Genomic DNA, 60,948 nt, shown 5'->3' on the forward strand with positions numbered 1-60,948 from the left:
GAATCAGCATCGTTCGATTTCTTCTCCCCTAACTCCTTGGCCTTCTTGATCACACTCTCCACCTTATGCCGACCCGAGAAAGCCTCAGCAATCACTTCCCACCGCCTCGGCTTCCCCACCGGATTCTTCAAAAGCTGCTTTTTCAGAACCTCAATTTCCTCCTCAACCCACTCCTTTTCTTCTTCCCCAAAAACTACAACCCCATTGTCATCATTCTTCTTGTTCTTCCGTTCTCTCACAGACCCATTAAGATTTTCAACCACCGGTACTGAATCAACTGGCACTTCCTCATATCGACGAACTTTAGACCTCTTCTGAGAACCCCTCTTCTTGGTATCCTCATCAGATTGGGATGACTCTTCTGGGAGATCAAGAACCGGACCTTGACCAACGCTAATGTCACCGCCTGTGAAGGAAGCAGGGGCGAATGGGCCTAAAATGAAGGAGAAGGAGAGCCATAAGAGGAGAGATTTAAAGGGTTCGGATTGGAGGAAGAAGATGGAGAGGAGGAAGAGAAGGAATGAGAGTGAAACTGTGAGGAGGAGGATTGGGTTGCATAGCTTATTGGTGGGGTGAGTTTGTGGATCTGTGGCCGAAGGAGCAGGTTGTGGCCGTGCCTTAAAGAGGAACTTGGGCCTGGCATCCTCGTCCAAGAACTCCATTTTCAGTCCAATGGAGATCTCTCAGCCCCCGTTTTGTTCCTAGATTTTGGTTTTGGTTTGACAATTGGTAATACTCAAAGTTGTCTTAGCCTAGATTCTATAGTGGCCAACTGCCAAAGAGAAAAGGAAAGGTGTTATTCTAAGCCATTCATTCAATTTAACATCATTTTTTCACAGCATATCTTTTCTGAATCCCAATTAGGTGAATTGCTGCTAAGCATAAGAAAAAGAAACTGGAGTAGCAATTAGTAAGCATCTGATCTACCACTACCACTGCCAGTTTGAACAAATTCATCCTACAAATATTATATGTACATGCTAATACAGTCTGCATTATGTTTTCATAGCTCATTATGATACATACAGAGGTAACAATATTTATAAAAGTATAAACCAATTACAACCATCAAATTAATTAATGGTACACTAAAACATACATATTGTCAGTGATTCAATAAACTAATGGGTACAATGCACCCCCATAAAACTTATAAGGGATGCAATGATGCAGTGTTTCCGCATTCAAAATAATTTTTTAGTTTAATTTTTTTATATTGGTGTATATTATAATTATTTAAAATATTTTACAAAATTTTAAAAAATTCAAAATAATTTACAATATAAAAAAAGTGTGTAATGTTAAAATTTTTCAATTTTCTTACAACTTTACACTACATCTTAAATACTTAAAACTTCATAGAAAAGAATTGACTAAAAAATGATTTCCGACACCAAAACAAATAAATGCATCGATGCATCGTAGAATTTTCCCAAACTAATTATGGAATTCGAGCAAAATCACTAATTCCCATAAAATTTCAACAAGTCTCATTTAAATCAATTGCAATACCCAAATCATATTTCAGAAAAGCACAGAAGATGTCAAATATCGAAACCCATAAGAATTCAAATCGAAAACCTCTAAATCGACAAAAGACAGTAAAGTCAGAGAATATTTCGCTACGATTTGAGGAGAAAATGTTTAATCAAAGTAATTAAGAGGAAGAGAAAGAAAAAGATAGAGATGAAAGAAAGGAACTTACTCAGATCCGAAAAGGGGTATGGAGCTTCTTCCTCAGATCAGATCCGAAAGCATCTGATGAAGATGAATCCCCCCCTTTTCTACCCGAATCACTCGTACGGATTTATTATGATGGTCAATCTCATGCTATGGAATATAACTTCTATTTTTTATTTTTACTTTTTTGGACAAACAAATATTAATTATTTATTTTAAAAAACAAATATTAATTATTTATTTAATTAAGATTAAGATTATTTGTAAGAGTTTAATATTTTGAGCACTCAAATCACATTTTTAAAATAAAAAATTTCAAAAATATTTAAAAAACTAAATTTAAAACATATATCAAATGCTTTAAACTCATTTTTTATTTTTATTTTTTTGACATAGTAATAAGAATCGGTCGTGAATCGACAATGCATGTATCAGCAATCAGCACAAGATCCTCTTCAAATCAGGATAGCTAATATCTTTTTAAAGCTTCTTTAAAATTTATTGTTTATGCTCTACATTTATAAATTTTAAACATATTTTATTAATTATTTGAGATTTTAGTTTTACTATATGTGTAAATATTAATATTATATATTTGAAATAAATAAATATATCACAGAAGTAAAATTTTAGTGATATATTTTAAAAAAATTATATGGTGTAATGTAAAAAATTAAAGTAAAATAGAGAAAATAGAGTTTGGTAATATATTTTAAAGGATAAAGTAGAGAAACTCATAAGAGTGCTCTTAATTAAGATTAAGATTGTAATATTGGTAAGAATTTTTATTTTCCCTACTTGAGTATTAATTTTCTTTAATCGATTTTTATATATATGTTAAAATGTGGATATATATATATATTTATGAGAAATTCGTGCACTCTAATAAGAGTAATTTGCGGCATAAATACTTAAGTTTTATGTCGAGTAGCAGATAAATACCTAAGTTCTATTTTTGGCGGTAAAAATACCTTCCGTCACTACTCTGGAACTTCCGTAGGTACCTCTCCGTTATGTGCCAGGTTAGTGTCTACGTGTCACTCATTCATTGATCTACATCATTAATTTTTTTTTTATTATTTAAATGTTTAAAAATTATAAAAAATAAATAAAAACTAAATATAATATAATTTTTATTTTTTAACTTTTATTTCTTTCCCATTAATTTTTCTTTGAATTGATATTGAAAAACGAACTCAAACTGAAAAATCAAACCCAGTTAAACAAACAAATTAAAGTCAGATTTTTAACAAACTAAGATCAAAAACTAATTATTTTTTTGAATTATTAAACCTAAACAAACCCAAATTCTTCAACAAAATATTCATAATTTATACAAAATTTATTTAACACATACACTAAAACTAAACAAACCCTAAATTTCAGATCTAAGCCAAAATTTCATCTCGAATCAAAACTAAATATTACAAACAAAATACAAATTAAACAATCAGATCTAAGCCAAAACTTCAATTTTGAAACCCTTAAATGAGGTACATTAAATGTCGATTACCTAAACCACAAATCTAGAAACATAAATAAAAATTTAAACCCAGAAATAAAAGCACAAACCACAAACTCTAATGAGGGATTTGTGGTCTTCTTACGATTTGGGAACAAGGAGAGACATAAAGAACTTTAGATAAAGAGATTGACTCTGATATTGAGTTCGTTAACCTTCCTGAACTAATTCGGGTTCCAGGTTGTACTCCGATCCGAACTGAGGCCTACGAACCAGAGGCCTGCCAAGATGGTATCTTCTCCACATCAGTAGGATTCCAATGGCCTGCGAACCAGAAGCCTGCCAAGATCAACACTCGAACCCAGAAAAAAAATTCAAAAAACCCACGAAAAATACAAAAAGGCCAGTGAAAAATACAAAAAAAAAAAAAAAAAACACTTGAGCTTCAATGGGTTGCGAACGTTGCCCAGATCTCTGCCAAGACCGGGCGTCCCATCGAAGCCTCTTCGAGATCTCCGGCGAGTTGCTCCGCCTGGCATCAAGCAAAGAGAAACAGATCTGTTTATTTCAGGTGGGATTTCGGTGCCAAAAATCTCAGCCGTACTGTTTAGAAGTCGGACCTGAGGGAAGAGTCGTATCCAACTTCGATTTGAAGCTCGCTCTCTCGGTCCAACTTGACCTGGCGAACTGTGGAGGCTGATGATGAAGCAGCAACAACCATTGGTGAGGGTTCAAGAAGAAGAACGACAGGAAGAAGAAGAGGACGAAGAAGAGGATTTCAATTTCTTTTGTGTTTATTTGTTAGTTTTAGTTTTTAGGTTTTAATTAATGATTTGTTTTATTTTAATTTAATTAAAATATGAATATTAAATATTTATTATTTTATTTTGAATTTTAATTTTTTAACTTTTAATTTTTAAATTGATTTACAAATAAAAAATAAAAATTAAAATGATCTGGACTAATCACGAAGTGACACGTGGATACTAATCTGGCACATAACGGAGAGGTACCTACGGAAGTTCCAAAGTAGTGACAGAAGGTATTTTTACCGCCAAAAATAGGACTTAGGTATTTATCTGCTACTCGGCATAAAACTTAGATATTTATGCCGCAAATTACTCCTCTAATAATAAATGTATTGATACATTTATTTTGTATTTTTCAGTGTACAATATAATTATTTTAGATATTTTGTAAATTTTAAGAAATTCAAAAAAAATATAACATATTGAAAATAAGATTAAAATAGGAATGTTACAAACAAAAATAAATATTTTTATATTTTTAAATTATTGAATTTAATAACGCGCAAAAAAATGAGATTCAAATAGCTTATTAAAAAATAAATAATTAGCAAATTAATGAAGCTAATAATGACAACGATGAAAGCGAGAACATTGTAGAGTGTGACTTAAAATTTGAATATTTATCAGTAAATATTTAAATTTTAATATTTTTTTATATAATTATCTATAAAATATTGTTAAAACATTATATAACTTTTAGAATTATAAAAACAATACATATAGTTTAGCAATTATCTATCTTTTTTAGAATTAATTATAGAATTTTATTAATGACAATCAACAAAAATAATAGCCTACAATCCAATATCTTCTCTGTTAGAGACATGATCAGAAATAGAATTAAAAAATGAATCAGATAATTAACCGCCTAATTTTCGATCGTTTGACAAAAAATCTATAATAAAATCAAAAGAAAAAAATTACAACATCACAATTAACCTTAAGAATACCTACATTCTGTTTCATCCATCGCTTAAAAGATACAACAGTAGAAATTGTTGCAGCAGGTTCATTCAACCTCGTAACTTAAGCTCTCAACTATTGTGTAAGGTATGTAATTACACTTCTAACAACTCCTTCAGTCGCAGAGAACTTGTTATTACCATCCACAAACAATGATACCATCAAACAATAAAGAAGAACCAACAACGAAACAAAACAAAACAAATCATGTCACACAGACAAGACTAAAATACTTAAAATCATGTCCCAAAGACAAGACTAATCGCAATAACAAAAATCGAATTGTAGTAGCAGAATACAATCTCAACCAAGCCACACCTAAGCCCAAGAAAGGCCAGCGGGTCTGGCCAGAGAAAAAAGACAACCTCCAATAGTTATAGACCTAAACCTAATTTTAGTCATACATAAATCCACAAAGATCTATTTTATACGATCAACAATTATCTTATTAATTGTAAAAAAGAATAGAAAATTAGAGCATGAATTTAAGCTTGTATGAAAAAATGGATTCATCTATTTAAGAAAAACAACAACCAGGGTTAAACATGACACAAGTATTTAGCCTAGATCTACCATTTAAAAATATTGGCATGGTAGACGACCCATATTTTGAAAATCACATAAGAACACGGCCCATATTTTAACTTCTCTCTAGGTTCACTCTTATGTTTGTTTGAGAAGAAAAATGAGGAAAGAACAAGCAAGAAATGTATTGTTTGTAAAGAGAGTGGAAGAGAGCAGGGAAAAGTAAAAGGTACATTCTATTAAATCTTAATACATACAATCAAATTTACTTATAAAACTTCAAATCAAAAGGCAACCACTAATTTGACCTTAATTTCCAAATAAAATTATGCAAAATAATCACAGTATTGTATTTCTCAAGTTTCTTTAAAGAGTAGTCTGAGATAATCATTCTTATATTAGATATTGGCAAAGTTATAAAGGCTTTACGAGGAAGTAGAAATGCTTAAATTGATTTGAAACAAGGCTACAAATATCTGAAAAAATAAAATGACAAATAACCAAAAGTAGATAGAACAAGGATTTTTCTTTCCTTTTCCACATTTTGATCAATAATTCTTTTCTAGAAAAGACTTTATTTTGATATGAAACAAGGCTACAATATCAAGCTATGCACACCAATTATTTAAAACTTATTTTACATTATATGTATCCTATCTACATGGTATTTCTTATAAAAGACAGTGGTAGTAGAACAAGATGTAAATCATAAATGGTCATTCAGAAGATATAAGACTTAAGAAGCCTGACGAAAAGAAAGCCTACTTGGTGAATCAATTCTCACTATAAATTCATCCTCAGCACCAGATTCATCACTTGAATCTTCAGCATGACTGTCTTTTGGAGCTGTACTTATTCGCGGTGGTGCCAAAGTAGTTTCTCCAGTGAGATTTCTCCCTTCTAAGTTCTTTCTCACGGTCCCTTCTGATCTGACAGAAACAAGTGGACGGTCCTGGTGTGAGGGAATTGTAGGATATGATATGCTGTGTGACGGCTTAGCCACACTAATTCCTGGATAACTACGAAAGTATTTGCGGATGTTAACCTGGTGACAAGAAAAAAGATGGAATGAGTTTCACAAAGATGAGACTAAAAGAAACTCGTTATCCACATAACTTCAAATTATAACGGTTAATACCATGCTGCCATAAATGCTTATCTGCATTGCTCTAGCCGACAAGCTGTTAGCTTCTTGGCCAATCCCTTCAAAGTCCCTATGTTGTTTTTGTTTGTAGAAATGTTCAGGCCAACTCATAAGACCGCCATGTTCTCGACCAAGAGGTCTATGAGGATGATGATCTACAGAACGTGGAACAAATGAGGAAGACCTTCTCTCAAGCTTACTTTCTGATCCAAATGCAGATATATCAAAAATAATTACTCGTGCTCTCGTTTCAACTAAATAGCAGGATGCTTTATGGGAAAAGCTGGCTCCTTTGATGGCTGTTATCATAAAAAGTTAAAGAAGATTATTTTGGAGACCAACAGATATTACAAAGTAGGTCGATGGAGAAGTGAGCATGAAGCCTTAAACTACCTGTTGTGTCAAGATTTTGAAAGCTTTGATGCACATGCGAAGGTAAGAGAGCTGCAGGTGATGTAATCAATTCTTGGGTGCCTTGGGTTTTGACAAATCCTTCTAATAAAAAACCCATGGAGTGGTGGGGAATTTCTATAGTTTCCCCCCTAATGTATATAGTCATGATTGACCTTTCAGCAACAAGAGCCCTTAAATCTTGCATTGCCATTTTCTCGAATATTTGAGGGACCAAGAGTTTGACAAGAATTATAGCACTTTCCTGTAAAATTATAAAGCAATGAACCATGTCAGAAAAGGTAGCATGCCATTCATTTCAAATATTTTATATATAAAATAAAAGGTATAATGTAATCTTTAGAAAGTATCATTTTCTGGACAAGCTGCACTGAAAGAATACAATTGATGGGGAAAACTAAGTTGGCACAATATTAAACTTAGTATACCTGCCAAAGGAAGTCTTCTACTGAAGGATCAGATCTTAGAACAGACAGTATCTTATCTGTTTCAACAAAGAAACAGAGAACCACAGAATCCGCTACTATGTCACATATGTATGATTTTCCAGTTAGCACTTCATATAAGCCCAAAGTACTCCCATGAGTAAAAGTTGGATGTATCGAATGTTTGTTTTTTAAGCTCTTACTCGTCCACTGCAAAGTAGAACATCTATTAGCAAACTCTCTCTAAACAAACTTCATAAAATTGTACAATCATATTTTCTATTACCTTGACTACCCCATTGGAAACAAGCCATATTCCATTAGGCTTCGATCCTTCCCTGTAAAGTGTCACACCACGTAATTTCATCATTTCCTTGGTTGAACTTTCAAGTGGTTTACAAATAGAAGGAGGAAGAGCTCCCATGAAGGGATGGGCACTGATCACATCTCTCATTTTTGGAATTTTTACTAGTGGAGGATTTCTTAGAAGCTTTTTCAAGTCGGTCTGCAAAGAAGCTTTCAGAAATTAAAATCAAGCATTAAACAGTTGGGAACATAATGAATAAAAGAAAGCAAAAAGATTATGACCACTTACCTGAACATCATCATGAAGATGAAGCATCTCCTTTTTCTCCAATAGGCCAACCTTTTCAAGGTTTTGGACGTAGTCGATCAAACGGTTCAGAACTGAGTATGTTACTTGTCTGGTTTTCACAACACGCAGAACCTAAAAAGGTTTCAAAGATACTCTCATTCATCAACATTATTTAAATTAGATATTCTCTTGCCATCATGTCTTTTAAGCAAGAAAAGAGATGATAAATGATGATTAAAATTTTCAGTATGCATCTAATATAGAAGGGCTCAAAAGATAAAATTGGGAAGGGATTTAGGTAAAAACCTGAGGAAATGTTACTCGGACATCTTCTAGAAATTTTCTTGCTTCTTCTCCTTCTGCCTCACTTTCATTGATGACAGTAGAAGCAACTTCACTTTCACCTAAAAAGATGCGTATGAATATAAGACATAATAAAACACTCTCAGAGTAACTACCTAAAATTCCTTTTAATCGAGGAGGTGAATATATGTATATTAATAAAGCAAAGATAATAATATACTTTCACGAACCCATACAAAATAATTTATCTATAAAACATAACACTAGGAAAGAAGGCCAGTTAATGAACATACACGTTATGTATACAAAAAAAATGTCATGGAAAGTGATGATGATTATCACTATTTTATTAACACCAGTCAGAACTTTTCCCTTTACCTGTGCAGGCACTTGTGTTTTTAGAGTTAACTAGTTAAAAGTCATGAGTTTAATACATTTTTCCATAAGACTATGCGCTAAGGCTAATTCAGGAGTTCACAAGCAGTCAATGTATTAAAGATTAAAGGTGAGGAAAAACAAGGGTTATACGTAGCTACCGTATCTCACATATAAGTATATAGCTAAATAACTATGGATTATGTGCGTGTGGGTGGGTGGGTGTATTTGGAGAGAGAAATAAGCCACGAGGAAAGTGTGTTACCTATGAAATCATGCAGTTGCTGTCTTCCAATTCTATGTGCTCGAAGAAAGGCAGCACAAATGTAACATGCAGATTCTAACCTTTCCACAGTGAAATAAGTTACCAACTTTTGTGGACAAATACTTCTTTGAAGAAACCTGTAATAATTTGGAAAATTAACTTGGGATTTTAATCCCTTCCAGTCACATAAAGGCTCACTCGAAACAAAGTCAAGTGCCTCATCCACCGATTGCATCAAAATATTTGCAGTAGATTGAGTAATCCTTCCCTCATCAAGCATCCCCCAGTAAGCAGCTTGGACACCTAATCATAATATTTATTGTCACAGTCAAATATTTAGAGCTTTTAGTTTTGCAACATGATCAAAGCCAAAGAGTCATTGTCCTTCCAAAAAATCTGTCTTGGCAATCACTAACATTATGATTATTATTTTTTATTACCAAAGATGCAAAGCAAAAAACATAATCACCCTTAATAAACTATAAAGCATCCCTCAAAATAAAGTGAAATACAGGAAGGGTGTACGTTGAAACTAAACTACTTTAAATAAGAGATCTATCAGAGAAGTATAACACTTGATCCAACTGCGAAGACAGCTAAGTTGTGAAATCTGCCTTAAAATTTCTCCTCCTTTCAAACATAAAGATCAGAAGTGCCACACACAACATAGTTCCACAGTATCTATCCTCCTCTAGAGCCACAGTATCTATACGAGTATGTGAACTGGCTACACTAGGTATGGAATTAAAACACAAACAATGCTGAATACATCAATTATATTTTCTTTTAAGAAAATGCCCATACTCTGAAGACAATTGAGGTCACAATATTAATCTCCAGATTTCACCTCTCACTTAACATGAAACCCATATAAGTTCCAAAACTGCACACCTCCACAATAGTCTTCATCTCCTACTACCATTAAATTCTTTATCACTTGTTAACAAACTGACGATATTCATTTAATCAGTTATACTACTGAGCCGTCATGCATGGAGAACATTACAAATTTATAACAACATTTAATTGGACAGAACTATATACTCTAGAACTAAAAATGTAAATGTAATACTTTATGCTGCATACCATGGGCTGATATATCTAATGAACTTCAACAACCCACAGAAACTTGAAAGTAGAGCAAAAATATATCCAGAAAACTGAAGTGAATAATAACAATATAATTTACCTTCGTGAAGAACACTGCTAGTAGTGAAATGTCAGAAATAAAGAAATGGGACTGAAAGTAATCTTAATTAAAATTACCATTCAAAAAACGTTCACGTATATCATTCAAATTCATTGGGTCCAATTTATTATCACTTTCATGTGCATCATGAGGATGCACTCGTTCTCCTTCAATGTTATTTAAGCTTGCAATATATCGTTTAACTGTAGGCCAGTCAGCAGGTCCCAGTTCCTCATCTTCCCCAAGATCGCCAAAAGTCTCTAGTGCTTTGTTCAACATTTCATTCTTCGTATAATCCAATATACGCCTCTGCCACGTAAAATATATGCGTTAAAAACCAAATACAAAAGGAAAATAGTAACATCGCATAACCAACAGAACTATTATTTATGAGAAAATAAAAAGACAAAAAAAACTCAATTTAGGTTCTATGCAACATGTAATTAGTATTACCCCAAAAAACTTCATACTCCTCCCAAGATGTATAGTAACTCAGTCAAAAACATAATAATACCTTTCATATGCATACATTGAAGCAAACTTCCCCTTTTCACATTAGATAGATTTCTCCTCTTTACTCAGTACAAGAATGCTAGCCATTATGGGGAAGAAAGCATCTGCTGCTATTGTTTTCAGCAAAAAGAAAGATAAAATTGTTTTGCCTGTTCATTTCACTTCCAATGGAAAAACCAATAATTCTAATCGTTTCATGTCATTTATCTTTGCTCTAAGCATTTTCTCATAAAGTAGGTGGGTTCAAATGATAACATGATTATAGTACATAGAAGTTTCATTTTAAAGCAATGGGACCAATGTCATGACATAAGCATTGTAGTGCTCCATCTAACAACATTTTTCAGTGTACAGTAACATCCTCACCTTTGCTGCAGATAGCTTATCCATGTTTAGAAGGTGTAAAATGAATTGTGTGGTTGAACCATTTACAATAAGAGTCAAGAAAACAATTCCACCAGTGAAGAAAACAAACTGCAAAGAAAATGGTAATTTTGTAATAACTGCCAAGACTCGTGACTGATCTATTTTACAAAACAAAGACATATAGTCAAAATATGTATAAGTTGTACATACCAAAGTTCCTGTTTGACGACTGAGGAGTGGTGAAGTGTCACTAGAACGCTAATAGAGAAACAGTAGACATACAGCAGACAAATTAGAAGCAGGTGATACTCAAAGGACAAAAGGGCAAGAAATGAAATGAATAGTACAATCATATAAAGCCCACTTGTTACAAAAGCAAATTGCCTCTGTTAGGAAATATGATAACACATATTAGGAGTTTCAACTTGCAATCATATAAAGTCCTTATTTGAAAGCTTGGGCCTGAAGTTAGTTTTCCACTGACAAAGGACATATAGTTTCCAAAGAAATGGAAGTCTAGTATGTTAAAGCTCCTAGTATTACAAGTGACTTGGTCTTTTTCTTCTCCCTTGTCCCTTGAAATGATAACAAATTTTCTCAATTAGTCCTTTGCAGTCTCAAAAACCCACTCCTTTTTTGCCCAAATATATCCTTAATTTCCAGTATATTCTAGCCTTTAGATATTCTTATACTAATTTCTTATGAGTGTGAGTTTAGGAATTTCAGATCCTATCTGGCATCAAATATAATTTTATCCATTCTGAAGCTAAAATTCGTCAAGCTTAAGCCTTTAGACCACAATTAAATAATCCTGAAATCCTCCACAAGAGAAAACAATGATTACATACTCAATCTGTCCTACCTCATCAATTTTATGGACAAAATAGAAAAACTTATACCCTACTGGTGGATAGTTACACTCACGCCACAGCTTTCATTATCAGGATTTTATGAATAATGATGCACGGTAATCCACCTAGCTCATATCTTACACCAGTTGTCAAAAATCAACTTGGCAGGTTTAGATGTTTAAAAAGAACAACAGAGAAAAGCAGCACTACATGAATTAGGATATCAAAATCAGTAAAAACATTAACTCTCATTTAACAAAGACTTGCCTTGACAGACAAGGAAAGTGACAATGCAACAGCCCCTCGCAAACCTGACCATATGAGAATAATAGCCTCTTTCCATTCCAAACCATATCCAAGATACCTCAGAAAGGGGAACAATACTATTACAACCATTGCACGGGAAACTTGTACATAAACATAGAGAAGAACTAGGTACAACCATGAATGTCCTGAAACATAATTATTAATAGTTATAAGTGTACTTATAACCAAACATAATAGAGAAACATCATACCATTATAATGTAGGCAATAAAAATAAAAGAAGAATTTAAGACCACTCTCATGCTCTACTCTATCCTTGAAAATGGATCACCAAAACATTACTTTCTCTACTTTACCTCTGACTTTTACATTATACCATACATCACCTTCTCTATTTTTTCTCTATAATATCTAAATATTATATTTTTAATCACTTCAAATTAAATAGAGATAAACATGAGAAATAAAAAAAGATAGATTGATAGAAAAATTAATAAAATAATAGTTTAAAGCATGAATAGCATGAGCTAAATGTAGCTAAGCTACAGTAGAATGCTTTAAGAATTTTCTAAAATTGCTCATCTATTGGAGCTCTCTTTTATTACCTTTTAGCTAAATTTTTAAAGTAGCTATTGGGAGTGCTAGCATATCAAAATTCTCATTCTTTGCTAATAAAAACAGATAGCACTGATTAATAGTCAATTGCAAAATGGTAATGTAGTTCCTTTCTCCTTTCGTTTCAATTAACAAAATTAATTGGAAATATGGGCAAGCTACCAGAAGGAAAAATCTTTCTACAGGTGGTTTTCAATAATTATAATAATATAAAAAAAAAGGTTATCTGATATTCTCATATTTCAGGTTCAAAGAATTCCCTGCTATTCTAGAGTCCATTTTGTGATGCACATTTCCATTTTTTTTCTCATTTACACTGCAATTGCAGCCATCATATGCAAAAAAGACTGAAGATTATGACAACATTCAGATTTCACTGATGTCTGAACTTTAGAGTTTAGGATACTAGTGAAGAGAATACAAAGAATTTTTCTTTTTACCATCTCGAAAGACATGGTCATCAAGAAGAACACCTTCAGCTATAACCACTCCACTGCAAAGCAAAACAGAATCATGAGAACCCTGACACAAGTAGTTGAAGGCACCTTTCTCTATGCATTTCAACAATGAAATGAAATCAACTAGAATAGAAAAAGTATTTTTAGTTAGAGATTAATTCTACACTGCTATTAATTTTTAATTAAAAATTCCTTTGTCCACATGATTTCATAAGATTCGTACAACTTTCAAACTGCAATCTGATTCCAAAGTAGTCGAGCAAAGCTAGGCATGAACAAGCAAGCTCAAACTCAATTACCTTAAGATGAAAACTAGTGTGTTAGCAATATAAGAAACCATTTCCCTGAAAGGAAAAAAGAAGTGAGAATTTAATATATTAATATCTTATTAATAAAAATAAGCAATATGCATCACAAAGAAGAGAGCAAAGAGTGGAAAGTACAGCATATACATACTCAAGGAGGTATTTGATATCAAAGTCTAATAAAATCAAAATCTATTTATATTTCTGGTGGCCAATGTAGTGTATATTAAGGAGCAACATAATATCAACTACTTGAAAAATCATTTAATCAATATATGATCTGAAACCTGCAGGAGTTGGACCAATAAAACATGCATCCAGCTACATCTGCTGTACACATAACTAAATAAGCCATTTTTTCTTCAAATGACAAAATGGACATACCAAAAATGATGCAAGCTTTGCTGACCATCACCCTTGAAAGCTGTTCTTGCAGCTGCAGCAAAAAACCTGATCCAATTTTTCAAATTAAAAAATATATATGTATTCTCTAAGAACAATTTCATTATTTCATAAGATCTGAATGAGAACTGATGAGGCAATTCAAATTACATTCCCAATGTCATCACTGTCAAAACTCCGGACACCTCAGCCCCCTCTTGTGCCTGGTAAGAAATTCAATTTTCCATGAACAAATGTGAGTAAGTCACTAAACTAAATTAACATTAATCATTTTATTGCTCCACAATCATACCATTATCAAATTGCAAGGAAATGATAAAAATAAAGTGCTAATATGTTGAGCCAAAATACAATGGCCTTGAAAATCACATAGCATACTGTGAAATGGTAATGTAAGATATCTCCCTTTTTCCAAAAGGAAAACTATGACTACTGGCATCAGATTACATAACAGAACACCAATCTCTAACAAGAACATACATAGGTAAAGCCAAAATCAATAATAACGAGTACTTTCAGCTCATATGAAAAGGAATATACAAAATCAATCAGCTATACCACTATTACTTACACAAAAAAAGCACCAAAAACTTGTCTTATACAAACTCAAATATGAAATTACAGAAAAAATCTACTTGAAAATTTAGTAATATAAGTTAATTGACCCAGTCAAATGTAAGTGTACGCAGCTCTTTTGAAAAATGTCAAAACTCTAAAAACCTTTTACACACAAAATCTTTCAGTCACAGGTTGCATAAGTTAAAAAAACACTTGAATACTTTTTTATTTATTTATTTTGAGGAAGTACTGTGTCAGCAAAGACAAGTATCCTTGTTGATAGAAGAAATCTAATCTATAACCATCTGAAGGCTGAAGGAGGCATATCATATCATAGGTCCAAGTACTGAGGTATCTTTTGTTGGATTTCATTTGAATACATTGAAAAACTAAGCACCTACAGCAATTAAAAATGAGTAACTGGAGAATCTAGACAGTTAAGTGTTCCAAGTGTGAAGAGGAACATACGGTGAAATAGGCAATGTAGCTCACAGCAAGTGTGAGAGAAATTTCTATCACTGTATCATTAAATATAAACCCAAGCCAAAGAACAGAAGCTATTCCGAAAGCAAGACCAATACCTACACTGAAACAACATACGCCACATAATCAGAAGATATCTATCACTATTATTCTGCAACAAAACAATTCTCAATAAAACAATACGTACGCTCCAAGCGAGACTTTTGCTAAGAATTCAATTATAGCCTCCCAGTTAAAGCTCTTTCCTAGAACCATTTGGAAAAATAGCTGATAAACCACTATTGCTGTCCTGAAATGAATTTCAATTCATCCAAACAAATACAATAATGGAAAAAAGTGTAATAAAACAAAACCAATTAAGCAACAGCAGCAGCAAAAAAACATTGATAAACAGATCTATTCATCAACATGATGGTTTCACTTGCTCAATTTATCAAATATCTAAGTAAAGGTAAGCAAGCAAACTGCTTTGGAAAGAAATACCCATCATTCATCAATGATTCTCCTTCAATAATTGTACTCAATTTCTTGCCCGCGCCAAGCTCTTTTAAAAGTGCAACAACAGCTACAGGATCAGTAGCGCTTAGAAGCCCACCAAGCAACAAGGATGTTTTCCAACTCCAGTCGTAAGGAAAAGTGAGCTGCAGCATGATTTCGTGTATGAATATATAGCCATACTTTGTAGCTAAATGTATAAGCTTGCAATACCTTCAAAGCAATTCCGAGGCAGAATGTTGATATCAGAACACCTGGACCAGCTAGTATAATCATTTGTGCTATGCATCTCTGCACATAAAGATACACATTGCTAGTAATTCATTTCAAATCCATAATCCCAGATTATTCCCAAAAGACTTGCATGAAGCTACAATAAGCATTTGTGTCATTACAAAATTTCATGATATCAAAATTATAATCATTTATAAATTGTGAATAGTGAAGAGTCACTGATGTTCATTTGTTGCCATGATAACCATAACAATAACAGTCGAATTAATATTAATATTATAATAATAAAGTAAAAATAATTGTTAAATAATGATTTGAAGATAAGGTTATTAGATTATAGCTTGGTATTATCTGCAGCACCAGCACGTCCTCAAATTCATTGCATTTTCAATTTTTGTTTCTATATTTATTTATGCTACTCGTGGTAGCCGGTTTGAGCCCTCCGATAAAACCTATCTTTATCAAGTATCTACACATCAAATAATTTCAATTTTTAACCTTTGATGATTTGTTTATGTGAAAACTCATTTTACAAGAAAACATAAAATAAATAAATAAATAAACCTACGAGGAGTAGGTAAAGTGCCCAAACTCACGGTATAAAAAGAATCAATTAAATGAGAATCTACCTTAATTTGGTGTACTTCCATTGAAAAAGCACTTTCAAATAGAAGGGCAGGAAGAAAAACAGCCAATAGAAGTTCAGGATCAATATTTGCCCCTGCAAATTCAACAAGGGTATCCATTTATTAGCTCATAACAGACCTAGAGAAGATAAGCTTACTACATAATAAAGAAACTCTACTGAGTATTCATAATAAAAACTATAGCTTAAGCTTACATATACGAATGCCATCGCCAATCTTTCCCAGTCGATGATGTGTACCATATTCTGCAACATAATGAATACTTCAGCCACTAAGTCATCATTAACTAAACGAACAAAGCAGATTCATCACTTTTCCCGAAGTAAAACTTTCAATTTGTTTCAAAACTCTCCTTTTAGGGGTCAGTTAATCGGTGGAACATGTCTTCTTTTATCCAATTTGAGAAAATGAGAATGATCATTCTCTAAACAAATTACAAGTTCAACCGAACTTGTAAAAATCTCACAAAGTTGATATGACCTACAGATTTCAGAACTAAAAACAAACAAAAAGTTTTGGAGAAAGAAAGTCACGTATTGTCCAAACAAAGCAAGTTTCACAAACAAAAACCAATACATCATCATCAAGAAAAACCTCAGCACAGTCAAACCAGTTTGTGAATTTAAAAAAAAAAAGATTGAGAAGAGAAAGAAACCTATAGATCCAAGAGCAATGCCGAGAACGAGCAAGCCGACGGTATAAGGAACTCTGGTACCACGCAGGAGGTGGCGGCAGGCAATTCCGAGCACCAAAGAGATGCCGACGAAGATGACAGCATCTGAGGGATTGGAAGATAGAGAAGAAGAGGATTCTTCGTCTAGTATTCGGTAGGAGAGCATAGGATCCTCAACGACGGAAGCCATTGAAGAAGGAGGGAAAGAGAGAGAGAGAAAATTAAGGTTTTATTGATTGAAAGAAATGAGAGAAGCGAAAATGGAGTAGTGAGAAAGATTCTGCTCTTGCTGTGCTGAGCTACTACTCTCTCTCTCTCATTTTGGAGCCAAAACATTATATATACCAAATAAAGAGTATAAACATTACACATATTAATTACAATCACTTGCCTTTTACAAAAAAAAAGTGAAAAAAATGACTTTACCAGATTTATGATGAACATTTATGAGTAGAGTTGCTAGTTAGTTAGCTATGGTTTTTATTTTAGTGTTTTTTTTTTTCTTTTTGTAGCTAAAAGAAATTTTTTCCTTTGTTATTAGGTGCACTAATATAAACGTGTCACGTATGTAAAAGTGTACATATAGATAGTCAATGTTGGTCGTTAGCTGCGATAAATAAATGACACTTTAAATTTGTTAATAGCTCATTTTTTTTTTTTTGATTTAAGCGTTTATATATTACAACATAATTTACCTGGGACTCGAACCCAGGACCTCCAACACTCACACACCCACCTATGGCCACTTGAGCTAGCCTCAAGTGGTTTTGTTAATAGCTCATTAGTTTGGAGGATTTTACTACTAAAATTTGTTATGAGAATGTCAGAATAGTGGGTGTTGACTCAGAAAAGGTGATCCTCTTTTTGTTATGTGCCTTTCCAAGGCCTAACATAGGGGGACAAGCCAACTAATTTCTCGGGACGTATTTGCTATTAGGAATTCAAATACGTCGAGATCGTTCTCGGGGTATTCTTGGATTATCACAAAAGGGCTATATCGATAAAGTACTCAAAAGGTTTGGCATGCAAGATTGTAGACCAGGTGATACCCCTGTTGCTAAAGGAGACAAATTCAGTCTTAGACAATGCCCTAAAAGCAGCCTTGAAATTCAGGAAATGAAAAAGATTCCCTATGCATCAGTTGTAGGGAGTCTAATGTATCTTCAGGTATGTACGCGTCCAGATATTGCGTACATTGTTGGGATGTTAGGCAGATATTTAAGCAACCCTGGTATGGACCATTGGATAGCGACGAGAGGGTTATGAGGTATCTTCAGAGAACAAAAGATTACATGCTCACATACAGGAAATCAGATCATTTGGAGGTCGTAGGGTATTCTGATTCTGATTTCGCTGGATGCCAAGATAGCAGAAGGTCTACATCAGGCTACATTTTCTTGTTAGTTGGAGGAGCTATATCCTGGAAAAGTGTCAAACAGACACTTGTAGCTTCTTCCACTATGGCTGAATTCGTAGCGTGTTATGAGGCATCAAATCGGGGAATATGGGTAGAAACTTTGTCACGAGTACGCGTATTTTGGAGAATGTTGAAAGACCACTTAAGATATTTTGTGACAATAAATCAGCAGTGCTGTATTCCAATAACAATAGGAGCTCATCCAAGTCAAAGCATATTGACATAAAGTTCCTAGTTGTGAAAGAAAGAGTGCGAGTGGACGAGATTTCCATAGAGCATATTGGGACAAACTCCATGATAGCGGATCGCTCTGAAAAGGATTACCACCCAAGGTCTTTCATGAGCACCTTTGCTCATATGGGTGTAGTATTACTTGAGGATATCATGATTTAGTGGGAGTTTGTATTCTCTTTGCTTTATGTTTGTTTAAGACATTTATGTATTTGGTTATTTTCTGATCAGAAATAAAGTTTTCAGTTTATTCACTCTGTCTTGTTATGTTTAAGTTTGACCTCACTTTGGTTTAAGGAGGACCAGTTGGAAATAGGCATGTTCGGTTCACATTGCATGTAATTTCCATGCTACACATCCATGATTGATCTATGTCATTTGGCTATATTTGTATATGTGACCATTGATGGGTTTAGTCATGATTGATATGACGAAAATCGCTTTGATCCTATATGGGTATAGTTGATGGACGAGATTGTTGTGAATACCTTTACATAATAGCAAATTTTGAGCTCATAAGGTTATACATTTATCAGGTAACATATGTTGCCCAAGTGGGAGATTGTTGGATTAAAAATCTTTTGTGGGCACATATGTATAATGTATATGCTATTATAAAGTGTGATACAAAATTAAGTGACCAATTATGTTATGGGTATCAAAAGGGTATTAAAGTGTCATGGAATTAATGTGTAGATACCATAAGTTAATTTATAATTTGTTGAGGGGCCAAATTATAAATACCCAAGAGTTATTCTAAGATGACTCTATAAATAGGTAGTGGTCCCCAAGAAACACTAGGGTTTCTGTATTCTCTCCTTCCCCATCAGAGAAAATACCTAAGAAAATAGTGTATTCTTGGAAGATCAAAACCTTCTCTGCAATCTCCAACAATGGCTTCAGGTTAGTGCTTCCGCTGATCTTTTATCATCATCTTCTTCTTTAATTTAGCAAAGGCTTTATAGATTTATGATTTAGGGTTTTCTATATTAAAGCACTTTATGAATATGTTTAGATCTAAGATTTATATATTTCTTAAGTGTTTTATAAATCCCTAACAAGTAAATTAACTTATGGTATCTACACATTAATTCCATGACACTTTAATACCCTTTTGATACCCATAACATAATTGGTCACTTAATTTTGTATCACACTTTATAATAGCATATACATTATACATATGTGCCCACAAAAGATTTTTAATCCAACAGTGCCACGTAGGATGGTTCCCAAACAACCATCCATTCTTGGATGCATCTTCAAATACCCTTCCTTCGATGACTCCTGAGGGCATTAGTCTTCGTCTTTTGGATACTCGTTGATAGAGCAAGTATTTGTCTTCTGGAACTATATGTCCGACCTAGTCATTGTGAGACACTGGTGGAATCTGAACTCTTTGTCTGACTCTGCTCATGGATCGGGTGGTCACTCCACGGGCTCAGTAAATGGGCCTATTAGGCTAGATGGGCCGATATGAATCTACATGTGTCGCCTATGCAAAAACACAGATAACAATACTAAACATGAGATTTTTTTTATTATTTCACTTTTCTTCCCCTATATTTTCTTTATATTTTTCTTCCCCAACTAAAATCCAAGTTTTAAACATAGCCTTAAGGATATAGAAATCTTATTGAGCACCCCTGCCAAGCACGAGAAGCGAACCTCTTAGTCCATCGATGATGACGACAACTGTTACGAAAATTGTAAATCAATACGCAAGTGCACGCAATTAAGTACACTCACGCAAGTGAGGTCGAACCACAAGGAATTGGATTAATTACCACTAAATTATACTTATGAGGGTAAATACCATTTTGGACCCTCTGTTTTACAAAAGTTACCAATTGGACCCTGTGTTTTGTTAAATGACAAAATGGACCCTGTATTTTTTAAAATAGTACAAATAGGACCCTGAATTGATTTTTTGTCAAAATAAAGTTTAATTATAATCCGATCTAAAAGTGCTATGACAAAACTGTTTAGATTTTTTGTATCTGTTCTTATTAAGCATTGTCTTCAAGTTGGTTGTATTAAAAAAAAAGCTGTCAAAAATTAAGCTCAGGTTCCTATTTTTACTATTTTAGAAAATACATGGTCCATTTTGTCATTTAACAAAATACAGGGTCCAATCTGTAACTTTTGCAAAACACAGGATCCAAAATGGTATTTACCCTACTTATGATTCTATTTGGCAAATCGATAATTTTTAAGATTTAAACAAAATAAAAGTAATTCAAGAAACTTAAAGAAACAAGTGAATATTAATCAAGATGAGAAAATAGGGAGAAGAATCTTGTTGTTTGTTTACCCAATTGTTAATGCCTAATTGCTATCATTTTCTTGATGTGAATGATAGATTATAAACCACATGTTCTCTAATTAATCTATTCATTAAACTAACATGTAATCAGTATTAAGTAATAATCTAAGTGTCGCATAGGTCATGCAAATACTCTCGTTTCACATAGAACCTCGATTATCCAATTTTAGGATTCTCAATTCTCACTTTTCAGATTTTGAATTGAGATCATAGAACATGTAGAAGGTGATCAAGCTTACACATGGAATTAAACACAAATATAGATAATTTCACAAATCAAGATTGAAGGAATGGCAATTATTCATTAACTAGGCAAAACTTAAAACAACATTCATCATCCTCCCTAAATAGGAGTTTAGTTCATAACATCCATAATCAAATCCATAATTAAAATTGAAACAGAAAATAGCATAGAAAAATTAAAGAGAAGAGAAAGAACTAGTTGAAGCAATTGATTCGGGTTGCCACAAGCCACTCTTCTAGCCTCCTCCTTTGTTTCTAGGGCTCCAAATCTGAATGAATCTCAATTTTCACGAACTCCCTCTATTTAAACCAAGTCTCATCTTTAAAATTGTGAAATTACGAAATTATCCAAAAATCTCGTCACTGGAGCTTCGTCGCGACGCGACAGAGGATTTGCCCGTCGCGACGAAGGCTTAAGCAAAATTTTCCAAAACTCTCTGCCAATCCCCGTCGCGACGGGGATATTGTCTCGTCGCGACGGGATTAGGCAGCAAAATGTCTTGTTTGTTTTTCTTCTTAATTCTTTCACCACTTGTCCTCAATTCTTGTAAATACTTTCTTTAAATACCTGAGGACCTGAAACAAAAGAATCATGCGTAAAATAGCCCTAAAACTAGAAACAAAGAGTGAAAACTAACCGAAAATACGACCCGAAACTTAGACTAATTTTAGCCTAACAACAACATTGCCCAACACCTTCTCCATTGCTGAAAATCTAAAATAAGAAGCTGCAGAGAATGAGACACAACATGTAGCCTCTTCATATTCTTGTCGGAATGTCTATGCAGTAGTATGTTAAGGGCGTCTCAACTATTTTGAGAGCTCTAATAAAAAATTATAAATTGAGCTTTTTTTAAGAAAGAAATTGTATATTTTCAGTAAAATAAATGTATAAAGGTTAATTAAAATTTTACCTTCTGAACTTTGACATGTACCAAATTATGTCTCCCGAACTTTTTCAGGTCGTTAAAAAATTTCCTCAAACTATTGAGATTATTATTTTTTTTTTTTTGTTAAAAAGAACTATTAAGATTGTAGGATTTAAAGACTTTTGACTAATTTTACCAACGAAAGTCTAACGTGGATGAAAGTTCAAGACGTATGATTTAGTACATGTAAAAGTTTTGAGACACAATATGGTAGATATCAAAGTTAGGAGGGCACGACTTGGTAGATGGACAATCTCCACGTTAGCAAAATTGAGCGAAGTTGGATAAAAATCCTTAAATCTAACAATTTAAATAGTTCGAGAGGCATTTTTAACCGTCTAAAAAGTTCAGATGACATGATTTGGTACATGTCAAAGTTCAAAAGGCAAAAATCTTGAAAAAAAAATTGAGCTAAGTGAGTGGCCTTAGATTTTGGCCCATTTGCTCCTCATCTCCCTTCAGAGTGTCGTGATAACCTCATTGTCAGAGCTACATGTGATATTTATAGTAGTGATTCTTTGGTGTTGTATTGTTAGTAATGTGGTATATCACGTTATACTATGTTATGTTATTGTATATTTTGTTTATGTTTGGTGACTAATGGACATCTCTTCATCACATTTTGAGTCATTCATATCAGATAAGTTTTTTTCTTTTAAATTTTATTTAATATTTTTAAGGTAAATATTATAAAAAAAATCAATTTTTTTTTTTTCTAATAACTCATTATAAATTTTATTGATATTGTAGGGAGTTTTACAATAATTCAAGTGAACGCAAGAGAATTGATGGTAACACAAGATTGGACTCTTATGGGAATTAGTTCACAATTAGGTTGAAATCAAAGTTGTAGCACTGAATAATGAGAGCATTGGATTGGTCGTTGAAGTTGAGACTCCTGTTCGTTACTAGGAAATCTAACTGTTTAGCTTATCTTTATTTTCTTCAAGCGTCTCTCATTTTGTAATAACTTAGATACCTTATTCGACGATTTTTATAATTTACTATCTAATTTTTCTGATGCATCCTTATTTTATGGCTGCTAAAAAATTTTATACATGTACTTAGCCTGAATGATAAACTAATTTAGTTAGATAATTTTCACTGTTTATGTATGATGTGCTCACCTTTAATTATTTTTCAATGAAAGTGATTATTGTTAAAAAAACAAAATGTATTTGTTTTCTTGCTTTACTAAATACTTATAACTCTTAAAATTTAATATTTTTAATCTATGGCTGATTTTTTTGAATTAAATGACATATTATATATTATCTACCCAAAGTGATAAGAGTGCAGTAAGAGTTGACTCACTATTCCAGATATTAGTTATGAATCAATGCACAAAATTTTTAATTGGACTCATTATATGGTGTCGTCGTTTAGGATACCTTAATTTTTCTTTTGAAAGGTTAGGAAGACCTTATTTAATAAGGACAATTAATTTCATCATATCATTCATTGGTTGGTACGCCAAATTATAATCAAAAAAATCCTTTAATAGTGTATCATGACTTAATTAAGAGCATCATTATTGGACACCAATAGTGTCTAATACTTTTAAGACGTATCGTTTTATGATTGGCTAGTAATACTCTCTAAAAACTATTGTATTAAACTATATGAGACTCAATACTAAATTAGACTAATAACAATATTGATACGTAAGAGGATGCTTGGCACCACTAGTACTTTTTAGCATTTCTCCTTAATTAATCATGTTATAATATACTGAATTAGTAGTAAAGTCAACTAGTCTATAATCTAGTGTTGTAACTCGTACGTGTCGTGTTGATCCATATTTTTTGTGCATTTTTAAAAGATGGGTCATATTATCTCATGCTATTAAAAAATATGGATCGTGTCAAAATTTTTAAAGAGTAGTAGGTACGATACTCGTAAGCCAAGTATTTTCGTGTTGTGTTTTATTCAAGTAGCTGATCCATTTTCCTTAAACACATCAACTACTTTTTATATTCGGACTCGAATTCTTGTTGTGCTTTACTCGAGTTGATTTGTTTTTCTTAAATATCATAACTCGAATTCGTGCTTTACTTTTTTATATTTTTTTACAATTAATGAATTCATTATAAATATATGTATGCTTTTTATAACTACAACCATTTTTATATAATTTTTCATAATTATATCAAAAAATTATTAAAATTTAAATATTTACTTATAAATACTTAAATTATTATTGTCGTATGTAAGATTTATTACTATTTTAATTTATTTATAATTGACAATACATATGTATTACTTAGATATTTGTTGCGAAATTCTCTTAATATTTGAAATTTTTATACATATCACCCTAATAAAAAAATAGTGGCAAAGCCACTTTATATTATAATTTTATATAGTCATACTTTTTTAAATGTTAAGTTAAGTGTCAACTCAGAAACACACCATCACTTTAATATTTGGTTTAATAATATTGTCATGTAGAGTTGGCACTTAACAACTAAAAGAGTACAACTGTAACAAAATTGTAAAATAAGTTATTTTTGTCATCATTTTTTTATTAAGATTATATGTGTAAGCGTGTAACAATTACAAATGTTAAGGGAGCTTAGCCACAAATATCTATTATTATTATTATTATTATTATTATTATTATTATTGTTATAAAGTTTTTTAATATGTCATGTCATTTTTGTGTTTTTTGTATTATGTCTTTCAGATTAATTTATTGGTGCTTATGTGTTGTACTGTGTGTTAAACCTTTTATAATTTTATTAAGTTTGTAATGTACAATTAAAATTAAAGGAAAAATTAAAGAAAAATTAATTTGATTAAAATAAAAATTTATTTGGAAATTAAAATTAAGATTAAAGGAGATTAATTTGTTGGATTAAAATCCTCAATATGGGCTCATATGTATATTAGTGTATTGCTATTTGAAGTTTGGCCCAAATAAAGTGATCATTTTAGTAATTATGGGTCATTGGGTATTAAAGTGTCATGGGCTAAATGTGTAGATACCCTAAGCGATATTTCTAATTTATTGAGGGGCTAAATTAGAAATACTTAAAATTAATAACCTAGCTATGAGGTTATAAATTGGTAGTGAAGAAAGCAAGTGCAATTTATTCTCATCTTCCCCCATCAAGAGAGAAAATTAGAAAACCTAAGTCTTGTTTTCTTGGAAGATCATTACCCAAAATCACCACAAAGATTATCTCTACAAGATGGATTAAGATCATCACTATCTATGAATTAAGGTACGCTTCCGTCATTTGTATTCTTCTCTTTGAATCAACAAAGGTATTCTTTAGATCTATAGTTATACACTTATAATTATATGTAATATGTTTTTCTATAGAATTGAATTTTGTTGTTGTATATTTTATGAGTGATATAAAATCTAACAATTGGTATCAGAGCCACCTTTAATTGATTCTTTGAGATTTTAGGGTTCATGTTTATAAAATTTGGGAATAAGAAAAATTAGGGCTTTGATCTTTCATTTATAATTTTGGGTTTGGTTCTTTGATAATGGTCTTCAAATTCATATTTAATCTTATTAGAGCCAATTGTTATTGGTTTGTTGAATTAAGTTTTGGATTCCATTTTTTCTTGATTTCGGCGTCGACAGCATGTGGTGTGGTTTCACTAATTAACTCTACAATTACATTTACATTTATTAGGTTTTAATTTAGTTTTTATATATCTGCATGTGGGTAATCATGTAAATGTTCTTTCACATATGATTTAATACAATTTAGTTATGATACAGTGTGTATATATACATATAGCCATTGCCGAATTTTTATGTGCGATGGTCTGTTTTCATTCCTTTTCTCTCTATTAATTGACAACATGTTGTTCAAATTACTGATTCAATATAATGAAATCAAGTAATTAGAGATGTATCACATATGAAAGACGTTAATAATTGCATATGTGATATAATGTGTTATCAGTATATATATATTTTGACTTTTATATATATATATTTAAGATTATGACATGTTGCCTTGGACTTTCAGTACATGAGTTATTCAACTTTTATTATTGTTCAATTTATTTTAAAATTATTTGGATTCTTAACTTTGCTGCCCTTGTTAATGGATTAATTAAGTTTGGTTATTTATATACATATATAAATTTTAAGCTTTTGGATGAAAGTTAAGAATACTTAATTTTGGATTAATTTTTGTTCAAGTTTGGCATTCTAAATTACTAAAGTTTGTGTCTTTCATTCTAAATGAGTTGATTGAAATAAGATGTCGCCAAAGCGACCTCTCTTGTGTAGATTGCTCATGAGGAATGTTAGATGTTTGTGTGTGTGTGTTTCTCATATAAGTATTGATCGGCCCAAAGGAAGGTTATACTTATTTTGAGGGCACACATACTTGTGGTGATAAATGTGTGATAATTATAAGGTTTCCATGTGAACAATATGTATAGTCCAAAGATTGACAAATTGTTTGACATGATTTATTGTCAATATTTGATTGCTACAATAAGAGTACCGCTTACAGTTAATATTACTGTCCAAAGACTTGATATTAATGGTGTGTTTAGTATCTTGAGATGGGATTTGCCATTATTTGAACTTATTTTGTTATGTTGATTCTTTTGTGAACCCTTGGTTATTTTGTTCTCTTTTTTTTTAGCTCGTGTTTTAGTTATATCTACCAGCATAAAGTCAATTCTCATGCCAATGAGATAAATTTTTAAGTAAAGGAAAGATGCAAATATGCTTCTTTAGCTACCTTGTTTAAATAAAGGATAAAGATAAAGATAAAATTCAGTATGTTGCATACGGAACACTGTTAAAGAAAGTGCAAAAGATTTTAGATATGGAATTATCTATGACTTTTACAAAAGGAATTAAAATAAGGTTAAAGTGTTCCAAGTATGTCATTAGACATATCTAATGAAAATAAGTTTCTCACTATGGTTTGTTTTGTAAATGATTTAATTTATTGTACCTAACTATACTTAATAAGTAATTTTTTATGAAATTTCTTATGTAAGTATACTATGGAAGGTTATCTATGAAACTAAAAGCCAAGTGATGATGAAAGATTCATCTTTAGGGGCAAAAGTGAAACATCTACATATGAGGCTATAAGGATATTCAAACTATGGTTAAAGACTAGTTATGTTTTGGATTTGGAAAAGACTTATACAGTATCATCACCTAGATGAGTTTTGGTTTTGAATTCTATTTTGAATAAGTTAGGACATTCTTGTTCATTTAGAATTTAAAAGTCTTTTCCAATATTGGTTCTACTAGCTCTTTAATTTATGAATTTATTGAAATTTGCCTCATATAAAGAAACCTTATAATTTCTCTTATGGTACAAAATATAAATTGAATCATGAGAATTCTATTATACTTTGGTATAAGTATTAAGATTATATCTCCCAAAAAGAGAATAGAAGGACTTATTTTTAATAGAATTCTTGATCCCTTGATTTAATAAATTTTAGATTTTATAAAGGGGTAACAAACAAACATAAAGAAATCAAGCGACAAAATGAAAGTTTCATTATCTAAGAATTTATGCTATATTTTGGTAGATCTTTCCTCATGGTTTCATGGAATGATCAATAATAGTATCTTGTCTTCAGACTAATGAAACTTGTTTTGTTCATAAGGCATTAATCTTTAGACGTTTCTTTTAAATTTTTAAACCATAGTTGACAAATCAACTAGGTAAGAAAATTAAAATCGTTGAAACTAACTATGATGGTTAACACTACCATGGGAGGTATGACGAATCAAGTGAATAACGTCTAAGATTATTTTGCACAAATACTAAAGAAATGTAATTTCATCTTCCAATACAAAATGTTAGGCAAACCTAACATGAAGGGTATTTGAGAGATGTAATTAACATTTATCTAAAGACATGACTAGAAGTGTGATTATTTATTCTTCTTCATGAAACTTGTTTTGGGAAGAAATACTTAAGAATGCAACATAAATTCTGAATTGTGTATCAAGTAAAGTATAAGTTAAAACTCTTTATAAACTAAGGTTGTGGTTAGACTAATAGTCTAACATATAGATATATTCTATTTGTGGATGTTCGATTAAGATGAGGTCTTATAAGCCTCATAAAAGCAATACGGACTCCAAAATAGTAAGGAACTATACTTTACTGTATACTCTAGTAATTAAAAAAGCTACAATTTTTGTGATCCCACATTATGGTTCAATTTTGAGACGAGAAACTTTAATAATTTTAAGGATGTTGAGTTTGGGGGAGAAATAAGATTATTATAGATATTGTTCTTGAGAAGGAATTGACGTTAAACTCAATTCCAACTATCACTTATGACAATGTTTAGTTTTTCATGACTTTCATTGATCAATAAGTGAATCCAGAACCTTGATAAGACAATATCAAACAACTTCTCATTCAAGATATGGTAAATGTTTCAGATAATCAAACTCAACAACCTCAAAGATCAGTGTCATTAAAGAAATCCATGAGAGAAAGGACATAAGAAAATAATGGGATGATAGACGATGATCCAATCAACTTTTATCATGCCATGAAGGTTCCAACTCTCGAAACTGGATTGATATCATAAATAAAGAGTACAAATTGATGTGAGACAATAAAGTTCTGGTATTTTTCCTATTGCTATAAGGTGTAAAACCAATTGGTTATAAATAAATATTTATAATCAAGAGGGATGCAAATTGCAATGTGGAGAGATGTACATTATGTCTTGCATGTAAGGAATTACTTATAAAGCATATATTTATTCTTTTGAATAGACTTTCTTTGGTTTAATTGAAAGACTATTTCAAGACAAGCATGACCTTGTTGCTCATTATGGTCTTGAGTTATATCAAATGGATTACTAATGTGTCATTTATCAATAATGATATTGATGACAAAAGTTATGTGTGCAACGAGAAAACTTTGTGTCCAAAGATCCAAAGAATATGGTTTGCAAATTAGGAAAATCCATGTGTATACTCAAGTAAGCTTCTCGTGAATAATTACACAATTTTCATTAAGTATTCTCATTTGGTTTTTGAGATAAAAGCTTTTGATGATTGTGTATATATCACGAGTTCGGTGGGAGTAAGAATATGATCACTGGTATTATATTGGTGAACAATTGCTTGCCATTAATGATATACTCATTTTGTATTAGGAATTCAATATATGTTGAGAATGTTCTTGAAATATTCTTGAATTATAACAAAAGAGATATATCAATAAAGTATTCAAAATTTTTGGCATGAAAGATACTATATCAGGTGATAAGCTTGTAGCTAAAGAAAATAAGTTGTCTAAATTATTGCCCTAAAAGCAACCTTAGAATTCAAGAAATATAGAAGATTCTTAATTTCCATTAGAATCTAATATATGCTCAAGCATGTATGTATTTGTACTTATACATATTAAGAATGTTGGATAGATATTTAAGTAACCATATAAGGAACTTTCGGTATGCAGCCAAATAAACTATAAGGAATTTAAGGAGAACAAAATACTATATGTTCACTTATCAGAAATTAGAAAACAGAAAATGTTGGAGATCATTAAGATTTCTAATTCTGATCTTATAAAGCTTTTAGTTGTGAGATTTTTTGTCACATATGGCTGAAAAAATTAAGAATGGTATTGAAAGCTATTAAAGATATATTTTGTGACAATAAATCAATCAGGTTGCATTTTAATAACAACATGAACTCTATGAGGTCAAAGGCACATTGACTTTGAGCTAATTGTTATTAAAATAAAGTTCAGAGTAATAAGGTGTCTATAGAACATAATAAGGACAAACTCCATATTTTGTGTGATCTGGATCATTAAGAATATACCACTTAAGGCTTTTCAGGAGCGTATTGCTCATATATGGATGTGGTATTATTTAAGATTGTCTTGTGGTTTAGTAGGAGTTTGTATTTGAGATGTTCTATCAGGCGATACATATTTATGGTTTGATTCTGCAGATAAAGTATGGATTTAAGTTTTGAGTACTCTGAATGTATTCTTTCTATTGAGGTTTAAGTATAAGGTTAGAAAGAATTAATAAAGAATTGATCTCAATTAAGGAGGACCAGTTAGAAATAGACATGCTAAGATCACATTTGCATGTAATTTCCATGCTACGCATCCATGATTGATCTATGTCATTTGGTTATATTGATATACGTGACCATTGATGGGTTTAGCTACGATAAATGTTGCGAAGGCCGCTTTGATCCTATGTTAGTATAATTAATGGACGAGATTGTTTTGAAATACCTATAATTATGATAGCAAAAGTTAAGCGCTTATAAGGTTACACACTATCGGAAAACATATGTAGCCCAAGTGGGAGATTGTTGGATTAAAATCCTCAATATGGGCTCATATGTATATTAGTGTATTGCTATTTGAAGTTTGGCCCAAATAAAGTGATCATTTTAGTAATTATGGGTCATTGGGTATTAAAGTGTCATGGGCTAAATGTGTAGATACCCTAAGCGATATTTCTAATTTATTGAGGGGCTAAATTAGAAATACTTAAAATTAATAACCTAGCTATGAGGTTATAAATTGGTAAGTGATGCAAACAAGTGCCAATTTCTATTCTCATCTTCCCCATCAAGAGAGAAAATTAGAAAACCTAAGCCTTGTTTTCTTGGAAGATCATTATCTAAAATCACCACAAAGATTATCTCTACGAGATGGATTAAGATCATCACTATCTATGGATTAACGTACGCTTCCGTCATTTGTATTCTTCTCTTTGAATCAACAAAGGTATTCTTTAGATCTATAGTTATACACTTATAATTATATGTAATATGTTTTTCTATAGAATTGAATTTTGTTGTTGTATATTTTATGAGTGATATAAAATCTAACATAATTTAGTTCAAATTCAAATTAAGAAATCATTGCACATTTATCAGTTTCTTCCTCTTCAAATATTTTTATAAATTATTTTTAAAATATACTCTTCAAATATACGGTTTGTATACGATTTTTTAATTTAAAAAAAGATTGTTTAATTTTTTGGGTTTAATTATTGGGTTTATTTTTTGAAATTTGAATGAAGTGTAAAAAAATTTCAAAAATTGGGGATATACTATTTGTTAGAGAGATATGTGGGTAAGATAATTTTTTTTAATTTAAAAAAAGATTGTTTAATTTTTTAGGTTTAATTATTGGGTTTATTTATTTGTTAACGTTTAACGTTAACCGTCTGTTAAGTTAAGGATAAATAAAAAAAAAATCGTTAAAAAAAATCGTTAAACCAACAATTGCCGTTAAATAGACACTTTTTATATATAAAGATATTTCGAGCTTTTCATGTTTAGTAAATATTTTTCGTGTTATATCATACTAATTTATAGTGTTATGTTGTATCATGTCTAAACCTATATATATTTTTTCGTATCAATTTTATACAGTATATTAAAAAAAACTCAATTATAACACTTGTTATTTACATGCACTAATCATTTATATATTATACGTATTTGAAATATGAGTAACTCAATTAACACTTGTTTGACTTTGCTTTAAGTTTAAGTGTACTTTTTGAGTTTTGATAGCCACACATCTATATATAGATTAATAATATACAAACTCTTACTATTACCTAACCTTTAAGTTATTATATTAATAATTCATAAAATATTTTAATTATAACTGTGATGTATGTATAATTTGTCTCTTTGCTTAGTTAATTGTTTAATGGAGCCGTACATAACAGATAAATAAATAAACAAATATATTATGCATTGGATTCGGTGGTCCAAATAATAGAATAAAAATAAAATGTTGTACATAAATACAAAATTTTGTTATTAATTACTTAATTAGATCTATGCATGTTAATTATTTAATGTTATGCATATAAAATAATTAAAGTATTTATAGATTCATAAGACATGGACTTAACGACAGCACATGGAACAATTGTTTCCAAATCATGACTTTACAGACCATAATTAATATTATGTATGCTTTTGTCAAAAACAATTTTTTTTTTTGGAGAATATTAATTAAGGACCGAAAATAAATAATTATTCTTGTATAAATTAAGATATGTGTTAAAAATGAAAAAGAAATAAAAAACGCCTTTATACCTTGTAATATGAAATATTCATATCAGATAATATTTTGGTGGTCACTTTTTAAAAGTCTAAAATTAGGCACTGATACTGTCTAAATAAAAAATGTAAATAAAGTTAGTACAAAAAGCCAAAGTCCTCAAAGGATAAATAAAGATGGCTTTGATTGGAAGGAAGAATAGTAATGAAAATATGAATCAAATAAAATTAAATTTAAAGCGAATTAAAAAGTTATTAATTTTTTATTTTCATATTGTTTTGGACTAGTTTTTTTTTTTTTTAAATTTAAAATAGAATAGTTATTTTATTAAAATAGTTAAAAAAACTAATCTATTAGAATGAAATAAATATTGTTCTATTTTCATTTCATTTCATTTCGTACCCCAAACCACCATTTAAATAATTCAAAAAAATAATAACAATGGAGGAAAAGCTAAGAAGTTTAGAGGGGTATGTTAGAGATTTTATTATATCTGAAAAAAAAAAATCAAGATAATACACCTTTTATTGCAACATAAAATAAAAGGAGTAACAAAAGTGTTTGATTAAATAAATACAATATGTATACACTATACAAAATTACAAATATTGTATTTACTATTTAGGCTAACTAGAATTTTTACCCTTGAATTTTTACATGTACCAAATCATGCCTCTTGAACTTTTAAGGTTGTTAAAAATGCTCATGAACTTTTAAGGTCGTTAAAAATGCCCTCTGAACTATTTAGATTGTTAGATTTAAGAACTTTTATCCAATTTTTTTTTAAAAAAATCTAAGATATGAAAGTTCAGAGAACATGATTTAATACATGTAAAAGTTCGTAGGGCATGATTTGGTAGATATCAAAGTCTGGAAAGTATATGGTTTAGTACATAAACAATCACTAAAATAGTAAAATTGAATGAAATTAGACAAAAGTCTTAAATCTAACAACCTCAATAATTCAAAGAAAATTTTTTTCGACCAAAAAATATCCAAAAGACATGATTTAATACATGTTAAAAATGCAAAAATGTAAAAAATGAAGATGAAGAGTTTTGTTCATAGAAAACTTCATGTCACAAAGCTATAAAGTTTTGAGCGTTTTATGATGAAAAACACTTCAGGCATATGTCGCCTGACACTATTTCAAAATACTCATCAAAAATGGAGTTTTGTAACTCCTTTCTACCCTTTTTCAATTTTCAATAATATTTCTAACTCATTTTTATCACTTAAATGATTCTTATAACACCCTTTAACAACTATATGATGATAGCTTTTAATTCCATAATCAATTTGTGTAACAGCTCACTTAATGACACTTGAAATCTGATCAACTAAAAAGAGTTACAAATCATTAACTAGTTATAACTTCTTTTCCATGTTACAATATTAAGAGTTTAAAATAAACTATAAAATACATAATTTATTTACCCAAACCTATAATATATATTATTTGCTCAAAAAAAAAAATAATATATATTATTTACATAATAATATTTAAAAATGTTCATTGAATATAATCTGTACAAATTTGCTCATTATATATTTGATCCGCGCTAAGTACGAATTTCATATTTTAGATTCAATCTAATTCACACAATAACTTAAATCCAATCCAATCTAATTCGCAAAAGTGCGGATTGGGTCAGTTCTTTTGAATTGATTATTTTTTAATATTAAATTATTTAATATTTATTTAAAATAGTTTTTTTACATAACTAATAATAAAATAAAACAAATTATTATTGTTTTATGTCTCCAATAATAAATTAAGATAAATAAAATAACAAATTCAAAAGAATAAAAAATTATATGTAAAAGAAATGTTTAACTTTGTTTTAAATTACATGTAAGAAAATTATTAAACTAAAAATCAATCAATGATTAAGAAATTTAAGTAAAATTAAATTAAAAAATTAAATTATTTTTTTCAAATTAATTATACATGTGGCATTGACATGATATTAACACGACAGTTGGCTAAGCATTCATGCCATCATTTTGATAGTTAGGTGTGATAAAACTTATGAGAATGATCAATTTACAACACTCCGAATAATTTATGAATTATTTTTAACTGAAAAAGTTCAGTGAGAATAATAATACATAGGTCACAAACTCATAATTCGGGGTGCAAAAATAGCTTTGTCCCTAAGTATCACTATCACCACTACTACTAGGAAATTTCCTCAAAGATGATGCACTATACAAAAGATTGTTAATGAAAACTAGAAAATAAGATTTACATAATCAAGAGATGAAAGATGATTAGTACTATAGCCACTAATTACGCTTAATAGGATGGTACATGTAGTGAACACAAAGAAAAGAGGCTGCAAAACTAACACTACCAAACATTAAGGAAATTCCATAGCTTATGATAGCCATGTATCCAAAGAAGAATGAAACTTGCAAAAAACCAGACCAATGTGATTTCACATAGTAGTAGTATATGCAAAAGCAGTAAACATATAATCCAACTGACCCGCCCCGAAAAAACGACCTGAAACATAAAAACAAACAAACAAACATTAGGGTGTGATTGGTATAGGATTTGAATTTGATTTTATGTTTTTAAAACTTAAAAAGTATGGGACCTACACAGAAAACTTGATTGGTTTATTGTTTTTGAAAACTGATTTCAAAAACAAACTCAAAATTGTTAGAAAGATTTTGAAAACAGCTTTTTCATGTTTTCAGTTGATCCAAAAACATGATTTTTGACTTTTTTTTTTCTTTCTTGAAATATCAACGGCTACTCTCTCTCTCTTTTTATTCCTTCTTTTTTTATATTCTATTATTTTATTATTTTAAGGAAACATTTATTTCTTTTATTTCTTAATAAATAGTTTTTTTTTCCTACCTACATTTCTATTAATATACTATTTGTTATTTTTTTTCTCTAATATTATTATTAGACTATTTATTATTGTAAACAGATATTGTAATAAAATATAAATATTTTTCTAATTTATAATAAAATATATTTATTTGCACCTGGAAAAATACACACTCCATTTTATTATTTTTATTTTTTATTATATATATTTTTAATTTATAGTTACTTATATTATATTTTTTTTTCTTCATTTTAAATGCTACGATTAAAACAAAAAAAATAAAAAATATATATTTTATTTGAGTAATAAAAAATTAGAAGGAAAATATTAAAATTAATACAACGTAGTTACAACAATAGACTATAAGTATTTATAAATAAAAAAAATAAGAAAAATCTAGCTTTAATTAAAAAAATAATGTTAATGTATTATTCTTATAAATTTATAACTGTAATTATTGTGGAATTAAATATTAAAATTATATAACTAAATTTACATATAAATATAAAATTTATTATCATAGGCTATTTATTTAAAATTAAAATTATGTTCAGATTTAGTTAAATCAATCATATATTCTAATACGGTTATATTTTTAAATTATGTACCAATCACAGATTCAATTTTTTAAAATTCAAAAACTGTTTACAGATACTGAACCAATCACATTTTTAGAAACATATTTCTAATCACAAAATTTAAATTTTCATTTTAGATACCAAATTTTGAAAACACAGTTTTCAAATCACGAACCAATCAGCCCCTTAGTTACTTATTAGTTTCGATAATTCTTTGCAAAATGGTCTCCGATACACTAGATAGCTGGTCTAAAAATTTCAAAAGTGGTCGAAATATTTAGACAGCTGATCGAATTTTGGAGTTAGGCCATTTTGCAAAAAATTATCAAAACTAAGTCAAAGTACAAAATGACTTGAAAAAAAAAAATCATTTTGGTAATTATTTTAACTTTTATTCTCATTCTCATTCATCTTAAATAGTAAACTTATTTGGGCTGCTATTAAACTTTTAATAAGAAAGTACTATTATCATATCAGCATCATGGCATCCCTAAATACTTGTATACACAGAATATAGGCAAGTGATATCTTCTCAATCAGTTTTCATCAGATCTCAAATCTCAAAAGCATCATCGATTCATCATCATCATAATAAAATATAATGCTAAAATCTAATCAAGAGAAGTTGAAATTTCAACAGTGGAGCTAGCAAGTTTCATGCTTTTATATAATTATAAGCAAGACCGACCATGAGAATTATATGAGCTAAGAGCATAGGATTTTTATTTTTAGAAATATATAAAAAAATATTAAAAGAGTGTTATGTGACTAAAATTCATGATATTATGTAATGTGTCATTCACCTGAATATTTATTATTTATAATACATTTAATTTTACTTAAATAAAAACCTAATAAAGAAATATGGACCCTAAGCATGAGCCTAGCCCGCCTATGCTTAGGGTTCGCCTTGTTATAAGCTTTGTTAAAATGTCATAACACTAAGTGAACTTGAAAACCTTAATACACCTAATTTGTATTCCTTGTCAATTGTAACAAGTTTATAATATGAAGAAAAATTTAAAGAAGAGAAATAAAACAAGTTCATATACCATAAATGACTGACAAAAATGTACTAAAAGGAAAAAAGAAAGGCATACCTCCACCACCATTTATGATCTTCAGCTAGAAATTGGCGACATGTGAGACAAGCATTGACTAAAGCAATGAAAAACAGAACAAGAACAAAGGTGATAAACAACACCTTGTAAGAGATGGAAGTTCCATGACCCCACACAGTACTAATTGCAAAGAAAAGCTCCAAGTACATGACCGAAAAAGGCAAAGCCCCAGCGAGCGCTATCTGAGGCAGCGCGCGCCTAAACCATGGAAGTGTTGGAATTTCTCGAGCTACACTCGAGGTTGTTAGAGGATGAGCTAGCAATTTAACCTTGTTACTCGGGCAAATCGCTTGCAACTCGGCCTTGTTGTTGCTCTTTCCAAACACCCCACCAAGTAGAAGCAATGGGAATGAAATTAATGACCAAAGAAGAGATATTTTCATGATTGTGTTAAAGGGTAGTGCTGATGCAGTTGCCTTATAAGCTGTGGCTATTGAGTTAAGAAGGCAGAGTGTGATGAACAATGGTCCAGAAAAAAGGCATTCTGTAAGGAGGAGATTTCCCAACTGTCATAACAGATTTGGATGAAGTTATATTATAATGTTATATAGAGCATTTTTAATGGAGTGTCAATTTTTATAAAAAAATTCCTCTTTAATAACTGCTAAAATTTGTACTAAATTTAGTATTAATGGGTGACTTTAATACATTTTTTTTAAGTACTGTCATTATTTTTTAAAAAAGTATTATTTAATCAAACATAACACACACGACAAGTTACTTTTTATAAGAGACTCATCTTAAATAAAGATGATTGGTTGAATGTAAATATGTGTTAAATTTGTGTGTAAATTATGTGTAATTTATTGTGAAAAGTGCACTATTAATTCTTTTGGTCACATTTAACATATTTGACATCATAATAAGTTGAAAAGTAAGAGTTGTGTAAAGAGAGAACAATATCATTACTTACCCAATTTGTTCCTCCAAAATGACAATAAAAAGAAGTTGATATGTAACCAGAAATAGTAGAAGTTGTTGTGTATATGACAAATAATGCAGTTGATAGGCCACCGCGGTTGTGTGGATAAAATACACCAGAGATTCCAAGTACCAGAATGAGCATGGTACTAAAAATGCATTCAATTGTTATAATCTCATTTTACATATAACATAACATAATATTAGGGTCGTCTCAATTAATTTGGCAGCTCTTTATAAAAATTATAAATTGGACTCTTTTTATGAAAAAAAAAAACTATATTTTTCTGTAAATATCTAAAATATCATATTTTTATCAAATAATTAGATTTTTTTGTCAAAAAAATATAAAATATGGTATTTTTGAAAAAGTAGATTAAGTATTTTTCTATAAATTTTTTTTAGGAAATTTACATAATATACTAGCTTTTGCTATTTTTTTACAAAAATACTGTCATGCGGTATTTTTTACTTTTTTTAGTGTATTTTTTTATAAGTTTCATACTGCAGTATACTGTGTTAAGTTTTCACTATTGTTCTACTGGTATTTTTTAGTTGTTCTACTATTGTTTTGAGTTGTTCTGTTTTGTGTTCTCCTGGTATTTTATAAAAACACAGTATTTTTAAAAAGATTTTCGTGTGACAATATTTTTGTAAAAATTAACTCAAATTCAAGTATTTTTGTAAGTCACGTGGGCCTAGTATGTAGGTCCCATTTGTCTTAGGAATAATTACATAAGACACCATTTTTCGTAAAATATTTACATTTTTACGTTCAAAGAATGTTTTTTTACATTTTTACAGTTTTCTAAAAAATAACACGAAAACAACATAAAATCAACAAGAAAACAACATAAAAGTAACATGAAAATAACATCAAAATAACAACAAAAAAATAACAAAAAATAACATACATATAACAAAAAATTAACAACAAATGAACAAAATTTCAACATAAAAATACCGTATTTTATGTAAATAAAATCAAAAAAATCGTAAAAATGTTTAAAATTCCGTAAAACCGTATTTTTGTTGTTTTTTTTTTTGTTATTTTTGTGCATTTGTGAAATTAACCCTTTGTCTTACCCATAACATCAATTAAGAGTGTTTGGTGTTATTTTTTATATATAAAAAAGAAAACTTATAAAAATATTAGAATTTTAGTTCATTTTTACAAAAAAATACTGTTACACATAATTTTTCTAAAAAATACTATATTTTTATAAAACAACAGTGGAACACAAACAAAACAATTAAAAACAACAGTAAAACAACTAAAAAAATAACTGTAAAATAACAGTGAAAACTTAACACAGTACACAGTATTTTTGAAAAAACATTCTGCCCCACAGTATAAAAGTACAAAAATTTAAAATTTCCATATGTGGTGTAAATAATTCTAAAAAAATATGCATTTGTAGCATGTATATGTATTTTGATAACTAGATAAATTTCGTGTGATTTTATAAAAATATATATAAATATGTATATATATATATTTGGAGCGAAATTTTCTATGTAGTTTATGTTATTGCACTTAAATATTTATATAAATTTTTTGGCGGTAAAAATTTTTATATAGTTCATCTTGTTACACTTAAATTTCTTTGTAAATATTTTAGCGGCAAAAATTCTTCTATAATTCATATTTCACAGTAAAAATCATAGATGTAACTTTAGTCTCTCATTTGGTAACAGAGAAAGGATTAATATTGTAATAAAATGACTACATAGTAATTTTTGTAGCTAAAAAATTTATATAGGTATTTATGTGCAACAAAATCAACTATATAAACAATTTTGCCAAGTATTTAGCTGCAACAAAGTGAAATGCAAAAAACAAAAAAAAAAAAAAAAAAAAATCAAGCCTTTATGTTAAGATACTTACAGTGTTAGCAATTGTGTACCAGAGCCAAGAGATGCAGCAAGCAAGGACTTATGAGATGGGATTCTAAACACATCATCTTGGATGCATTTCCAACCTCTTTCTCCTTGGTTAGATCCCGATTCTTCGTCATGCGAACCCCTTTTCGAATCATCGATCGAATCGAATTAGAAAAACAAAAAGATAGTTATAATAAATGATCATATTTGAATTTGATGAAAGATTGCTTACTCAGGAAATTCTTTCTTGAAGACACGAATGTACAACTTCACAAAAAGACCAATCAAGACAAGAGCTATAGCACAAGAATTCAATAATGAAAACCAATGAATGTCCATGTATTTTGAAGACTTTGAGTACTTAATTTTCGTGCTTTTCACTAATGGAATATACACTTTAACCCATTCAACAGAGTAACCAAACTCCACATAAGTCTCCTTATCTTCAATCAAATCAACTTCATCTTCATAATGATGTGGAACAACTTTGATCTTGACTATTTGGTTCTCATACACAAAGACTTGAAAATGAATGTGATTATGAAGTAAATATCTCCCTTTTTTGTCAACTCTACCAATGAATAGAAACAATGGCATGTCATCATGGTAGATTTGAAGATAGTAATTTCTTTCTATTGCTGTTCGAAATCGAAAAACTTGTTCTTTAGACAAGTTTTTTGAGCATGTCACTATGGATTTTTTCTCTACTAGAAATTCAATCTCATATGGTGCATTGATTAGATGATCCCCATTTAATATCTCACCAAAAGTTTGCTTTTTTTCATTGAAATAATCTGTCATTAGGATAAGAGTTATAAGAAAATGGTATAGAAATGATATTAGAGGAAAAGAAAAGCTTATTGATTATACCTGGTTTACATAATGGAAGATCAAAATAGTGGTATTTTTCACTGAAAATAATATGAACAAAAATAGAATATAGCATTAAAGATCATAATATTAAATTATTAATATCAATTCAAAAATTGGAACAGAGAAGTAAATTCACCTTGGATTTTGAAAGGGTCCCAATTTAGTAACATATAAAGGAACAGAGTCTCCAGCTTTATAGGTTGTGTAGTTAAGAGAATCAGATCTAATTTGGGTTCTATTAGTATTTCCATAACAACCCAAAATTAGAAGACAAAATATAATAAGAAGAAATTCCAATTCCATTGTTTTGTTTTTCAGATGTGAATGAAGAGACTCTTTTTTATTTCTTAGTGTAAATGAAATGAGTGATATAGAAGAAGAGAATGGAGATTTAGATCAGATTTAGTCAATCAAATTTAAATAAGGAGAAGATAGATTATGGATATAAGAAATCTGATTAAGATTCAGTCAGAACGTTGACTTTTTATGAGAGAGAGAGAGAGAGAGAGAGAGAGAGAGAGAGAGAGAGAGAGAGAGAGAGAGAGAGAGAGAGAGAGAGAGAGAGAGAGAGAGAGAGAGAGAGAGAGAGAGAGAGAGAGAGACAGAGAGAAGTTTCCATGGAATCAAAGCAAGGAAGGATTGAGTTGAGTTGGCGCCATATTCTACTAAGTCCACTTGCTTTACTACATTTATATATGTTCTGTTAGATTTTGAGTAATTTAGTAATTGGTTCTTAAGTATTAAATAAATTATCATGTAATAATTTTTGATTGGTTTAGGTGATTAAATTTTTATTTCTTTTTAAAAAAAATTAATTTAAATGTACCAATAAGAAAATGACACTAAATAATGACGTAATATTTACCGGCTAGATACCTACAAAGTTCTAGAAATATAAGTTATGTATTATTACCGCCAAAAATTAAACTTAGATATTTATTTATAACCGAGAGTTAAATTTATATATTTAGGGTTTAGGGTTTAGGGTAAATATAGGGTAAATATCATTTTAGATTTTGTATTTTACAAAAAGTTACTGATTAGACTCTCTATTTTGTTAAATGATAAATTAGACTATATATTTTTTAAAATAGTACAAAATAGTACCATGAACTGATTTTTTTGTCAAAGTAAGAGTTAATAATACCCTTGTTGTGATCGAAGATCACCTTTGCAATCGAGATTGAACACTAGGAATTAAAGACAAATATTAACACAACTGACGACGGCAATGCCGACATGATGTTCCGGCCAATGCGGTACAAAACCAGTCAAGAACTAATGAACAAAATTGATGAACAGATTGAATAATCTTGAATTGTTTTATTAGTCTTGGAGAGAATTACAATTAGAGAGTATGTACAAGGCTTAACCAAAACAAAATGAGTTAACAAGCTATATATACAAGCTGAACTAAAGAAAAGAAAAATGCAAAGCTGTCAAAAATAACAGTTAACAGAATTAACTGTCAAAACCGAACAACCAACTAACTAACTCCTAGTTTGCACGTGTGAATTTGGTGTGCATGTGACAGATTATAAACAACAAATCCTCCTTGATCTGACACAGATAACCAAAAGGATCAACAGAAAATTGAACCCCATAAAATCTGGTCAGAATTAATCTCAGCCTGCAATGTGAAGTAGATCGAGGCAGTGTTTGAATTTGGCATGAGGCACTGCCTTGGTGAACATGTCTGCAGGATTGTGATTAGTATGGATTTTCTGAACTTGAACTTCCTTGCTTGAGATTATGTCCCTAATGAAGTGCACCTTAATGTCAATATGTTTTGATCTCTCATGAAACATAGGGTTCTTCATTAGGTGAAGAGCACTCTGATTGTCACAGAATATAGTGACATTTTTAGTCTCGAAACCCATCTCCTTTGCTAGACCCTTTAGCCAAATTGCTTCTTTGATTGCCTCAGTAGCAGCCATGTACTCAGCTTTTGTTGAGGACAATGCTACAACCTTTTGAAGGTTTGCCTTCCAACTCACACATCCTCCTTGCATTGTGAAAACATAGCCAGTAATAGATCTTCTTGTGTCAATGCATCCTGCATAGTCTGAGTCAACATATCCTGAAACTTGAATTTCTGAATTGTAGCTTTTGCTATAGGTGAGACCTAGGTTAAGAGTGCCTTTGATGTATCTCATAATCCACTTCAGTGCATCCCAATGCTTCTCTCCTGGGTCTGCAATGAACCTACTCACAATGCTCATTGCATATGCTATGTCTGGCCTGGTACAGACCATAGCATACATTAAACTTCCAACCCCACTGGCATATGGAATTGAATCCATTAGCTCTCTGTCTTGCTCTGTTTTAGGTGCTTGATCTTTAGACAGTTTGAAGTGAGCAGCTAATGGAGTTGACACAGGTTTTGAGCTGTCCATCTTGAACTTCTGCAGTACCTTTCTAAGGTAATTTCCTTGTGTCAAAGTTAGGGACTCAGGTCTATTCCTTCTTATTTCAATTCCTAGTATTTTCTTAGCCTTTCCTAGATCTTTCATCTCAAATTCTGTTCTTAGAAGTGCCTTCATTTCTTTGATTTCACTCTTGCTTTTCCTTATCAGCAGTATGTCATCAACATACAGGAGAAGAAAGAGTGTATCATTGAAGTAAACACAAGGGTCATAGGCACTTTTAGTGAAACCACTTTTCAGCATGAAATCATCAAACATGAGATTCCATTGCCTAGGAGCTTGTTTCAACCCATACAAGGACTTTTGCAGCAAGCATACTTTGTCCTTGTCTTCATCAAATCCCTCTGGCATCTTCATGTAGATGGTTTCATCTAATTTTCCATTGAGAAAAGCAGTCTTCACATCCATTTGCTCGATTTCTAGATCTTTAGATGCAGCCTTGGCCATTATTGCTCTAATTGAAGCCTGCTTCACAACAGGTGAGAAAATTTCATTGAAGTCTACCCCTTCTCTTTGAGTAAACCCCTTTGCCACAAGTCTAGCCTTATATCTCTTGCAATCATCACTTGACAGACCCTCCTTTTCCCTAAAAATCCATTTGCAACTAACCAGTTTGCATCCTTCTGGTTTTCTGACAACAGTCCATGTTTTATTCTTTAACAAGGATTGTTTTTCTTCATCAATGGCCTGCAACCATTTGTCTTTATTCTTGCAGTTTATGGCTTCATCATAGGTTGCAGGTTCAGCATTTTCTATTTCACTAGCTATGGTTAAAGCATATGCAGTGTAATCTGCAAATCCAAACCTAGCTGGTGCTCTTGATTCCCTTCTAATTCTGTCTCTGGCAAGCTGATAATTGTCAAGTGAGCTATCTTGTTGCTGATCAGTTTCTTCTTCAACTTCCTGATCAGTGTTTTCACTAGTTCTTGCATTTGATCTGACTTCAACATGAACCTGTCTAGCCTCAGTGCTAGTTTTAGCTTTGTCTTCTGGTTTCATGGCCATTGCATTTTCATTAAAAACCACATCCCTGCTCACTATGCACTTTTTGAAACCAGTTTCTAAACACCAAAGTTTGTATCCTTTAACTCCATCAGGGTACCCAATGAACATGCATTTAATTGCTCTAGGCTGCAATTTGTCTTGTTTGACATGCACATATCCAATACAACCAAAAACTCTCAGATTCTCTAGAGTAGGAACCTAACCTGTCCACATTTCTTGTGGAGTTTTAAACTCAATTGCAGCAGATGGGCTTCTGTTTACCAAGTAGCAAGCTGTTTTGACAGCTTCTCCCCAAAACTTTCTCTCCAAACCAGCACCCTTCAGCATGCATCTAACTCTTTCAATAAGAGTTCTATTCATCCTCTCAGCCAAGCCATTCTGTTGTGGTGTCCTTGGTGCAGATTTGTGCCTTCCAATACCAGTTTCTTTGCAGTAGTTTGTAAACTATGTAGAGCGAAATTCTAAGCCATTGTCTGTTCTTAGCTTCTTAATTTTCTTGCCAGATTGGTTTTCAACCAATGTTTTCCATTCCTTGAAAGTCTTGAAAGCCTCATCTTTGGTTTTGAGCAAATGTACCCAAACCTTTCTTGAGTAATCATCTACAATACTCAGAAAGTAGCTTGACCGTCCCAAACTTGTCACCTTAGATGGACCCCACAGATCTGAGTGTATGTACCCAAGTGGCTCCTTGGTAGTGTGTTTCCCAGTACTGAACTTTTGCCTGCAACATTTTCCATAGACACATTCTTCACAAAAATCAAGCTTACCACCAAGTTTACCCTTAAGAATTCCTTGCCTTTCTAATTCCAACAGACCTCTTTGACTTACATGGCCAAGCCTTAGATGCCATAATTTAGTTTGATCTATATCATGATTATATGAAACTGTGTTGACACAGCCAGAGGCAGTTTCACCAATCATGATAAAGAGTCCATTTCTAAATTCTCCTTTGATCACTGTTTTGGAATTCTTCATGACTTTAAGAAACTTGTCATCAATTTCAACCTTACAACCAGTTTCAGTTAGTACACCAATTGACAATAAGTTTCTTTTGAGGTCTGGTACATACCTGACATTCTGAATCCTCCTCTTGACACCATCATGCATTTTGAGCATAACTGATCCAGTACCATGTATCTGACAGGCCCTATTGTCTCCAAGAAAAACTGTTCCTCCTTTTCTTTCTTCAAGATCATTGAACAGTTCCTTGATTGGACACATATGAAATGAGCATCCTGAATCAAGAACCCATTCATGACCAGAATCTGCATTAGAGGCTACCAATACATCTGCTGATTCATAGCCATCTGCTACAACATCAGCTTCTCCTTTCTCTTTGTTCTTTCTGCCTTCTTTCTTAAGTTTGGCCTTCAAAGCCAAGCATTCATCTCGAAAATGGCCTTCCTTCTTGCAATAAAAATACTTCTTGTCTGTTGTTCCCCTCGAGTCATCCTTTGACTTTGTTTTCTGGTTTCCCTTGTAGCCTCCTTTCTGGTTCTTGAAGTCTTTCTTTTGTGTCTTTCCTCTAGCAAACAAACCCTCTCCATTTTCACCTTGATTGTCCTCTGTTTTCTTCTGAATTTCTTTTGAATTTAAAGCAGCCTTGACTTCGGACATTGTTAGAGTTTCTTTACCATAAAGCATCGTATCAACAAAGTGTTCATAGGATCTTGGCAAAGAACTCAAAAGTATAATTGCCAGATCCTCTTCTTCCTGTTTCACTCCAATATTGCAGAGATCAAGAGTGATCTTGTTGAACTCATCTAGGTGATTCCTCAAATCTTTCCCCTCATCCATTCTAAGAGTGTACATTCTCTTCTTCAAATACAATTTATTTGCCAGGACTTCTTCAAGTATATGGAACTGAGTTTGTTCCATAAACCAACAGCCTTGTCTTCACTCGATACCTCCCTTAGGACTTCATCACCTAGACTGAGAAGAATAGCACTATGTGCCTTGGTTTCTATCTCTTTCTTCTTCTTCTCATCTTCAATTTCTTTGAGACTCTCTTCATCGATTGCTTCTGAAATTCCATTATGAACAAGCAATGCCTTCATCTTAATCCTCCATAACCCGAAATCATTAGTTCCATTGAACTTGTCGATTTCAAATCTTGCTGCAGCCATCTTCTTGAGTTTCTTGATGTCTTCGAGTTCCAATCTTGATTGAGCTAGACACCTTGCTCTGATACCACTTGTTGTGATCGAAGATCACCTTTGAAATCGAGATTGTACACTAGGAATTAAAGACAAATATTAACACAACTGACAGCAGCAATGCTGCAGCAATGTTCCAGCAATACTGGTACAAAACCAGTCAAGAACTAATGAACAAAATTGATGAACAGATTGAATAATCTTGAATTGTTTTATTAGTCTTGGAGAGAATTACAATTAGAGAGTATGTACAAGGCTTAACCAAAACAAAATGAGTTAACAAGCTATATATACAAGCTGAACTAAAGAAAAGAAAAATGCAAAGCTGTCAAAAATAACAGTTAACAGAATTAACTGTCAAAACCGAACAACCAACTAACTAACTCCTAGTTTGCACGTGTGAATTTGGTTTGCATGTGACAGATTATAAACAACAACCCTGATCTAGAATTGCTACGACAAAGTTGGATACATTTTTTGCATCTGTTCGTGCTAGAAATTGTCTTTAAGTTGGTTAAATTAACAAAAATTAAACTCAGAATACTATTATGAAAAATATAAAATCTATTTGGTTATTTTACAAAACAGAAAATACAATTAATAACTTTTGTAAAACACATGGTCTAAGTATTAACTCTTAAATATAATTATAATTCAACATTTTTATTATTGATGTTTAATTGAGTTGTATTGTTCAACTTTAAAAACAAAAACTAAAATTTATATGACAAACAAGATAATATTTTGAGTTTTGAGATTTTCATTTTATTTTCATAAGACTATTGACTAATGCAATATTAATATAGTGTCAGTTCTAATGTTCTAACTTTAATATTAAAATACTATTAGAATGACCACTTGAGCTAGCTCATAGCCTTAAGTGGCTATAGGAAGGTGTGTGTATTAGAACTCCTGAATTCGAATCATAAACTATAAATTTTAATATATAAATGCTTAAATAAAAAAATACAATTAAAATGAACCACAAATACCTAAATTTCAAATGAAATACCATAAACTATAAATCTTATAAAAGACTTTTTTTAATATATTTAATCTTTCTAAATTTTATAAAATCATGCTACATTTAAGGTTTTTTTTCTTTCTTAAAAACAAATCTTAATTAATTAATTTATTTTTAATAAAAGATAAGATTTTGTTAATACAAATCGTTCAATAATACATTGTGATCAGAGTAAATAGAAGCTCATTAAAAATACAATAAAAATAAGAAGCTCGTACTAAGAAATAAGTCATTTTATTAACAGAACGTTTAATAAAAAGTAATAAAACACTTGTTGCTAAATATTAAAGAAATCAGACTTACATAGAAACTCATTTTCATTAAAAATGGCATGCCTCAAAATGTAAAGCCTACCTATACTGCTAAGGCACTTATAACCCTTATGTGCATCATTGTAGCCTACACTACTAAAAAAAAGGATTTTGACTGTTAAAAACAGTCAGGTATATATGATATTACTGTCAGTCTCTATGTCCAACACATTTAAACGTCGCAAAATTGGATGGAATGGGTGTCAGTGGAAAATAGTCGGGTATGCCATTCCTATCCTATAGAGATTGAAACTTGTTCTCATTTATTCTTTCAATTTTGTTACAGAAATGCTATCTTGGGAAGGTTTTGTTATAATTTTTGCACAAAGTATACTTGTGACTAAAACAAAAAAAGGTAAAGTATACTTGTATACTTTAGTCACAAGTATACTTTACCTCTTTTGGTGCTATTTTGTTAATTAATATAACAAATTTATACTCGATCAAGGGTTCATTTTTTTCTTCTCATTACAAAATAAAATATTAAAGAATAATCAAAAAATTATTATTATATCAATTAATACTGTCAAAAATATGTCTATAATAATAATAATCATCGAAGCATCTTAAGACTAAATTAAAAAAAAAAACAAAAACATGATAACAATATTTTGAATAATGCAAATCAAGACAAGGTAGTGGTGTTGGTGTGTTGATAACAGAATTAATCTTTAGCAGCAACAATAGCATTAACAGTGGGCATCGAGTAACGACATAAAGGGCACAAATGCTTAATGTTTAGCCAAGAAACAATACAATTCTTGTGAAAAAGATGAGAACATGGCATCTCTACGATTTTCCAATCTTCAAACAATAAATTTTCTTGGCAAATAGTGCAATTATTGTCGGTACCCAAGCTAACTAATAAATTATCATCATCCTCATTCAATTCTTTAAGTTCTTTAATAGATTCTTGTGTTGCGGGAACATTTGGAATAACATCAAGTGCTTCTCTAAAAGTAATATCAATAATATTTGACTCTTGTTCTTGCTGGAGACTACTAACGGCAACAATGAAAAGATTGATAGTAACGCATTTAGAAGTCGCAAAAGGAGGATCGTTGAGAGTATTGATGAGGCTAGTTTCTATTGCGGTTGTAAAAGAAGATATCACTGTTGAATCTGTCACACCGAATCTAAGTAGAATAGTTCTTGTGAAGTTGAAAGGATCGGAAAAATATAAAGTACGATTAGTTATTATCGTTTCACATGCACTTTGAATAAAGTGTCGAGAAGGTAAGAGTGCATGGCAAAAATTCAATTGAAAAATTAAGTACTTATTGTTTAGTTGGGCATGGAAGTTTTGTTCTAAAAGATTATTAGGCCAATCTAAACTTATAGTCATGTCGTATGTGGTATTCATGATCATTTGCATGTTTATGATAAAAAAATTAATAATTAAGTCTCACTAAATTTTGGAAGAAGAAAATTTATTTTGCTTTCTTGGAAGTACTCTTAGGGTTTTGCATATTGATTAAAAGAATGTATTATTTATATAGATGAAAATTAGAATACCTAATCCTATAAGGATATTGTTAAAAAAAATCGTATAGATAATTTTATTACTCAAAACAAAAAATTTTTGTATAATTTTAGAATTTAAATATTGTTTGTTTAGTTGCACGTGATAGATTTAAAGTTAAGTTTACTTTCATTAAAAGAATAATTTATGAAATGAAAATAAAAACATTTATATAATTTATTTATTTATATTTGAAAAAATTATTAATCTTTTTTTTTTCTTTTCGTTTTTAACAAGAAATAATAATTACACTCAAAATTAAAAATAAATAAATAAACGAATAGATTCATTCTTATTATTCAGAAAACGTCATCAAAATAATCTCATCATTACCTTTAAAATAATTAATATATTCTTTTTTCAGAAAAATAAAAATAAAACATAATTTATTCTTTTTTGTCAAACTAATCCTAATGAAATTTTGATATATATATGAAAAAAAATCTTTATATTTTTAAATATCACGAATGAATAAAAATCTATTTTTCTTTTCTTGTCAACTCTGTCTCAACCAATTAATAATCACACATCATTTAATTTAAAGAAATTGCCTCATATATTATTTATTTTTAATTTACAGTTCGGGTTTTAAAGTGATTTATATATGAGTTGTTATACGATTTTTGATTACAATTTAAATTACTCTGCTAGTTGCCAAATTCTGTAAAAATACACAAAAAAAATAAAAAATAAAATAAAAAAGCTCCTTTAATTTAATGAGACATATCTACTACCAGAAGATCAAGAGTAAAATAGAAGTTTACTTTTATGTTAATATCAAGTATATATTTTCATCTTCTTCATTTTTTTTATTTTGAAATTCTTCCGGTTTTATTTATTTAAATCTTTAAATCTTTAAACACACAATATTTAAATCTTTCAACATTCGTACTCTATTTTTTTTTTGTTTGACAGCTGTGAAAATTTAAAAGATGAAGAAGAAGAAGAATATAAATGATCAATGATTGGTACAAAAACAATGAAATAGGAAGATAACAATAAATAAAATTGGAAGAGGGAAGTGGAGATGGAGATTTGAAGAGATTATAAAATAAATAAAAATGGAAGAATTTCAAAAATTAAAAAAAAAAAAAAGAAAGACGAGGACAAGACAAAATGGTTGGTATTAACAAAACATTAATAATTATTAATTTAAATTATATTTAAATATTTTAAATTATGTGAACTAATAAAATTAAAAACTGTTATGTGTAATAAAATTATACAAAGCAGTTCATGATTGTCTTAGTTGAGTGCATAAGTTTCATCTCGAAACTAATTGATAGTAGTTCATACATTTTATATATGATATTTAATTTTTACACATTATCAATTATCAAGGCCGGTCCTGAAATTTAGTGGGCTATAAGGAAAAAAATTATTTTTGAGCTCTTATTTAGAAAAAAAATAGTATTTTTCAAAATCAGCAAAAAAACTTGTGTAATTTTAAAAGGGAAATTTTTTTTTGAGCCCCTGTACTAAGTGAGCCCTAAGTACAGATCTAGCCCGCCTATGCCCAAGGCCAACCCTGTCAATTATCAAGAGGAAATTATACTCTATACCCTTTTTATACTGTCCTCTTTTATTTTTACCTTCTTTTTTAAAGTCTATCATTTTTACCTCTTTTTTTAAATATTGTATCAATTTTGCCCCTATCACTTCAAGATACTCTCCATGTGACTCTCTTATGTTAGGGTATTTTAGGTACAATACATATAAAAAGAGGTATGTTTCAATTAAATTTAAAATTAGAGGTAAATTTGATTAATTGATTAATAAAAGTGGTATTTGTCAACTTACCCCCATTGATACGGTCTAAAATATATCGATTATCGATCATAATCAACCGAAAGAGCCTAACTAAGTCGGTTACATATATATATATATACTAGCAAATAACTACGTGCGATGCACGTATATTAAATTTTATGCTAGGTTTTTTCTATATTAATGCAATATATTAGTGTTTAAAAAAGCTTAATGATTTAAATATATTCTTAAGTTAATCTAAAAATAAACTAAAAATTGATGTTCCAATATTTAAAGAAACATTACTTAAATGGGGGTAAGATAAAAAGAAAATTAAAAATCAATCTCTAAATTGTTGATAATTGAAGATAGCATTAGTCTAAAAATTGTAGATAAGAAAACTAATGATAGTCATTGGTGGATTTCAATCTTCATTTTCTTTGATAGAGACAATAGTGTAATTTTTGTATCTTGCACTTTTCATTCTAGCCGGGTCCACATATATATTATCCATTTTTTCTTTGATAAATAAAAGAAATTAATAAAAGGAAATTAATTAGGGCTAAAGTTTCACATTAATAAAAGAAACAAAATTATAGAGATACATAAAAAAAAAATTGATTAACAATTAATTAATTATAAAACAAAATATGTAGTGAATCAATACGTATCACGTACGTATATCCTCTCGCTTAATTTAGTTGATGAAGAAATTGCTAGGTTGATGAAAAAAGAAAAGAGTGATATGGAGAGAAAAGTGAGTAATAATTACACTAACACAAAATTTATAAAAATGTCATATATATTAGAGCAAATAAATTTGGAAGAATTTGATAATTCGAGATAAATTTCTGTTGAAATATATTTATAAACTATTTATTGTTGTTGTTTTTCTTTATTGTTTCAACGTCCTTTCTAGTTTCTACTTTCTAATATATGGTCGATAGTTTAAAAGATTGTTAATTAAAAAAAAAAAGATTATTAATTTAAAAAAAGATTGTTTAATTTTTTGGTTTAAAAAAATATCATATTGAAAAAAGATTTTTTTACTTTATATATAAATAATATTTTATTATTTTATTAAATAAAAATTAAAAGTCACCCATGAATTTCTCATAAACCAAGAATTTCAGTTATATAGGTACACTTTATATAGAATAGATATATAAAAAAATTAACAACACTTTCAACTAAAAGTCTAATATTTATACTAAAAAAAATATAATGCTTCATTATTAAATTAATTTAATTTTTTGTTTAAAATGTTATATTTTATACTCATAACTACTTTGACATCTCATTTTATTATTTTTTATTTTTATTTTTTTTTTGAGAAAAGGGTAAAGTTTTATTTAACTTAAGATAAGATCATCCCTTACAATTGAAATCAAATTTGATGGAGCAGAGAACTCATCAAACATACAATCTGACATAAAACAGGATTGCCTTGCAAGACAATGAGCAGCCCTATTTGCAGATCGTTTAACAAAAGAAATAAACACATTTTGTAATTCAGATAATAACAGACGACAGTCTTGAACAATCAACCCAAACTGAGATGGCATTTGAACTGATCCATTTATAGCCTGAACAGTGACCAATGAATCAGTTTCAACTTCCACATCAGCTATATTCATTCTCTTGATCCAACTCAAGACCTCTTTCATACCCACCGCCTCAGCAATCTCAGGAGAAACCGCACCCAATTTACTCCCACAACCCGCGTGAATGAGTCTCCCAGCCGAGTCTCTAGCTAAGAATCCAAAGCCAAACCGAGTCTCACGTTCAAAGATTGCCCCGTCGACGTTAATCTTGAACTTAGTTAAAAATGGTTTTGTCCAATGCTCCTTACCATTCCCAATATTAACATTGAGTAATGGAAATAATCCATTTGATTGAGCATTTTGCCAATTGCCAAGATTAGTTCTAGCCGATCGAAGAACCTCCAAAACCGTGGTTGTCTTGTTACTCCAAAGCTGATCGTTACGGGCTGTCCAAATACGCCACAGGAGCATTGCAGCTTCCTCAGCCACACCTCTGCTGCCGTGCACCAGCAGACTACAAAACCAGTCGAAAAAGCCATCCTCCCCGATACCAGCAGCTGAAGCCGATGACAGGTTCCAACACGAGTGGGCGAAAGAGCAGCTGAAGAGTATATGGGAGATCGTTTCTGGTTCAAGGTTGCACATGGGACAAGTTAAATCAACATGGACATGCTTAGATGAAAGCTGAATTTTTGTTGGGAGGCAACCCGAGATAACACGCCAAAGCATATGTTGAACTTTGGGTGGAACATTCAGTTGCCAAATTTTTTTCCAGCAACTTTCTTCCCCAGTAGGCGGCCAATCCCCATTAGAACATTGCAACAGCTTATACGCACTCCGAACCGTGTAAATACCAGATGTTTCTTTTGACCAAGACCAACAATCCTCTTCACTAGAATCACTCAATTGAATAGAGAGAATTAATGCACTGTCATGAGGAGTAAAAATATCATTGATTATCTCAACATCCCAAGCTCGTTGATCCATTTGCAGCAAGCTATCCACCTTACGCCCAACAAGGCTCGGGTGGAAAGTAGTGACAAATTTGTTATCCGAAGTAGGGAGCCAAGGATCTTCCAGAATAGAAGTTGATCTACCATTTCCAATGGACCTTATAACACCTTGCTGAAGCAAATCCTTAGCCTCCAAAATACTACGCCAAATGAAACTAGGATTCGATCCCAACTCAGCTGTTAGAAAGTTACCTTTAGGAAAGTATCTTGCTTTGTACACCCTTGCCACAAGCGAGTTACTATCAGTAAGCAAACGCCACCCTTGCTTTCCCAAGAAAGCCAAATTATAATCTCTGAGATTCCTGAAACCCAACCCGCCAGCATCCTTATGGCAACAAAGCTTCCGCCAACTCACCCAATTAACACCTTTAGATGAATTCTTAGACTGAGATTTCCACCAAAACTTAGCCATTAACCCTTCAAGGTTAGAACATATTTCCTTAGTGAGAAGAAACACGCTCATTGCATAACTAGGAAGGGATTGGGCCACAGATTTTATCAACACTTCTTTCCCAGCTTTTGAAAGAAATCTAGTCTCCCAACTTTGCATCTTCTTAATCATTTTCTCTTTCAGATACCCCAAGATCGCATTCTTACTGCGCCCCATGGTACAAGGCAAGCCCAGATAAGTGCTATTTTCAGAAGCAGGTGCCATCCCAAGAAGCCCACAAAGCTGAGCCCGAGCGTGCTCATCAACATTTTTGCTAAAAAAGACTGATGACTTAGCAAAGTTAATTTTTTGTCCCGAAGCTTTCTCATAAATATCCAAGAGGCGAAGAACACCAGCCCCTTCCATATCAGTTGCTTTGCAGAAAATGTAACTATCATCAGCGAACAACATGTGAGAAACAATAGGGGCATTCCTAGCCACACGACACCCCGTAAGCCATTGCCGACGCACAAATAAGTTGACAAGTGAAGAGAAGCCTTCGGCACAGATTAAGAACAGATAAGGCGACAACGGGTCTCCCTGACGAATACCTCTGCTTGGAACAATCGGCCCTAGAACATGGCCCCCATGAGTGATCTTGTAAGATACAGATGACACACAATACATTATCAAAGAAACCCATCGGCTAGAAAAGCCCACTCATTTTATTATTTTTATTTTGTATAAACAATTTATTTTATTTATTTTACTCTAAAATTTATTTGATAATAATATGAAAGAAATAAAGAAAACAAAACATAGAAAAGGGTATGAATAATTTTTTATATATATAATATATTATAAAAAAATAAAAGAGAAATGTAATTTTCAAAAAATGAGTACGTAACGCATGCATAAAGATTAATATATTAATAAATAATAATGTGAAGTTAAAGGTAAAAATGGAGTTAAAAAAAAGGTAAAAATGTCAAAATATTTTCACTCCCAATTTTAACTTAACTATCAAACAAGAATGGTTCAAAAAAAAAAATATGAAACAACGAAAAAAAACTTACATTTTTTTTCTAAAAAAAACTATGAATAACTCAGACCAACAATGTTAAAACTCAAATTTAGTGTTATACTAAAAATATACTATTTTAACACTAATTTTTTTTTCTTACAATCAAAACACTAAAAACTATAATAATTATTATATTATTATTTTATTATTATAATAAAAATATTTAGTTGAATAATGAATTATTTAATTAGTAAAAATTAACAAAAATGTCATAGTTTATAGTGTCTACTATTATTAGTGGGTCACCGTCTATTAAGATGAGTTTTATTTCTTTGTTGGAGCATTTTGTAAGAAAAACTACCTAATATATATGTTTTTAAAGTATTAATAGAGATGGCCTCAGTGAAAGAAATATATTTAGTACAAAAACTAAGTGAAGAAATAATTAATGTCAAACAACCTATGCCTATTATACATCCCAACCAAAAATAAATATATATTTCTTTGAGAGAAAATAATTTTCTTTATCTTATACTTTACATCTTTTTGTGCTATTTTATTAATTAACATCGAACAAGGGTACATTTTTTTATCTCATTACAAAGAATACAAGATTAGTCTTTTTTATGGCTATGTCTTAAATGATTGTAAGATTTTAATTGATGGTTTATGTTCAGTCTTTATTTATTTTTTTTGTAAAATGATATGTTAATAATTTTGCACATGCCTTTGTACGAGCTTCATTTGTGGAAATTGATCGTGTTTTTAGTGAGGATTCTTTACACACCTTTTACTTATTCATTGCTACGGATGATTTAATTTAATGAAGTTAAACTTTATTAAAAAAATGAACTCACATCAAGAACAATAAAAGAATTATATTATATCAATCAATACTAAAAAAAATGTTCATAATAATAATTATGATCATCGAAGCATCTTAAAACTAAATTAAAAAAGAAACAAAAACATGTTAACATTAATATTGTGAATAATACAAATCACGACAAAGTAGTAGTGTTTGTGTATTGATATCAGTATTAATTTTCAGCAGCAGCAACTTCGTTGGTAGTAGGCATCGAGTAGCGACATAAAGGGCACAAATGATTAATTTTTAGCCAAGAAACAATACAATTCTTGTGAAAAAGATGAGAACATGGCATCTCTACGATTTTCAAACCTTCGAACAACAAATTTTCTTGGCAAATGGTGCAACTATTGTCGGTACCCACAGAGACTAATTGTTAGAGATTTTATAAAAATGGAAGAAAATCAAGATTTATTACAACTCTATTGTAAAATAATACAAGGACTAAAATAAGAGATTGATTAAATATATGGTACAATACATATATATACACTATATATTACATATATATATGAAAGGTAGAAGAGAAGATTACAACACATGTAATATAATATATGTATATATATAACAAGAGAATAATATATATATAAACACTCACTCACAACCTTGAGTGTAGATTAGTGGGGATCACCATGACTTGAACAAGGTATTACACCTTTGTCCAAAAGCTTATTTCCCCCTATCTCTAAGCACTAAGGGAACTCTCTAGGAAATAGCTTTGGGAATTATCAAGCCTTAGGGTTTTCTAGCAATGTGCTTTTTTGATAGAAAACTTGACATCTCTTGCTCCCAAATGAGCACCATAGACCTCCTTTATATAGTGTTTAAGATATCACCATTTGAAATTCAAAATTCATAAGTCATAACCTCCATGGTTGTTATGGACTCAATAAAGAGATGTAACTCATGCACACCATAACTCCTATAGAGATGTAACTCATGCACACCATAACTCCTATACCATTAAGAATTTCAAATAAAGATGTGTAACACCTTTTACACTCTTAAAGTTGGTGATAATGGTGGAAGTTACTCATAGTAACAACTCCTCCAAATATTACAAAAATAAAGATGTGTAACACCTTTTACACTCTTAAAGTTGGTGATAATGGTGGAAGTTACTCATAGTAACAACTCCTCCAAATATTACAAAATGATGACACATAATATATAATGTCATATGTTACATATTAGTTTGTTACACATATTTAATCTATATATTATATTATTATAAATAATATAACAATCCCCCACTAGATTAAATATTATCTCTTTAGTAACAAACTTGTAACTTTTGTAACATTTATTTAATCAATCAAAAATATTATATCAAAATATAACATTCCCCCACTTTGATTGACTAAATACACACTTTTAAGAAGTCTTGCTTAGGTGCATTAGATAAAATGTCTTTCGACTTGAATTTTATTTTAGTGTAATTACCACAAAGTTTGATGAAATTTTGGTTGCCGTAGCATTGAACCATTATTCCTTTAATACAAACCGGTGATAACACACACACCCTCGCTAATGCTCACTTGAGACCGCATGTCTTGCTCTTGCACCGTTAATGGCCATGTGCAAAATTCCAATTCATGGACTCTCTAGAGAATAACTCCCAATTCTCATAAGAGGCGGCACCACCTCTAGTCCATATAGGTGGAGTTTTAGTGTCTCACCACTCTTTAGACACTTCTTAAGCTTAAGTGAGTTTTCTTAAGCTTAAGCTCCATTAAAAAACCTTTTGGTTTTAACCCTCAATTTTCACAACATGTACTCATCCATAGATGGGACAATTGAGTACCATATTCACTCTATTGACTTGTTATTACCTATTGAACTTAAGACTAGATGTTTACTAGTGTTAAGATAGGTTACCATCAATGAGCAAAACACTAAGGGAGTTTAGGTCCCATCCCTCGAAAATTCTTGCTTTAATCTTGTACGGAGATTAAGCGATTTGTTATAACCTCTCACTATTGATTCCATGTGAATCATGCATGCCAAAATATAGTGTTCACTTTGTGACCACTTTTCTCCTTAAGTACTTAAGCTTTGAAAATTTAATCATAAATGATTAATTTTCACACAACTCAAATTCTCAATAATTTTGATACCAAACATATCAAAAATACACCAATTTAGACACCAAATATGTCTAAATTCTCATATTTTATTTTAAGACACCAAACATGTCTTAAACTTTTCATATTGGAGTATCACCCCCACACTTTCACATTTCACTATCAAGATAATATCTTGATTTTAAAATATAGAAGACCACTTTGTCTCTATAATTTTTTCTTAAATGTAATTTCCTTCTTGAAATTATTTTTACCAAAAATTTGACACCAAATATGTCAATATTTTCACTTATGCACATAGCCAAACTTGATTTAGAATTTGAATTCAAAATCAAATAAATTAATCAACAATGTCTCAACACATTGTGGCTCACCCCCACATTTCTAGCATAGTGTATATAAAATATCACTTTTGTGTATTTCCTCTTGAAATGACTTTTTAAGGTCACCTTAAAAAATATCATTTGACATTTTTAGTTTTCTCAATAAATCTAAAATGTCAAACTCACATTACTACTCATAAAATAATGTGATTATTTTTACCATAATTTTAAAGTTATCTCCTCATTGAGATTAGCCCAAAATTATACCAAAGTTAACAAAATTCTCATCAATTTTGTTCACAACTTTGATTATTTAAGATTCCAAATTGCTTCACTATTTTTTGAATCCACATTGATTTATTTACTTTTGAGTCCAAAATTGCTCTTCTAATTTATGGCTCATTTCACAAGTTTGGATCCACTTTTAATCTATTGTTCTTGCTATGACAAGACAATTCTCATAAGTGTAACTCTCATATAGTTCACTTTTCTTATCTCATAATATGAGATGATTATCTCTTATAATCCAATAAAAGATGTAACTTCTCAAAAGCCATCTTTTATTATCTCATAAAGTGAGATGTTCACCACCAAGTTGAAAAAGAATTTAAAATATTCTTTATTCACAAAATAGATGATAATAATTCTCACAATAGTAATAAACACTATTTTATTATTATCATGCTATGTAACTCATATATTAATATAATATGTATGTTACTAATTATATCTCATATGTAACATACACATAATATCAATATTAAATTCATAATATATAAGTTACATATCTCATATACATATATACTATAATATACATATATATCATACACACATAATATATACATTAATTACACAACTATATATGTTACATACCTTACACATATATAACATATATACACTTTAATATACATGCATGATATATATTATATACACATAATATATATTATATATAATATCTCATATAAATACATAGAAAATAAGTATTTCTACATATTTAATCTCGCAATATATATGTATATTATATTATATCTCATCATATATATAATACACATAACTCATATTCATGCTATATATTATATATCTCATATATACATATAATAACATGATATAAATTTAAATATCATATTATATACTACTATATATATTAATATGATACAAACACATAATCCCATATATGTCACATATATATAACTCATATATATCATATATATTACTATCATATAAAATATAGTAAATCACATAATATACACCACCATGCTCACCCATGAATGGTTTTCACATAAAATCTCTTATCCTTGTGTTCTCACAATCTTGATTTATCACCTCTTCCATTGAAAAGAAATAAGCTTTTGATTGTTAGAGATTTTATAAAAATGGAAGAAAATCAAGATTTATTACAACTCTATTGTAAAATAATACAAGGACTAAAATAAGAGATTGATTAAATATATGGTACAATACATATATATACACTATATATTACATATATATATGAAAGGTAGAAGAGAAGATTACAACACATGTAATATAATATATGTATATATATAACAAGAGAATAATATATATATAAACACTCACTCACAACCTTGAGTGTAGATTAGTGGGGATCACCATGACTTGAACAAGGTATTACACCTTTGTCCAAAAGCTTATTTCCCCCTATCTCTAAGCACTAAGGGAACTCTCTAGGAAATAGCTTTGGGAATTATCAAGCCTTAGGGTTTTCTAGCAATGTGCTTTTTTGATAGAAAACTTGACATCTCTTGCTCCCAAATGAGCACCATAGACCTCCTTTATATAGTGTTTAAGATATCACCATTTGAAATTCAAAATTCATAAGTCATAACCTCCATGGTTGTTATGGACTCAATAAAGAGATGTAACTCATGCACACCATAACTCCTATAGAGATGTAACTCATGCACACCATAACTCCTATACCATTAAGAATTTCAAATAAAGATGTGTAACACCTTTTACACTCTTAAAGTTGGTGATAATGGTGGAAGTTACTCATAGTAACAACTCCTCCAAATATTACAAAAATAAAGATGTGTAACACCTTTTACACTCTTAAAGTTGGTGATAATGGTGGAAGTTACTCATAGTAACAACTCCTCCAAATATTACAAAATGATGACACATAATATATAATGTCATATGTTACATATTAGTTTGTTACACATATTTAATCTATATATTATATTATTATAAATAATATAACACTAATAAATTATTATCATCCTCATTCAATTCTTTAAGTTTTTTTATGGATTCTTGTGTTGCGGGAACATTTGGAATAGCATCAAGTGCCTCCCTAAAAGTAGCATCAATAATATTTGATTCTTGTTCTTGTTGTAGACTACTAACGGCAACAATAAAAAGATTGATAGTAACGTATTTAGAAGCCGCAAAGGGAGGATTGTTGAGATTATTGATGAGTCTAGTTACTATTTCGGTTGCAAAATAAGATATCACTATTGAATCTGTCACACCGATTCTAACTAGAATAGCTCTAGTAAAGTTGAAAGGATCAGAGAAATAGAAAGTATGATTGAATAATGTTGTTTCATGTACACTTCGAATAATGTGTCGAGAAGGTAACAATGCATGACAAAAATTTAGTTGAAAAATTAAGAACTTGCTGTTTAGTTGGGCATAAAAATTTTGTGCTGAAAGATTATTTGGCAAATCTAGACTAATAGTCATGTAAGTAGTATTCATTATTTCTATTTTTATAATTTAAATTAATAATTAAATCTCACTACTAAATTTTGGAGAAAGAGAATTTATTTACTTTCTTGAAAGTACTCTTAGGGTTTTGCATATTGATTAAAAGTACGTATTATTTATAGATGAAAATCAGAATACCTAATCCTAAAAGGATATTGTTAAAAAAAAAATCGTATAGATAATTTTACTACTCAAAATAAAAAATTTTGTATAATTTTTAGAATTTAAATATTTAAATATTGTTTGTTTAGTTGTTGATAGATTTAAAGTTAAGTTTACTTTCATTAAAAGAATAATTTATTAAATGAAAATAAAAACATTTCTATAATTTATTTATTTATATAAATAATACATTAATCTTTTTTTTTTTCTTTTCGTGTA

At 30.4% G+C, this 60,948-nt stretch overlaps 3 protein-coding genes across 6 annotated transcripts in view; all 3 read right to left on the minus strand.

Annotated features, from left to right (window-relative positions):
* Window positions 1-1,862, minus strand: part of LOC115722535 (transcription factor MAMYB) — a 3,174-nt gene extending 1,312 nt beyond the window's left edge. For 2 of the 3 annotated variants that reach the window (XR_009684562.1, XR_004012823.2), the window contains exons 1-2: window positions 1,706-1,862; window positions 1-772 (exon numbers count right to left, since the gene is read on the minus strand). The exon at window positions 1-772 is cut by the window's left edge and continues 366 nt beyond it. Coding sequence is in view for 1 of the 3 variants with exons in the window: in XM_061104266.1 (XP_060960249.1) it covers window positions 1-662 (662 nt within the window). In the remaining 2 variants the exon portion in view is untranslated. Of the gene's footprint in view, window positions 896-1,705 lie in introns of all 3 variants that reach the window. The other variant, XM_061104266.1, reaches the window with a different exon arrangement.
* A 4,009-nt stretch (window positions 1,863-5,871) lies between these two features.
* LOC115722498 (sodium/hydrogen exchanger 8) lies at window positions 5,872-17,445 on the minus strand. Of its 2 annotated transcripts, XM_030651719.2 has the most exons (23): window positions 16,995-17,445; window positions 16,534-16,584; window positions 16,322-16,413; window positions 15,672-15,749; window positions 15,447-15,604; window positions 15,151-15,252; window positions 14,949-15,066; window positions 14,073-14,125; window positions 13,905-13,970; window positions 13,515-13,559; window positions 13,198-13,250; window positions 12,144-12,328; window positions 11,236-11,283; window positions 11,026-11,133; window positions 10,224-10,455; window positions 8,958-9,260; window positions 8,321-8,418; window positions 8,015-8,146; window positions 7,706-7,924; window positions 7,423-7,629; window positions 6,977-7,238; window positions 6,578-6,882; window positions 5,872-6,484 (listed from the first exon to the last, which is right to left on the minus strand). In XM_030651719.2, exons 1-23 carry the CDS (start codon window positions 17,200-17,202, stop codon window positions 6,176-6,178), a joined length of 3,432 nt encoding a protein of 1,143 aa, XP_030507579.2. In that variant the 5' UTR covers window positions 17,203-17,445; the 3' UTR covers window positions 5,872-6,175. The 2 variants fall into 2 exon arrangements, with proteins under 2 accessions (XP_030507579.2, XP_030507580.1); XM_030651720.2 differs by lacking the exons at window positions 15,672-15,749; window positions 16,322-16,413; window positions 16,534-16,584; window positions 16,995-17,445 and having other exon boundaries at window positions 15,151-15,247; window positions 15,447-15,587.
* Window positions 17,446-33,647: 16,202 nt separating this feature from the next.
* On the minus strand, window positions 33,648-41,313 carry LOC115723071 (transmembrane 9 superfamily member 2). The gene is made up of 7 exons (XM_030652480.2): window positions 40,552-41,313; window positions 40,413-40,453; window positions 39,775-40,336; window positions 39,547-39,684; window positions 37,651-37,807; window positions 36,717-37,243; window positions 33,648-34,701 (listed from the first exon to the last, which is right to left on the minus strand). Exons 1-7 carry the CDS (start codon window positions 40,716-40,718, stop codon window positions 34,482-34,484), a joined length of 1,812 nt encoding a protein of 603 aa, XP_030508340.2. The 5' UTR covers window positions 40,719-41,313; the 3' UTR covers window positions 33,648-34,481.
* Between the last annotated feature and the right edge of the window lie 19,635 nt (window positions 41,314-60,948).

The sequence above is a fragment of the Cannabis sativa genome, chromosome 9 (genome assembly GCF_029168945.1).
Source record: "Cannabis sativa cultivar Pink pepper isolate KNU-18-1 chromosome 9, ASM2916894v1, whole genome shotgun sequence".
NCBI classification, from domain to species: Eukaryota; Viridiplantae; Streptophyta; class Magnoliopsida; order Rosales; family Cannabaceae; genus Cannabis; species Cannabis sativa.

Coding starts and splice junctions, on each gene's coding strand:
- LOC115722498 (XM_030651719.2), bottom strand. CDS start 17,202: ATGGCTTCCGTCGTTGAGGATCCTATGCTCTCCTACCGAATACTAGAC. Junction 12,329..13,197: donor TGACCATGTCTTTCGAGATG/GTAAAAAGAAAA, acceptor ATTATGTTTCAG/GACATTCATGGTTGTACCTA. Junction 8,419..8,957: donor GCAACTGCATGATTTCATAG/GTAACACACTTT, acceptor GCATCTTTTTAG/GTGAAAGTGAAGTTGCTTCT.
- LOC115723071 (XM_030652480.2), bottom strand. CDS start 40,718: ATGGAATTGGAATTTCTTCTTATTATATTTTGTCTTCTAATTTTGGGT. Junction 40,454..40,551: donor GGACCCTTTCAAAATCCAAG/GTGAATTTACTT, acceptor TATTATTTTCAG/TGAAAAATACCACTATTTTG. Junction 40,337..40,412: donor TCTTCCATTATGTAAACCAG/GTATAATCAATA, acceptor TCCTAATGACAG/ATTATTTCAATGAAAAAAAG.